The sequence below is a fragment of the Cibotium barometz genome, chromosome 25 (genome assembly GCF_041138505.1).
Source record: "Cibotium barometz isolate CiBa-2024 chromosome 25, ASM4113850v1, whole genome shotgun sequence".
In the NCBI taxonomy this organism is placed as follows: domain Eukaryota; kingdom Viridiplantae; phylum Streptophyta; class Polypodiopsida; order Cyatheales; family Cibotiaceae; genus Cibotium; species Cibotium barometz.
The window spans coordinates 49051136-49123224 of NC_141070.1; the positions used below are offsets into that span (position 1 = coordinate 49051136).

A 72089-nucleotide genomic window follows, 5' to 3' on the forward strand; every position below is an offset into this window, starting at 1 on the left:
ACCACCCCTTTCAAAGAAGGCCAAAAGGCTATAAAGAACTTAGCCTTGAATTCTGTTCTACCATCATAGGGTTATCTCTTTCCAGTAGTGGGTTGAAAGGGTTAGAAAAAATGATAGAGCTCAGATTCTCACCGTTCCCATTCTGTCTACTCTCGGAACCCCGATTAAGTAGGGCCTTCCTAGCCTAAGGCTTAGTCTGTCTGACATTGGATTTGCTTTTAGCTTTAGCCCACCAACCCCCTTCCACCGTGTTCTCCCTAGATTCCAATATTATTTCCTTCCCCTTAGACTCTTTCTTCAGAGATTTCAGAGATACTCTCTCTTTGTCACTTCCCCCCCAACTAGCCTCTTTAACCTCGTCCCTCGTAGATTCTAAGTCAAGGCACTCTTTGGCAATATGCCCAAAGGCCCCACATTTGAAGCAAGCACTAGGGAAAGCTCCAAACTTGAGGCCTAAATCAAGCTTACCCAATTGCCCTAAATCTACCTCCATAGATTTTGGAGTTTCATTAGCTGGATTCCAAGTGATGCACACACTATTGCCTTGCCTCCCTCCTACCTCGTCACTAGGAATGCATAACACAAAGCCAAGGGATTGGGCTATATCACACAACGCAGGTCTAAGCCAAGGAGGAAGCCCTATCACTTCTACCCAAACAAGGCATGCATTCTGCAGATTTTATTGACATTAAAAAAGGGATCAAAAGGAAAGACATGCACCAACCTTTGCCCAAAAAACAAAGGCCCCTTAGCAAACAACTCAGAAAAAGGTTGACCTTTGATAAACAACACATTGAAAAAACCCTTCCCCAAGTAGTAGATCTTAGAAACAACACGCAGTCATGCAGAATGCTTTCTTGGAGCCACTTAAATACGCTACAGAATGCTTTCTTGGAGCCACTTAAATACGCTACACATAAAAAACAATCCTATTTGGCTTCTAATAAAATCTTGGCTAAGTTTCAAACATACATTGTTCTTCACCTGATTACAGAGTCTCTCATTCAGCCAATCCGAAACACATTTTTTCTTGACGCACTCCGCATCGATGTCCTCACCTCTACACTTCATCTCCTCCTCTGCCTTCAGACCCCAATCCCCCCATCCACTCGCCCCCTCATCCTCACGTAGAAGCCATCTGCTAGATGTCATTGCCATGCAAGGCCCAAGTCGTTGCTCGACATACAACAGGCATGCAACCACACAAGTGATTAAACACACCACTAACCCACTACCCTTTAACATGCACGACACGTTGCAGTCAAATCCGATCACGATCCTCACTCCTCTCTCAAAAGTCACAAGTATGCCAATTTTGATGTGCTTTCTTCAAAATAGTCTATGACTGTCAAAATGGTCTTCGAATTTAAGGCCTACTCTATGGTATCCAAACCTCTCTAGGAGGAAGAGTTTATATAAAAAGCATAGGAGCTTGATTGAATTAATTGAATTTATTCCAACGTACCACCCCATTAATTAAATGCCACACATAATTACTTGTCTAAAGTAAACCATTGTGTTTTTTAATAATCTTCACATTCCATTTTCCCTTCAAACATTATGGTTAAGGGAAAACCTTAAAGAAGCTAATGCTTCTAGCTTTAATAACAAGAAAAAACCTTAGATATTGTAGAAATTCTAACTACGGCAAAATAATTTTTTTTAAATTAAAGGAAGCTAAACAAGTGTAAAATATAAATTAAAAAGAGCTCTTGAAATTGGAACGAAAATAAAAAAACATGTATAAGAACATACATGTTTAAATTTTCAAACCAACTACACAATGACTTTGCAAGAACTATACATGTTTAAATTTTCAAACCAACTACACAATTAATTTGCAAGAACTGTACACGTTTCATTATAAAACCTTGGAAAAACAAGCGATATAATTACATATGACCAAAAACAGAGCATGAAACTAAACAAAACAAGCTTCTTCTTCTGTCAAACCAACATACTTGCAGATTTATGGAGAGAGAGGCACAAATTCATCACCTTCTACAATAGTTTTTTTGAATTTATATGCTCTCTCCCATACCGATAAATAAGATGTATTGTAGTCATGTGGTGATGTGATTGTGGCTGTTGATCATCAATAACTATTGGGTTTGATCTACTTCCCAACTGAGTATTGTTGTTATCTTGAATGTCATCAGGATCAACATTCTCCCCTTCTTCATAATCTCCGTTGTTTCTTGCATTCGTAGGCTAAAAGTACCTGCCATGAGGGGTATCAACAAAGAAGATCTCTTCTATATCTATGCATTGAGTCAATGTGGGAGTTTCATTACTTTCTAGATTGCTGCAGATCTCTTTTTACTCATACATGACCCTGTTTCTGGAATAATCCAAGAGGCTGAGGGGTAGTACTTTCTAGTACGAATCATTTTTAGAAGAGTGCTTTGCAAAGATGCGTCTGTTTTATTGGCTATATAATTATCCATGTAGACATATGCTCTTTCAAAAAGATTGATAGGTGATAAGCACACTTTATTCTTCAAGTCAGCTTGCCCATATAATGCATATAGCTGTCTCCCTCTAGTAATCTCTTCTGACTGCAACATGTTTTATTGTGGAAAGCTAAACGCCTTCGATGATCTCTAGTCATGTTTGTTGGAAAATTTTCTTCTATGAAGAAAGTAAGCCTTCCATAATACCAATTCAGAGCCACAACAATCCGAAATAAATTCACATCTGGAAGTGATTTGATATAACTTTCGGGGGTTCTCCAATCTCAATCTAAGATAGAAAATCAACCACTACATGTTGATTTCTGGATGTACGAACAATGAGTTCAAACTCATGCAATATTAGCATCCACCTAGCTAATTTACGTGATAAATTGGGTTTATTGGCCAAAAGCACCAAAGCTTGATGATCCACATGAAAAGTAACCTTCTTGCCCAAATGATAATGCTGAAACTTCTTTGTTGAATAAATCATTCCATGTGCTTCCTGCTCAGTAGTAGAATAATTCTTTTCTGCTCTGGACTGCATTTGACTAGCATGATAAACTGATCGAAACCATCCATCCACATACTCTTGCATAAGAACACTCCCAATTACCACATCTGATGCATCAACAAACACATGTAATGATTTGGACCAATTTAGTGGTTGAACAATTGGAGCGACTACTGCCAACATCATACCATTTTGAAAGTGCAAATGGTTCAATGCTCCTCCTTTATCTAATGCAAAAAGACCTTTTAAACACTCCATCCTCACAAATTCCTCTAAGGGTTCCTAGGAGGATAAGTTAATGTCTCTATTCCCTATAGCGATTGTAACAGATACTTCAAAGAGTTTGGTTTTTTTTTTCAGGCAGGAAAGATGGGATTTTGTGCACAAAAGGTGGAATCTTACATTTCTCTCATTCTGCATTGGTTTTTTTCCTTTGTTATCTTGTTTGCTTGAACCTTCAAAAGAAGATACAAAATATAAAAGTATTAAAATCTTTAGTCCAACTCATACATTTGAAATACCTTGCAAATATCTTTGCCCATTTCTAATTTATTTTAAATAAATATGTTTTTCAAGTAGATTCTATCATTAAAATAAACATGCAAAAAGCTTCAATCTGTATTTATTTATTCAACTAGTTGCATAAATTGCTTATCATTATTTTATTATATCATTTTACAAATACCATAAAATGTTAGGCATGCTTATTAATTTTAATGTGCATATTGTAAAGATATTAGTACTGCAAATTATCTTATAAGTACATGTAAGTGATTATTGTATCATTATTTTATTACAAATGTTCGTAAAGATATTAGTACCGCAAATCATCTTATAAGTACATGTATTCATCGCATTAATTACTAGAATTTATTTAACAATCATCACAAAAAAAGAAATAAAATCTTGTAAAACTGTTTTACTTCTATAGAGGAAAAAACAAATTCCAGCGCATTTTCAGTTCTTTTTATGCATCGTTTAAAGAGAACGTATAATAATAACACATGAAAAAAAGTAATTCCACCCACAAAATAAAGAAGAGAAAGCAAAAGCATGTACCGAAAAGTTATATTGTGATTAATTAAGCATTTATTACAATGTCTACATGATGTAGCATTAAAGAAGTCGTAATTTATTTTTTTAAAAATTTTACCAAAAAGAAGGGGAAGCATGAAAAGTTACATTGTAATTAATATGAGTGTTTATTACAACAGATGCATGATGCATGGGTGCGATATTATGTAATCTGAGAATGTAACTACTCGAAGAAATAAGCTGCATAAATTAAAAAAATGTTTAGTATGGATACATCAAACAAACATTAGACAATCGTTTAAAAAAATATATATATAAAAATTTACCGGATGATCGTGCTTTGCTCTTCACTGCGTGGAGGCTACGCACAGTATGCAGACCTTCAGGAGGGGTCATTATTCGAGGAAAAGCATAGCACTGAGCAGCACGAGGTACAGTAGATGACGACGGTACCCCTTCATCACAAACAAGTGCAGAGTTAGATGGACCATCTTGCTAAGTACGACCAAAAGCTAAGGATGGAGATGGACGGTGGTCTACCATTATAATATTACTAATATCATAAAGGGGCTTGTGTTTTGGAGGCATGGCGGAATACTGAAATGAATAACTTCAGAGATAGAGCAGACGTTGTTATTTAGAGACAAAGTAGACGTTGTTAAATACTGGACTATTCCAATCATGTACAAACACGGATAGCATCTTCACATGGACATACCATATTGAAAATAGCACTATTACCCTACAAACGCTACGTAACAGGAACACATGTAGGTGTCGGTAAACTGAGCAGATGCATCCATGGTCTTCAATTGTAGGAAGGTGGGAGAAGTGCATTCGTACGAAGGTGGGAGAAGCTCTAGGACGTGCCATGCTTCCAAAACCAGGAAAATGAAAATTGCATGAAAGAAATGCCATGCTTCCAGAACCAGGGAAGGTGGGAGAAGGGGGAAGAAGCGCATTAGATAGTAGTACATGTAACAAAATCTTTCCACGTGTTGGTCGTGATACATACCATATTGAAAATAGCACTATTACCGTGCCAACGCAACGTAACAAGAACACATGCAGGTGTTGGTAAATTGAGCAGATGCATCCACGGTCTTCAATCGTAGGAAGGTGGGAGAAATGCATCCGTAACGAAGGTGGGAGAAGCTTCAGGACGTGCCATGCTTCTAGAACTAGGAAAATGAAAATTGCATGAAAGAAATGCCATGCTTCCAGAACCAGGGAAGGTGGGAGAAGGGGGGAGATGCGCATCAGATAGCAGTACGTGCAAAAAAACCTTTCTAAGTGTTGGCCGTGCATGCCACGTGTTAGATCAACAGGCGAGCATGCCACGTGTAAGATCAAAATTGAAATGTAGGGCAAGCATGCCACGTGTAAGATCACCTTTATAATATTTCCAACTTCAAAACTACAAATTAATTAAGCACATCAAATAACAGTACATGCAACAAAATCTTTCCATGTGTTGGTCGTGATACATACCATATTGAAAATAGCACTATTACCCTACCAACGCTACGTAATAGGAACACATGTAGGTGTCGGTAAACTGAGCAGATGCATCCACGTCTTCAATCGTAGGAAGGTGGAAGAAGCTCCAAGACGTGCCAACGCTACGTAATAGGAACACATGTAGGTGTCGGTAAACTGAGCAGATGCATCCACGTCTTCAATCGTAGGAAGGTGGAAGAAGCTCCAGATGCATCCACGTCTTCAATCGTAGGAAGGTGGGAGAAGCGCATCCGTACGAAGGTGGAAGAAGCTCCAAGACGTGCCATGCTTCCAGAACCAGGAAAATGAAAATTGCACGAAAGAAATGCCATGCTTCTAGAACCAAGGAAGGTGGGAGAAGGGCGGAGAAGCGCATCAGATAGCAGTACATGCAAAAAAACCTTTCCACTTGTTGGCCGTGCATGCCACATGTTAGATCAACGGGCGAGCATGCCACTTGTAAGATCAAAATTGAAATGTGGGGCAAGCCTGCCACGTGTAAGATCACCTTTATAATATTGCCAACTTCACAACTACAGATTAATTAATTTATCCCATAAAATGTTGGGCGTGGTTATTCCCTCGAGCCGCCGACTGTTCTGCCTCACGAGAGGGAGGAAACCTTTACAAATTTTGTAGGCTAGTGCAAGCTTCTGACCCTGTGCTCATAGCAACAAGCAATGAATCCTTCTACTTCAGCTCAGGCGGAGAACCGCCTCATCTGCCTGGTCTGTCGCAAACAGTTCTCACAATATACCTGCCCGCGGTGCAACCTGCGTTACTGCTCGCTCCCCTGCTACAGGTCTCACAGCGCCCGCTGCCTCGAGTCCTTCAACCGCGAGAACGTCCTGGCGAAAATGCAAGACTGCGTTGCAACCCCTGACACTAGAAAACGCATGATGGAAACCCTCAAGCGGTTCTACTCGCATGATACCATGGACGAAGACCATAATGGCATGCACGCTGATGATGGTGGTGGTGGTTCTGATGAAGATGATGATGATGCTGCTTCGGAAAAGGGATCCTGTGTTCTCTCCGAAAGCACACTCAACAAATTAGCCTCAGGTTGGTTGCCACTCCTCAGAAAGGTTAGGGTTTTTATTCATTCTGATTTCGAAAATCCAATGATACTAGTTTTCCATGAAATAGGAATGGTTATTGGGAGCATATTACTCCCTGGAAAATGTTCAATCCATGACCCATTCCCTGGCTGCCCTATACACATACGGTCTAGTTAAACTGCATGTGGGCTGCCCTAACTGCCTGGCTTCTTTACTCTTTTCTTTCCGCTGCTGTGTGGGTTGGCCAATCGACATGCGGACTGCCCACACTGCTGATCATGCTGCTCACCATGCTCAGTTTGGTGCCCAAGTTGCCCAAAACTTGGGTTTTCAGCCTGATTTGTGTCCTTTTGGTCCATGACAGCTCGACATAGCACGGGTAACTTTATTGGTAATACAAATAAGTACAGTATGATGTTATGTTTGTCGTTTTGCGGCACAACACTAATATCTTGTGGTGGCCTAATAAGTGGCTGGGACATTTGTAGTTGTAATTGTATGTGTGGCAACACATTGATGACTGACCCTATGACGAATCCTAATGACAACTATTGACTTGTTGTTGGTCTAGGGCTCACAACATGCTCGGTGCTCATCTATAAAGTGATTAATATGAAACCATGTTCATGTGGCATACGATCAAAGCATTGCGATGCTTGCTAATCAGGTCCACCTTGTGCACTCTATACAAGTATGTCCATTTGGTGCCCTACTGGAGTGGAGCGGGCACAGGTGCCATTCCCTCTTCCTTAGCTTTTTGTCGGGTTGGCACTGCTTGTGGAAAAACCATCAACAATGATAGCTTTTTTTAGTATATATTTTTTTGTCATGCCTTAGAAGGATTTCTGTTCCGTGATTGAAATGTGCTGCCTTCTTGAGGAACTGGGACTGGATCTCATCTATATCAAATGTGGTCACTAGCTGGACATGCACCATGAAGTCTCTATGGTAGAAAGTTAGAGAGTGGACAGCAGATGACCATGAGGAACCTATGGTAGGTGGCTATTTGTATTTGGCCCTGCATGGCAGATGACCATGGAACTATTACTTATTATGGCATTTATGCCTATTTTCCCCATTTTTCAGGTTGTGTAGACTCTCTATGGTTGTGGAGACTGACCTACGTATCTCGTGCCTGACATGTCTTAAATTGGGGCTCACAATGGAGTAATGGCATACTACAAATATTTCTAAAAAGATAAATCCTACTGAATGAATGTTGCACTGATGTAGAGCCAGTGCGTCACATAGCACTCCAGTGCAGGGTGCATGTGACATTCCCTCCTACTTAGCTTGGTGGTAGGTTCATTGCTTCCAAGTAGTCCACCACGAGTTGGGGGTACTTTGGAAAGAACTCTTTGTCAAGCCATATTGCTTCATGCGTACCTAGGTCTTGAAACTTCGTGTATAATTGTCTTTGTCTTCAATCGGATCCATGCTTTCATCTGTGGAGGAGAATCTATTCAGGTTCAGTGATTTCGGCTTCGTCTACCACGTCTGGTTGTTGCTCATCCGCAATATCCTGCAAAGCTGGACCAATGTGGGGCTTCAACCAAGAAACATGGAAAACATTATGCATAGTCCAACTATTTTGAAGCTTAAGCTTCACAGAGACATCATTTATCTTTTTAATGATAGGAAAGGGTTCGAAGCTATGAAAGAAGAGTTTTGGACAATGTTTGCCCACTAGCTTCAATCTCTTCTTCATTATCCGGAGATATATCCAATCCCCTTCTTTAAAGTTGACATCTCGTCTTAATTTGTTGTCATGATCATATGATTTGAGAACATCAAAAGCCAGCTGATTGTAGATTTTTGTCCGACCGTCTTTGTAGATTTCTGTTTGGCCGTCTGTCTGTGGATGGAATGCACTGGATAGATGCAACTTGGTCCCAAAGTTGTCGAATAATGGTTTCCAAAAATTTGAAGTAAAATTGGGATTCATGTCCTTGGCAAACCTCTGATACCAATGTCGGATGAACAAGCGAGTGCTGTCCTCAGTTGTGGCCGTTTGCTTGCATGGGATCAACATACAAAATTTACTGAATCCATCCACAATGGTCATGCAGTGTGTGTTCTGAGATCCAAATGCAGTGGGAAGAGGTCAAACAAAGTCCATATTGATATCTTGGAAAGGATCTCCGGGAATCGGCAAAGGTTGAAGCAACCTTGCCTGTGTCGTATGAGGTACCTTCACTTTTTGGCATAGCTAGCTTGCTTGGACATATTGATAGACATTCTGTCTCCTCTTTGGTCAATAGAATGATTGCTCAAGTTTCTCCAATGTAGTGTTGATACCACGATGACCTCTGACGAGTCATGGGCAAATTGGCTGTCTGATCAAGTTCCATTTTCACCATGGGAATTGAGTTTTGAGCCGATTGCTTTCTTCTATTTTGACGAAGCGCTTGTAGATTGTGCTTCTTATATGGAAATTGGTGGTCCCCTATCTCTGTGATGCACACAAAATATTGGTATTTTAGTATGACTGATGGTCAGCTTTCCCTGTGCAGCCTCCTCTATGAGTTCCCATTGTCCAGTTGTTGAAATTAGGAGGGGAGATTGTAGATATTAATTTCAGCACTTAATCACCATTAACACTAGATTCACACATAAGATTAACATGCAATTAATCATATGATAAGCATTGATATGAATACTCAGCTTAACAAGAGGTCGCGGAGAAGTATCTATCGCTTTTTCCTAAAAATGCAGTGCTCGTTCTTGTAAAATAACTAGCCATCATAGATGGTATAGTGACCTGGTTTTGATTGCAGGGCCAATCTATACTGAGTCCAGAATTCCAAGGAATCCTCGTATTGTGCCTTCATATTATCGAGATCTTTTCCTTGTATTTCAAGCACAGTGGACTCTTGCAAAGTTTGAATTGTGCCTTTTCGATTGAGAGCATTGACAATGGGGTTATTTGAGCCAAGGATGTATTCCAATCATACCTCCAAACTGTTGAAATATCGGACTCCATTTGGCTTGTCTGTCTCTCCATTGGGCACTAGGCATGGTTTGCAACCATTTAAGTGCCTAATGTTTTGTCTTAATTTTGAAATCTCTCCCGTAAAGGAAATGTTTCCAATGTTTAAGTGCTGTCATCATCCCCATTAGTTCTTTGTCATACACCGAATAGTTCTTTTTTGCATCATTTAATTTCTAGTTGTGATAAGCCACTAGGTGCTCTTTTTGTCGGAGGACAGCTCCTATGGCTAGATTGCTGGCATGAGTGATTTATCATTGCATGAAATGCCTTGAGTGCTTTGCCCTAGATGGACACCTTTTGTGGATGTGTCTTCACGCCCTTGAGCACAGCTATAAGAGGTGCTGCAAGGTCGGAAAACTTGTCCATACGGGAACCTACAGAAGAGCAGATCTCTTGAGCATTCTTTTTTTTTTTGAAAAAAAGATTCTTCTATTAGTTAACAAAAAACATCTACGAAGGGCTAAGTACAACCGCAAAGGGCTAGATACGGACTCGCCTCCATGTACGGGGCGGGGATCAAAGAATCAAGGGGTGAAGAAAGATGCACTTCTCCTCTGGCTGGCCGCTCTATGAGGAGAAGGCTATCTCATACAAGGGGGAGGGAATAACCACACAGGTGGTCTGTAGTGCCAAGTGGGCTCACCATCTCTATTTGTGAGAAAAGGACTAGGCCGCTAGGGCCTCAAGAAGGCTTTCTGCCGCTTTTGCATGCGGTCAGAGCCACCCTGCAACTTTCCCCACTGGCTACGAAGGGTATGAATGATGTCAAGCCAAATGCTCCTCATGAACTCCACAGGCGTGGAGTGTGGGTGCCTTTGATGGCTTCGTTGCATCTAGCTTTCCAGATGTGCCAGGCAGCAATGCTCCTACAAATCTCCCATCTCTGGCATGAACTTGGAGTCCAATGATAAGTAGATGGGACTGGGATTGATACTGTCGAAACGCGAAGACGAGAGACCTTTAGGGCGAGCCCCCCACCTTCCTACTTTGGGACAGTCGACTTGCATACTTGCTGTGTTTGAAGAGTTGGAGCAGTCCTTATGTTCATGCAGAAGAAGTCGACTAGCTTTGATTGCTAGTAGCTACATAAGGGGTCGACGAGCCTGTTGAAGCAATCCATGCAAAGTGTTTGATAAAACGCTTGCAATGTGAGCATAAACCCAAAAGACTTCTTCGTACTTCATGTATGGAAGATAGCTCAAGCCAATTTCAAATGGCTTCAAACTTTGCATGATCCATCCTGACGCCATTCTTTGATACAATATGTCCCAAATAGTACCCACTCTTAAGATCAATGTAGCTTTAACATGCAGACCCATCAAGTTTATCGAGGATGTCATCTATGCGTGGGATTGAAAACCGGTTCTTGATAGTAAGCTTATTTGAAGTCCGATAATCCACACATACGGAAGGAACCATCCTTCTTCTGCACTAGCAAGACTGGTGAACAATATGATGAAGAGCTTGGCTGAACCAAACCTCGGTCCAAAAGCTCCGTCACCTGTTTCATAATCTCCGCTTGCTGTGCTTTGCTTACCCTATATGCAGGTCTATTCGGTGGGGAGCTACCCGGCACCAAATCAATGCAATGATCCTTGGGTCTCTCAGGAGGTAGCTCTCTTGGTAATGTATCTGCAAAGCAATCCTTGTATGCATTTAAAAATTTCAGCCTTTCACTTGTGAGAGTATCTACACATATATCATTACATTCAATCTTATCATGAACAAAGACCAAGTACACGGAAACACTCTTCTTTCTTCATTGCTTTAGTAATTTGGATATGAGATACAACTGGGATGGAGTCTCCCTCATGGTGGCGAGCATCTATAACATGCATGTAACCTTTATGCATAAAAGTAATCTTGTTGGTTCTATACTCCTTACATGGCTCTATGCGGTGATGCCATGGTTTCCCAAGCAATACATCACATCCGTTGAGTGGTGCAACCAAAAAGTTCTCATGATCAGGTAACCTTGGATATGTATGCGAAAATTTCCAATGATTGGGGTTACCTGCACTTCTTTACCCACAAATGCGGCCTCCGCTTCTATTTGGGGTCCCATGTCTCCTATTTCAATACCCAAAGTGGCCGCCATTTCACAGAAATGAAATTATCCGTGGCACAATCATCAAACATAAAGAGAGCGGGCTGATCTTTGAGCTATTCCCATGCTTTACATACCACTCTCTCTTTGTTGTCATGCTTTGTATTCCCTTGTATTTCGGGAATGGCATGCACATTTACCTTTGGTTGCTTCTCTTTTTCCTTCTTACGTTGCGGGCATTCCCTAAACATGTGATCTTTGCTACCACATCAGAAGCATTTACCCTCCGTGGCATATTGCTCCCTATGCTCCAGAGTGAGGCTAAACTTGTGCTTTTTCTGAGAGGTATCCTTTGGCTGCATATTTTCAACCTTCCCACCACTCTTTACATCTTTCACAAAAGGTTTAGCATGCTGTCCGCTCGGTAGCAAGAGCAACTGATATATAGTCTTGCGAGTTGTGAGTATCAAGACCGGACTTCTAGACCTGTTGAAGTCCAGACTTGAACTTCCTTTTCTTTTCGGGTTCACCCACAAGCAAGAATGGTGAGACCTCCAAGTAGATCTTCCAAAACTTGTTTACATACATCTGCATGGACTCATTGTCCTTCTACTCAATCTTATCCCACTTGCTCATGATCTTCTCCACGGCATTGGGAGGCAAGAATTGTGCATAAAATGTTGCATGCGCAAAAGCCTTGCTGTACTGATCCACAGCCCTAAGCTTGATTAAGATCAAGAGGCTAATTTAACATGATTAAGACATAGGGGAGAGAAGAAGAGAGAGATTGGTGTTAGGTTTTTCTTTATTTATATAATCTACTGCCTGCTGCTTAGCTTCTAGCTGCTTGTTGTATAGGGTCTGTTGCTAGCTGAGAGGCCTCTTGTACCTTCCCATGATGCTGCTCCTGTTAATGTTGATGATGATGAAGATAATGATGCTGCAGATAATGTTGATGTCGCTACTAATGATGATGGTACTGATGCTTATGCTGATGACCTAACTGCTATCTTAATCAAGGATAAGATGTTCATGCGGAAGATTAAGCCATGGCACGGGTGTGCACGTGACATAAAATCTCTCCTTAAAGTCCTTCCATGTCTGAACGGGGTTGCTAGAGAGCTTTTCTGTGATCCACCAATGGGTAGTGGAGCCCTTTAGAAGGCAAAATAGAGCGGCTAACATGCCTATCACTTTCCCCATGGGGAGCATGCATCACATGTACATTAACATCCTCTTTGCCAGTCTCTTTGCCATATACATCCTTTTCTTTTCTCAACCCATGCGGGGTGGAGGCTTGCTTGGAAGTGACAGAAGCTTCATCTTTGTGCACATAAGACTTGACCCTGCGAGACATAGCATTATGTCTCCCCTGGTCTCCAGTGCGTATAAGGTAGTTGAGGGCTACCTCTCGGGGATTTATACCCAATTCCTTCGCCATAGAATCCGTAGTGTGTGCCACCATAAGAATCCATAGTGTGTGCCACCATAGACTTAGCCTTTGTGGCCTCCATAAGCTCGTGAACCTGTGGGTTATCATAGAGCATCTTGAGCTCTTCTTCCCTAGCATACAACTGCCTTTTGACGTGCTCAATCTTTGTTTTCACTACATTTGAGTCGTCCTCTTGCATCTTCTCTTTACCTCGAGAAGGCTGCCCCACAAGTATTTGCTCTCTATATAACTTGTATGCATATATGCTTATTGCCCAAAGCTTCAGAAGCATGAGTAGCACTTACCTGTTGGCCATGTGAACTAGCCCCTTGACCACTTTTTGCATGGCTGTCAACCGTTTCCCCACTCAGAAGAGGGAAACAACCGTGCTCTGATACCATTGAAACTACACCGGCCAGGTGTGAACGTCCTTGGGCACCATCTCGTGAACAATACGCACGCCACACTTAATATGTAAAGCCCACATTGCACATAACAACTTGTCACGTGCATCCCGCACTTGGATGCCACGTAGACATTTCTGAACAGAAGGTGCAGGACCTGGGATGGTGAACTGGTCCCATGTGAGCCCAGTCCGGGACGAGTCAGCCAGGGATCCATCTCAGTTGTCCGAGGTCAGGTGTGCATTGTCCTGCACATGCGTCCAAGGTCAGGTGTGCACTGTCCTGCACATGAAGCAGTGCCAGTCCGCGCTGTGAGTCTCCCTTTGGAATGATGTCAGATGTTGTGTGTATCTGGTTTGCAACTGGATGCCAGGCCTCTGTAGGCATGTAGGTTTGCATGTAGAGATGGGGCCAGCCCATAGGGCTACCCCAAGTGAGAAGATCTTGCACTTGCACTTGTAGTGTGGGCATGGGGGAGGTGTAGAACCACCCCCAAGGGGCCAGGAGGGCCCACATTGTGCCCACCAGCCATGGCATGGGCTGGAGGGGCTACTGCTGGACAGGCAGCCGACTGGGTCAGAAACCCTAACCAGTAGTTCAGGCCAGGTGTAGGGGCAATCCCACACCCATGCGCAGCATGGTACTGTCCCACACAAGCATAAGCGCAGGCTGGACAGCAGTGTGAAAGCAGGCGCAGGCTGGACAGAAGGTATTATTAGTGTGAAAGCACTTTATTAAAAGAACCCAGTCGTGGGGCTGTTATTAGCAGGCCGACTGGGCTACATAGGTGGCCAGAGAGTCGTTGTCTTGTTTGACAGCGGCAGCACAGAGGATGTGGTCACGGAACAGGCCGCTAGGTGTGCCCGTTTCGAGCTGACTCCGGTAGACAAACAGGTGGAGGGTTCTAGCACAGGTATGACAACGAGCGTCAAGTATGAAGCTCTAGGTGCTAAGTTAGTGATTCAGGGCATAGAATTTGTGCGTGACTTTATGGTTGCCCCTCTAGTAGGAGCAGACATAATTTTGGGTATCCAGTGGTTTCACAAGTTTCTTCGTGATGTCAAGTGGGACAAGCACACGTTCCAAATCGATCGGAATGTGTCAAACACCCCGGTGACCATTAAGTGTGAGCCAGGTATTCCAAACTTTCCGCTCATAAGCCACTTGCAGGCTAAGCGAGCAGTCAAGAAAGGCGCACAGTGTGCGATGATTTACATCCAGACAGCCCAGACGGTGGCCAGTGCTTCCGAGAAGTACTCGGTTCTCCATGAAAAGTTCCAGAAGATTTTTCTTCGGGACAGTCTCCCTCCCCAGCTCCCCCCGTCTAGACCGGAGGATCACAAGATTGACCTCCTCCCAGGCTCGGAACCCCCGAGCAAGTTGCCGTATCGCCTTTCTAAGGCAATGGAATCGGAGTTGGACCGCCAACTCCAAGAATTGTTGCAAGCTGGCTTCATCCGCCCAGCGTGTCGCCATTTGCAGCACCGATCTTGTTTGTCAAGAAGAAAGATGGGTCTTCTCGGTTGTGTGTCGATTATCGTGCACTCAACAAGCTGACTATCAAGAGCAGATTCCCGATGCCTCGAATTGACTATATTCTCGAGAGGCTGAATGGAGCTAAGGTGTTCTCTAAACTGGATTTAAAGAGTGGGTACCACCAGGTACGGATTGTTGAGGGGGACATCCCAAGACAGCTTTCCGTACAGAACGGGCCCACTATGAGTTTGTGGTTATGCCATTTGGATTGACGAACGCCCCAGCTACATTTAATCGCATGATGATGCGTATTTTCCGGGAATTGATTGGAGTGTGTGTGTTCATATTTCTGGACGACATACTCATATTTTCAGCTACAGTTGAGCAGCATGACATTGATGTGGAGAAAGTCCTTAAGTTGCTGGAAAGCAACGAGCTCTACGTCAATGAAAAGAAGTCAGAGTTTTATCTGTTCCAGGTATATTACTTGGGATATATAATTAGTGCTGAAGGCATTCGACTTGATCCGGCTAAAGTGGCCGAGATTGTTAACTGGGAAGTACCTCAGACCGCTTATGACATTAGATCATTTGTGGGTATATGCCAGGCATATTCCACCCACATTGACAAGTTTTCTGATCTCTCGGCAGACCTCACCGATCTGCTAAAGGGAGTGAAAACAAGGAGGCAAAAGATTCGAATGACTCCACGAGCATTGGAGGCATTCCAGAACCTCAAGGTGGCTTTGTCAGAAGCGCCTTGTTTAGCCCTTGCCTCGTGGGACGAACCATTTCAGGTGATCACCGATGCGAGTAACATCGCAATTGGAGGTGTATTGCAACAGAATGGTCATCCAGTAGCTTACATGTCTCGTAAGTTACTGCCCGCCGAAAAGAACTACTCAGTCTATGATCGTGAACTCCTAGCAGTTATACAGGCCTTGAAACATTGGAAACATTTTCTGTATGGCCGTGACTTTGAGGTCCGCACTGACCATCAGGCATTGCGCTGGATTCAGACGATGCCAAGTGCACAGTGGAGTGATTGACAACACCGCTGGAGTCAGATATTCCAGCAGTTTGGTGGCATGATTGAGTACCTTCCAGGAAAGGCCAATCCAGTGGCCGATGCTTTGAGCAGGAAGGGACAAGTATCTGCGATTCAGACCACTAGACTTGACCTTGTTGGTACAGGACTAGAAGACATGAAGCACACGTACGCGGATTCCGAGGAATTCGGTACACAGTGGGAACAGGCATTGGATGCCACAGGACCATGCCATTTTCTGATACGCGATGGTTGGCTTTTCTACAAAGGCCGACTATGTGTCATGAAATCATTCCGGGCAGCACTTCTCCATGATGCCCATGACGCCATTACCGGTGGTCATAGGGGCATGAATTCGACTCTGGAGAAATTAGAACTGCAATACTATTGGCCAAAGATGAGGCGTGATGTGTTTACATATGTACAACGCTGTGACATTTGTCAAAAGGTGAAAGCTCCTTGTGGAAAGAAGATAGGGTTGTTACAGCCTTTGCCAATTCCTGAGGGTCCTTTCCAGGACATTTCGATGGACTTTGTCACAAATCTGCCTCCCAGTCCGAGTAAGCGTAATACACAGTGTTTAACTATTGTTGACAGGTTCAGCAAATTTGTTATGCTTATTCCTTGCAGGGCCAATGTGACCGCCGAGGATGTTGCCCAGCTATTCATTCGGCATTGATACCCGATTGGTGGGATTCCTAGGACCATAGTGTCAGACCGAGATGCCAAGTTTACCAGTCATTTTTGGAGGGCATTGTTTGATAATTTTGGTACTAAGTTGAATTTTTCCAGTGCATTCCACCCACAGACAGATGGCCAGACAGAGATATACAACCAGTTGGCCTTTGATGTGCTGAAGTGTTATGTCCACGATCAGCAAGGTTAAGTGGGAATCGTTTTTGTCTTTAGTTCAAGCTGTTTTGAATGACTCTTTTTCTTCAGCTATTGGCAGGACTCCATATGAGGCAGCGTTTGGAAGGCCTTTCCAGTCGTTGTTAACCAGGACTTCGTCTTCCGTACCGGAGGCGAACAGAGTGACGGAGTCTTACCAGGAGATCCTAGAGTCCATCAAAGATAGATTGGCTAAAGCGCAAGAGGCCTATACTCGACAGGCCAATAAAGACCGAAGGGACATGACGTTTTCGGAAGGGGATTAGGTATATTATCGGATTATGAAGCAAAGATTGAAGCAGGTGGGCAAGCGATGCCCAAAGTTGTCTTTCAGGAGCTTCGGACCATTTCCCATCCGAAAAAAGATTAATGAGGTGTCTATGCAGTTAAAGCTACCTCCGAGTTGGAATATGCACGATGTATTTTATGTCAGTTGGTTAAAGCCATATGCAGGTCCACCTCCTTCAGAGGTCAAAGACGAAGCGGAACCAGACATCATTGATGAAGCAGAAGTAATGGTTCCAGAACAGATCCTTCTGCACCGTTTCAAGCATGGCTCAGGCCGAAGACTACGACAGTTTCTCACAAAGTTTCAGGACCGAGGAACTCACGAAGCGGTATGGCTCGACAAAGAATTTTTCGAAGACTATCCGGCATTATTGACGGATTATTTGGAGGCTATGCAGCTTCCGTCAAGTTAAGCAGAAGGGGATGTCACGTGCATCCCGCACTTGGATGCCACGTAGACATTTCTGAACAGAAGGTGCAGGACCTGGGATGGTGAACTGGTCCCATGTGAGCCCAGTCCGGGACGAGTCAGCCAGGGATCCATCTCAGTTGTCCGAGGTCAGGTGTGCATTGTCCTGCACATGCGTCCAAGGTCAGGTGTGCACTGTCCTGCACATGAAGCAGTGCCAGTCCGCGCTGTGAGTCTCCCTCTGGAATGATGTCAGATGTTGTGTGTATCTGGTTTGCAACTGGATGCCAGGCCTCTGTAGGCATGTAGGTTTGCATGTAGAGATGGGGCCAGCCCATAGGGCTACCCCAAGTGAGAAGATCTTGCACTTGCACTTGTAGTGTGGGCATGGGGGAGGTGTAGAACCACCCCCAAGGGGCCAGGAGGGCCCACATTGTGCCCACCAGCCATGGCATGGGCTGGAGGGGCTGTCGGCCAGCTGTACTGCTGCTGGACAGGCAGCCGACTGGGTCAGAAACCCTAACCAGCAGTTCAGGCCAGGTGTAGGGGCAGTCCCACACCCATGCGCAGCATGGTACTGTCCCACACAAGCATAAGCGCAGGCTGGACAGCAGTGTGAAAGCAGGCGCAGGCTGGACAGAAGGTATTATTAGTGTGAAAGCACTTTATTAAAAGAACCCAGTCGTGGGGCTGTTATTAGCAGGCCGACTGGATGCTGAAGGTGGTATAAAAGCCCAGCCAAGAATTTATTGAATCCATCTCATAATTCACCAAGTGCTCCAAACAAACAAGGGCCAGGACAGCCAAGAACATTGCTAAAGCAAAGGGGTGAAGGACTGAAGGTCAAGGGCAGGTTTTCCAGCCAAGAAAAGGTCAAGTACTTTGTATTTGTTTTCAGATTTACATCATTCTAATAAAGCAAATATACCATCCGTGGTGGGGGCCCTACAGAGGGTAATTGGGACCCAATACTGTGTCCTCTCCATCTTCCCCTTCTCTCTCTATTTTCTGCACATCGTCTTTCAGTTTGTGCGTTAATTCCGTCGCGAAAATAGTGCTGATTTCTGAGTTTTGAAGTACCGATCCTTCTCCGAAGCTTCCGCATATTACACAACTGAATGATACATCATTGCACAAGATAATCTGCAAAAGAGACAAGCATTGCATAGTACACCATCACTGCGGCTGTGAATGGGCCGACACCCCTCAATACCGGAGTATTTGAATTTGTACAAAGTTCCAAGGGCTTGCCAACACCTAGATAATCCAATGCAATGCAAGTATGAAGACAAGTTACCCAAACAAAAGTGTGTCGGAGTAGAATGTCAATGCAGGACTGTAGACTCACGTCTCTAGGCTTGCTTATGTAAGCTCAAGTATGTGACCTCTAGACTCATGTTTGTAAGCTCACACATATCCAGACCTCGAATATATTGTTTCAATTTATCTTTCAGATATACCTAACTGTTGTGTTGATGTGATTACTTTATTAGAGTATGTCATCACGGGTGACCCATTTTGGGAGAGTTTTGTAGAACTCATTCCATGTATTGTGGAGGTAGAAATCGTTTCTTTAGGTCGGACACAAAGGTATTCCAGACATATTGCGGAGCCCCTGTGAACGAGTCTACATGTAGACTCCACCAATGTTGCCACCAAGTGATTGCTTCGTTGGAAAGGTGAGGTGTTGCCAGGTGGGCTCGACCTTGAGGATTTGAAAGCTTAACGAATGGAAAATATGCTACAAAGTGATTAATGAATTGCATTACTAAAGCATGATTACACTTATCATCATACTTACTGAAGTTCGGTTGAGCTCATATGATGGTGGTGGTTGGGGTGGTGGAGGTGTAGTGTGAGGATTACTGTTATTACTTAGTATTACATCCACTATTCTGTGTATTTAAGACTGAAACTGAAAGTAGACTTGAACACAGATGTTTGATTGATTGATTGAAATTGTGATACAACAGGCTCCTTATATAGGAGTTCAAGAGACACAAATGAAAAGACACATCCCATGACCAATAGTCATGACTCTAGGCGAAGGGACACATCCTTTGGACGAATAGCTGCAACCATTGGGTGAAGAGTTGCAACCCTAGAGCGAAGGGGTGTGACCAGTCGTCGAAGGAGTGTGGCTCTTGATGAAGAGGCATGTCTCTAGAGTGAATAGTCGTGACCATCCGAGTGTAGGGGTCCTCTGTAATCATGTCACTTCAATATCTGTAACCATGAGGAGACTGTGTATAATGAACTAAGTCACAATCGTGACATTCCCTCCCATTTAAAATAAAATCCAGGGGTAGTTGTTGAGACTCTGGAAGAAGGGAAATGATTGAAGTGCTTCTGCATCCAAAGCTCTAGCTGCTAGATCCCATGTCATGGCATTATTGTTGACCATAACAATCTTGCATATACCAAACTGAATATTAACTGCATCTGCAACTTGTCTCATCTTTACCAAAAGCATGAGAATCATATCTGTAACTTGAGTAGAACTTTTGTTAACATCATTGGTAACTTCGAGCTTTGTCCAAGAAAAGATTGAATCTTTATCTGCTTCAAGTGAAACTATTGGTAAATTATCTGATTGTGTCACCACGCTTTCCGGCTGAGAGGCGACAACCACCTGTTGGATGTCTGAAAGGGATTCCACTGATTTTTTTGGAACACAAAAGTCTTCAAGTGTTGTCATAGATCAAGAAGAAATATCTTCCATATGCTTTTCTTTGCTTAGAAAGTTGTTCTCGCGACAAGTTATGTCCAAAGATTCATTTGCACCACTGAAGGTAAGGACTGGAGTCTTCATTTTTGAAGAAGAATCATCATTCACCATGGCGTCATGTAGCTGGTCAGAGGCAAAGACTCCATTTTGCACGGGCGGTGACGAGGGTATCGCTTCTGCCTGGGTCACGGCAAGAAAAGAAGTTGTGGACATTGTATTTGTCACACATGTACCAGAATCTTCTGAATCTTCAGCTTTCTCAGCAGGTATTAAGGCTTCCAATGTAGAAGGGGGAGGTTGAGGTTGTTTGCGCCTCTTAGACCTCTCAAGGATCCTCTTGCACAACGTGAGAATGAGTAAGTCTTCAACACTGCCACCAAGAGCTTGCAAGGACTTGAATGTAGGGCATTGCTCGCGAGGGGAAACTTGTCCAACGTCGCGGCGTTCACGACCGAGTACTCGACTAGGGTCGGACACACGTGCCACTAAGTAAGCCCATCTTGATATGGCTGATTTCTTTCCAAGATGTGATCCTTTGGAAGCTTCATGTCGCTGCTTCTGTTGTTGCTGATGATTCCAATAAGAAGTTGGTTGTTTAGAACTGTAACATTTCCAAGAATATCCATGCTGAGGCTTGTGTTGCTCGCACGAAGATACTTTGTGTCTGGTTGTCTCTGAATAACCATGCTGAGGGTGAGAGAATTTTTGTTGAGAAACATGTTGAAGCTCATCGATACAAGCTTTTGGTTGTTGATGGAACATGGCTTCAAACCGCTGGAATGCAGCTTGTTGGAGAAGAAGCGCCAAGGTCATAGTCGTCAAGCCGCGGAAAACACCATCATAGACCGCAGGAGCCTAGCAATGAAGAAGGCTGCTTTCGAGGAAGGGAGGCGGCAGCAAGTTGGCGCGCAGAAGACCAAGGCAGGCGCCATTTCGTAGGAACCCGTAAGTGTATGGGTTTTTTTTTTTTTTTGAAAAGACGCTGGTCGGCTGTGTTCGCTTCCTCTTTTCTTTTTCTTTTTTAATGTGCTGGTCGGCGGCTGGGTTTCCTTGCGCTGGCGCTGGCCGTTAGGTGCTGGCTGCTTTACGTGGCTGGTAGAGCCACGTGTAATAAGGCTTAATTGTAAGCCTTTAGTTATAAGGCGTTGTTATTATTTTTTTGTGTAAAGGTGACGGGCACGTCGCCGTGAATCGATGCGCCGCTTCGAAAAGCCTCGCCGATTGGATTGCGCCGCGTTGAAGGGCACCGGCAGCGACTAAATGAGGAGAAGGTGCTCGTCGGCGGTGAGGGCTCCAGGCCGATAACTGGCAGCGAACGAGGCTAATAGGGGGGGGGGGGGGGGGGGCTCCATATTCAGCAGCGAAGGGCGCCATTTGTGAACGCTTATCACCACCAGTTAGCAGGGAGGGAGGGTAGTCCGGAAATACATCAGGGGTCCCTCTCTGCTATACACACAATGCGTGTGTATGGGTGTGAGACCTTGTGTTCTTGTCTACATTACTGCGAGCAAGGATTCACGCCAAGTCCACCATCGCTCTGCTTCTTCCATACAACACCGAGAGGAGAGTAGAGCGGAGAGGGTGAGAGGCTCACAACCGTAGGCCCGGGAAAAAATTTTGCTCTGATACCACTGTGAGGATTAGTGTTATTACTTAGTATTACATCCACTATTCTGTGTATTTAAGACTGAAACTGAAAGTAGACTTGAACACAGATGTTTGATTGATTGATTGAAATTGTGATACAACAGGCTCCTTATATAGGAGTTCAAGAGACACGAATGAAAAGACACATCCCATGACCAATAGTCATGACTCTAGGCGAAGGGACACATCCTTTGGACGAATAGCTGCAACCATTGGGTGAAGAGTTGCAACCCTAGAGCGAAGGGGTGTGACCAGTCGTCGAAGGAGTGTGGCTCTTGATGAAGAGGCATGTCTCTAGAGTGAATAGTCGTGACCATCCGAGTGTAGGGGTCCTCTGTAATCATGTCACTTCAATATCTGTAACCATGAGGAGACTGTGTATAATGAACTAAGTCACAATCGTGACATGTAGGGAGATCATTCGCCTTCATAGCGGCTATCAACCGTTGGTTTTGGAGTTGCATAACTTCATGTTCAAGCCTTTCTTGGGTAGTTTGGTGTGCCTGTATTTGGTCTTCTTCAACCCTACGTTTAGCGTCCTCGGTTCTTCATTCATCTCCTCATGTCGAGCTTCTTTGGCCCGTCTTTCTTTGCCCTTTTTGGTGTCTTCTTTTTGCCGTTGCTGCTCCATGAGAAGGAATAGTTTGTCCAATTTTGGGAGTTCTTTTGGCTTTTTTGCTTCTTCTTTGGTTGTTTCAGTTGTTGCTTTAGCTTTTTCAGCCTCTTCCTTAGCTTCTTTTTCTTTGGCCGCTTCTTCTACTTTGGCCTCGATTTACTGCCTTAGCAACTTGTTTTTCTCCAAGAGCAATATGATGAAGTCTTCATTGCTTTGCGGAAGCGTTTCTGTAGTGGTTGTCTTTCTTGGAGATCTCTTCTTCCATATTTTCTTTCTAGCTTGCTAACGACGTCTCTCCTGACATTGTGGAGGCTTGGGTGGGTTTTCCTGATCACAGTTTTACCATCCACGGAATGCTCTCACTTAAGGGTAGCCAAGTTGGGTTACAACTTAAAACTTTGATATCAATGTAGCATGCAATCGGTTGATCGTCGTAATGCGCAACAGGGCCTTCTTTATATCTATGAGTTCATGCAATTCCACTTTGAGAGAGAAGAGAAGAGAGAGAGACTTTGAGAGAGAAGAGAAGAGAGAGAGAGAGAGAAGATAGTAGCCGACATAGTATTGGATCCCAATTACGCATTAAAGGCCCCCCCCCCCCCCCCCTTGCAAGTAGGAGTATTTGCTTATATTTCTTTGGAGAACTTTTACAATGAATATGAATGATGATTGAGGACGAAGTAAACTGAACGCAGGCTGATCCAGATGCTGTCCAAGCTCCTTTGAATAGCTCTTCAATGACCATTATGCAAGCCCAAAATTGAGGGATGCACATATGCTGGCTGAATGCTGAAGATACTCTTCGAGGAAGCCTTGGGAATGGTAGCACACCGAGATAATGCCTGCTGAAAGTGTGCACAAGAAAGCCGGAGGCTTAAGCACACCAAAACTGCTTGGAAACTGCTGTGAACTGGCTTGCAGTGGAATGAATTAGGCTGAATGGTAAGTGCTGCTTATATATGATTTTTTGATGCTGGTTGCTTCACTACAGGGGCTGTTGGCCTGTATTATGGGGCAATAAAAGCTATTTTACAGCATTTAAATGCTGTGCATGATTTCATGCAAGTCCCACAGGCTGGCCAACTGTCCTTTGCCATGCCGGCCGACTAGTGCTTGTAGGCATCTAGTGCTGGCTGCTAGCTTGTTTGCAGGCTCTGATGCTCGCTGTCATGACCCTGTGTTTTTCTCTGGACAAGATGCAGATGTGCACGGGGACATGGTGGACAGTGTGAATGGCATCAGGTGGGAGTGAAGATGGAAGCCCATGTGTGGGCAACCCCACGTGTGAAAGGGGGCAAAGGAATTTTAACTTAAAAAGGTTTTAAAAACCTTTAAAGTCATTTATTATGCCATTTATGAAGAAAACGTGGCCCATAAGCTATTTTTGGGGCCACGTGTGCTTTTTGGGCAGAAAAAGCAGGAGGCGCCTAACTCTTGTGGGGTGGTGTGCTTTTTGGAAGAAGTGGGCTGCCAGGAAGCATGGGGATGAACAGCACGTGGGCTTTCTCTCTATCTGGCTAAGAGTCGACTGCAGCATACCCACGTATGATTTTTTTGGAAAGAGAAGATGCTGGCTGCGCATGGAAGGGCTGGACTGCAGGTACAGTCCACGTGGCTGTGTACGGCTGCTGTGCAGGTACAGTCCACGTGGCAGGTTAGGCGGCTGTCTGCAGGTACTGTCCATGTTGCAGATTTGGTTGTGCAGATTCTGGCGCCTACTGTGCAGGTCTTGGGCTGGCGGCTGGAACAGTAACTGCAGGCCTGTACGGACAGCAGGTACAGTCCAGTACGGAGGCTGTACGACAGCTGAATTCAGGTGGCAATTGCACACTTTTTCGTACAGGTGGCTGCAGGTTGAGTACTGTTGCAGGCGGCGCATCACCAGGATACAGGCGGCGCATAGAAAGCTAGGCCATGTGTGTGCTTTTTGGAGGACGCTGTGTTTTTACAGAAGGCAAAGATTAGTTTTCCATGAACATAGACAGCATGTCGATGGCGTTCAACTGATGGAACTTTCAGCCTTCCTATGCTTCGATTCGGGACTGTTTTGGGACAGTTTATGGGCTGTTTTTGTTTGGTCGCAAATTCAGCTGTGTGCTTGGGTTTTTGGCTACATGCACAGGTCTTTTGGTTATGTTTCTTGGCATGGGAGTGATGCAAGCTCGCATGGCTGCGTGCTCATGGAGCAGATTGTTTTCTTCCTGCTAGAAAGGAACAGTGGGACCTACAGTTATGGGCATCTCTATGTTGCCAGATGTTTCATGAGGGAACAGGTAACTAGATGGATGGAAACAGGACATAAGTTTCAAAGGGAAACAGGCCTAAGGGTTTCGTGTGGAAACAGGTCGTAGGTTTCTCGACGAGGAAACATGTTTTGGGTTTCTCCAGGAGATAGGTCACATGCAGGCAGAAGGTACAGGATTGGACACATGCATGGTACAGCCTTGCTACTGATAGGACAAGGGACAGGGAATCCATGACAGAGATGGATAGTACCCTTGGATGGTAGAGAGGGTTTGTACAGGTGTGTCAACTGTATGGTATGCTGTGCTGTGATACTCTTTTGAGAGACAGTTTGGGAGTCTGTGTTGTGATGCTGAAGCACTGGATGTGTCAGGGTGTGATGCTGTTCATAGTGTGAGAGGCTATGGATGGTTGTGGCAGCCTTGACCATGGGAGAAAGCTTCTGTATGCAGACTCAATGTGAAGGGTCTTTTGATATGAACAATGGCTGGACTTGTTTGTGGATGCCGTGTGGACAAGAAGCCAGATGCAGGTTCTTTGCAGGCTTCAGGAGTTCTACTGGGACGGCTGAATTACCAGCCTTATATTGTAATCAAAGCTCTTAAAATCAATTAAAGAAATACCGCAAGGGGCGCCACTGCGATTTGGGGCCAATCGGTGTCCGTGTACTATTTGCAGGAGCACTCTAGCTCCCCCTGTTTGTTTTCCTTTTCTAGGTCCTCAATGGTGTTGAAGTATTTTATGTGCGAGTGTTTGTTCCACCGCCCTTTGCTTTCTGAAGGCCGGTTTACAAGGTTCCGTTTGCCGGGACACATCGTCGACTTTCTCAAGGAGGCGAGTCCGTGGTTGCTTTGGTTGGGACAATCGCCAACTTTCCTAAGGGGGCGAGCTCGTGGTTGTCTCATGAGAGTCACATCAAAAGCTTCAACATGAGGAAAGTGAAAAGGAAGTGTAGGACACAGTGCAGGATTTTGTGTCTTTGCCTATATGAGGTGAAGAGCAAGAGCTGAAGATGAAGTTCAGGAGAAAAGACACCAAGGACAAGAAGTAGTCGGCCAGGAACAAGAAGCAGTTGAAGTGTTATGGTGCAGGAGATGCGTTGAAGGCTATGGCTTTCGATAGTTTGTCACCGGTGGTATCTTCATAGAGGCTTCATGGGTTCGGAAGACAGTTTCTTTCTATGTTTAGCAGTGGTGATCTACTATGCTTCATCGAGGACTTGTGCTTACCACTTGGGTGGAGTGCAAGCAGGTTTTGGGTGCCTGAGGATGTATCAGATGAGGCTCAGATGGAAGTGGAGGAACTTGACGAGGTTCTTATTCCTGAGCAGATACTGGCACATAAGGAAAGAAAGGTACAGGGTAAAGTTTCCCGTCGCTATCCTGTGAAGTTCAAGAGCTGTTCACTGATGGATACGAAGTGGATGGAGGAGGTTCACTGATGGATGCGGAGTGGATGGAGGAGGGTGACTTAGCAGATTCACCTCAGGAGTTGCAGCTTTATCTTGATGCCTATGAGTTGGAGTCGACTCTTGTTACGGCTCATTCAGGTTCAGTAGAGCATGGGTCTGGAGCATTACCTGATGCTCAAGAGGGGGGTAGCACCTCCGCTCCCTTGTTGTTACAGACAGGCTCATTTGTTATCTAGGAGTCGCTTGGTGACATCTTTGTATTCACCCGAAGGTACTGAGGCTGACAGTACATCTGCTTATGGGACTTCTATGATCTTGTGTTCTAGACACATGAGATGGTAAAGTTGGGTATGGTTCACAGTCGCGCGCACCTTGAACTCTAATTGCAACTATGGATAACTCTATGGAGGACATAAGTCTTGCGAGCAGTCCTAAAGTTGGTTTGGTTCATGGAAATATGGATCGAACTTTGTTCGTGCATGTATGCATTCACTTTTTGAGGTAGAGGTATTTTTGTATTCTGGTGCCATTGGATCCTGGTACCACTGAGAATACATTGGGAAATACTCTGCATTGTGTCATGTGCTACATGTATGTTGGTATGATACATCAAGTGCTTTATTATGTCATGGATGCACCATTGGGTGTAACTCCTGCGGGATGGCCATGAGAACATATGTAGGAAAGTACTTGGTAGATGTAGTGTTTGGATGCATTGAGTGCTTTCATATGCTCATGTTTTACCTTCCGTCGTGGGTCCTGCGGGATGCCCATGGGCGTAAGGCTTGCGAGCAGCCCTTAGACTGTTACTTTGGAGTAGGTAGAGCATTTTGAGGAGCATATTGTTTGCGAATGCATATATGTGTCATGCATATGTTTGTCATATGTAGAATGATGCATGGTTTTGTTTTTGGCTAACACAGTTAACGTGTTTCCATTTGGTTTTAGACTTTTGCTGTAGGTTCTGAAGGAACAAGCAAGAGGACAGTGTGGCTTATTGTGCAGGATGATTGTTCTATCATCCAGATGCATTGGAAGGCCATTGTTTTTGCCATATGGAGTATCTTTGCTCATGAGATGCTTTACTGTGCCATTGAGTGCAATCGAGGACGCTTGCATTTTTCAAGAGGGGGGTATGTCATGACCCTATGTTTTTCTCTGGACAAGATGCAGATGTGCACGGGGACATGGTGGACAGTGTGAATGGCATCAGGTGGGAGTGAAGATGGAAGCCCATGTGTGGGCAACCCCATGTGTGAAAGGGGGCAAAGGAATTTTAACTTAAAAAGGTTTTAAAAACCTTTAAAGTCATTTATTATGCCATTTATGAAGAAAACGTGACCCATAAGCTATTTTTGGGGCCACGTGTGCTTTTTGGGCAGAAAAAGCAGGAGGCGCCTAACTCTTGTGGGGTGGTGTGCTTTTTGGAAGAAGTGGGCTGCCAGGAAGCATGGGGATGAACAGCACGTGGGCTTTCTCTCTATCTGGCTAAGAGTCGACTGCAGCATACCCACGTATGATTTTTTTGGAAAGAGAAGATGCTGGCTGCGCATGGAAGGGCTGGACTGCAGGTACAGTCCACGTGGTTGTGTACGGCTGCTGTGCAGGTACAGTCCACGTGGCAGGTTAGGCGGCTGTCTGCAGGTACTGTCCATGTTGCAGATTTGGTTGTGCAGATTCTGGCGCCTATTGTGCAGGTCTTGGGCTGGCGGCTGGAACAGTAACTGCAGGCCTGTACGGACAGCAGGTACAGTCCAGTACGGAGGCTGTACGACAGCTGAATTCAGGTGGCAATTGCACACTTTTTCGTACAGGTGGCTGCAGGTTGAGTACTGTTGCAGGCGGCGCATCACCAGGATACAGGCGGCGCATAGAAAGCTAGGCCATGTGTGTGCTTTTTGGAGGACGCCGTGTTTTTACAGAAGGCAAAGATTAGTTTTCCATGAACATAGACAGCATGTCGATGGCGTTCAACTGATGGAACTTTCAGCCTTCCTATGCTTCGATTCGGGACTATTTTGGGACAGTTTATGGGCTGTTTTTGTTTGGTCGCAAATTCAGCTGTGTGCTTGGGTTTTTGGCTACAGGCACAGGTCTTTTGGTTATGTTTCTTGGCATGGGAGTGATGCAAGCTCGCATGGCTGCGTGCTCATGGAGCAGATTGTTTTCTTCCTGCTAGAAAGGAACAGTGGGACCTACAGTTATGGGCATCTCTATGTTGCCAGATGTTTCATGAGGGAACAGGTAACTAGATGTATGGAAACAGGACATAAGTTTCAAAGGGAAACAGGCCTAAGGGTTTCGTGTGGAAACAGGTCGTAGGTTTCTCGACGAGGAAACATGTTTTGGGTTTCTCCAGGAGATAGGTCACATGCAGGCAGAAGGTACAGGATTGGACACATGCATGGTACAGCCTTGCTACTGATAGGACAAGGGACAGGGAATCCATGACAGAGATGGATAGTACCCTTGGATGGTAGAGAGGGTTTGTACAGGTGTGTCAACTGTATGGTATGCTGTGCTGTGATACTCTTTTGAGAGACAGTTTGGGAGTCTGTGTTGTGATGCTGAAGCATTGGATGTGTCAGGGTGTGATGCTGTTCATAGTGTGAGAGGCTATGGATGGTTGTGGCAGCCTTGACCATGGGAGAAAGCTTCTGTATGCAGACTCAATGTGAAGGGTCTTTTGATATGAACAATGGCTGGACTTGTTTGTGGATGCCGTGTGGACAAGAAGCCAGATGCAGGTTCTTTGCAGGCTTCAGGAGTTCTACTGGGACGGCTGAATTACCAGCCTTATATTGTAATCAAAGCTCTTAAAATCAATTAAAGAAATACCGCAGGGGGCGCCATTGCGATTTGGGGCCAATCGGTGTCCGTGTACTATTTGCAGGAGCACTCTAGCTCCCCCTGTTTGTTTTCCTTTTCTAGGTCTTCAATGGTGTTGAAGTGTTTTATGTGCGAGTGTTTGTTCCACCGCCCTTTGTTTTCTGAAGGCCGGTTTACACTTGCCTACCACTATCTTGGGCAAATTTGAAGTGAAATTGGGATGCCTGTCTGATGTTATTGTCCTTTGCAAACCTCAAATGGGGAACCAATGTCGGATGAACACGCGAGCGATGTCTTCAGTTGTGGCCGTTTTCTTGCACGGGATCAACATGCAAAATTTACTGAGTTGGTGCACAATGGTCATGCACTCTGTGTTCCGAGATCCAAATGCAGCGTGAAGAGATCCAACGGAGTCCATATTGATATCTTGGAAAGGATCTTTGGGAACTGGCAAGGTTGAAGCAACCTTACCTGTTTCGTATAGGTACCTTCACTTTTTGGCATATCTGGCGTGCTTGGACATATTGATAGACATCTCGTCTCATCTTTGGTCAATAGAATGATTGCTCAAGTTTCTCCAATGTACTGTTGATACCACGGTGAACTCCAACGAGAGAGTCATGGGTAAATTGGCCGTCCGATCAGGTTTCATTCTCACCATGGGAACCATGGGGATTGAGCTTTGAGTCGATTGTTTTCTTCTATTTTGATCAAGAGCTTGTAGACTGTGCTTCTTATATGGAAATTGGTTGTCCCCTATTTCCGTGATGCACACAAAATATGGGTCCTTTAGTATGACTGATGGTCATCTTTCCGTGTGCAGCCTCCTCTATGAGTTCCCATTGTCTAGTTGAAACTAGGAGGGGAGATTGCAAATATTAATTTCACCACTTAATCACTATTAACAATAGATTCACACATAAGATTAACATGCACTTAATCATATGATAAGCATTGATCTCAATACTCAGCTTAACGAGAGGTTGCGGAGAAGTATCTATCGCTTTTCCTTGAGAATGATGACCTGGTCCTGATTGCAGGGCCAATCTATACTGAGTCTGGAATTCCAATGAATCCTCGTATTGTATCTTCATATTATCGAGATCTTTTCCCTGTATTTCATACACAATGGACTCTTGCAAATTTTGAATTGTGCCTTTTTAGTGAAAGCATCGACAACGGGGTTATTTGAGCCAGGGATGTATTCCATCATACCTCCAAATTGTTGAAAGATCTAACTCCATTAGGCACTAGGCATGGTTTGGAACCATTTAAGTGTCTGGTGATCTGTCTTAAGTGTGAAATCTCTCCCATAAAGGAAATGTTTCCAATGTTTAAGCACTGTCATCACCCCCAATAGCTCTTTGTCATACACAGCATAGTTCTTTTCTGCATGATTTAATTTTTGGCTTTGGATTAGCCACTGGGCGCCCTTTCTCCTGGAGGACATCTCCTATGGTTAGATTGCTGGCATCGGTGATTACGCGGAAGGATCATCCCATGAAGCCAATTTGAGAACTGGAGACTCAGAGGCAACTTTCTTCATTGCATGAAATGCCTTGAGTGCTTTGCCCATGACGGACACCTTCTGTGGACGTGTCTTCACGTCCTTGAGCACAAGAGGTGCTGCAAGGTCGGAAAACTTGTCCATATGGGAATCTAAAAAATAGCGGATCTCTTGAGCATTCCTTTTTTTTTTTTTCCAGAAAAAAGATCCTTCTATTAGTTAACCAAAACCAGCCACGAAGGGCTAAGTACAACCGCAAAGGGCTAGATACATACTTGCCTCCATGTGCGGTGTAACATGCAGCGGAAGTATTCGTAATTCGAGAATAAGATGTAAGGGTCAAGGTTGACACGTGTAGCCAAATTGGCCTGATTTACACCTGTGGAAGAAGATGCCAGCTTCTTCTTTTTTTTTTCACTCTCAATACGCTTTCTGCATTCCTCTATGGTGTGCCTTGTTTTCCTGCAATAATTACAACGCTTTTTCTTTTCAGGCTTGTCCTCTGTCTTGGGAGGATCTGATGGGCTAGGTTTAGGCCCAGATCTATTCCCACGAAAGAGAGCAGCCATTGTTGACTCAACAGACATCATGTTGTTCCTGTAGGAACGAGATTGCTCTTCACTGAGCAAGAGAGTCACAAGGTTGTCAAAAGTGACCGCATTAGGTGCATTGCCAGCCAACAACCGCAAAGTGGTGCCAAATGTCTGATAAGAGTCAGGTAAATTACGCAAAACTGTTTGAACAAGATAGCCATCTGTCAAGACCTCATCAATGTTAATGAGCTGCTCTCGTAGGTCTTTCACATGCATAAGGTATTGATAGATAGAGTCACCTTCAAGCATGCGGTCAGTCTCAAGCCTGCTCCGAAGGTAAGCTACACGAGCCTCATTGCGACTTGAATACAACGCCGCCAAGGTATCCCAAGCACCCTTGGTGCAAGAACGAATGTGCGGAACGATATGCTTGCGGCACGAGAGAGCAATCAATGCATGGGCCTGAGCATCCCTAGCATCCCAAGTGTGTTGCTACTGAGTAGGAGGAAGACGAGGATGTGGACCTGTAGAAGGGAGGGTGAGCGGGAATTACTTCACCTTCCGTTGGAGCAGGTGCAAGAGGACGCTCCTCAGTGCCATCCACCTATGTCCATACATTCTTGGCAATCAATACATGACGCATCATATAAGCCTACATAGGGTAGTTATCCCCATTGAGCTTGTCCTCTTGAGATAGCATTCCAAAGAGGCATTATTACTGTTGGCCATGATAACACAACAAATCTGTCACAAGTCACCACGAGTAGGCAATGCCCAGCAAAACCGTAAGAATGTGGGAGATAAATAGCAGGATAATCAATGGATTGAAAGGGAACTCCTTCACGACGAGAAATACATATGCATGTCTCAAATCTGCAAGTGTACTGCACGATGATGCAAATCTGTCAAAGTGTCCACAATGGCATACATATACTGCAACAAACCACAAATGTATACATGTGCCGTGAAAAACACGATCAGCTGACACTGGAAAAGTTGCAAGTGCTCAAATCCTGGCAAATCAAAGGTAAATTGGTCGAATGCTCCAAAAATGGGCTCAATATAGAAAAGCCTTAATTTTTGGGCAGCCAATTAGACCAAATTTGAACTGGATCTGCACCTGTAAATTTGCTAATGCAATTGTCACCGGTACGAAATGCTGTAATGTCCCAAAAAATTGGGGGAATGCCCCAATGCCAAGCAAAGGTGCCTGTAATACCCAAAAACGCCTGCAAAAAGTGTCAATTTTTGCAAAATAGTATCAATTTCTACAAAATTTTCAAATTTCTAGTGTAATTATGCACCAAATTTACTGAAATCAAGTGCCAATGTTGCAATTGTAGGCTCAATGGTGAAAAGCCCCAAATTTCAATTTGCAAAATGTGCAATTTCAATGCCAAATCCCACAAACCTGTAAATCTGCAAATTTGTGTGGGCTGAAATTTTTGGAAAATTTCAAATGCCCCAAATTTTGTATGTTATTAGTGCTTGCCACCACAGCTACCAATGTTGGGTTGGTACAGTCGGGTAGGTACAACGAGCAGCAATACGGGCAGCATAGGGGTGGAGCAGGAGGGCGACGCAGATCTGAGGCAGGCGTAGCGTCGTATGGCGGCACAGACGGCGACGGCAGAGGCGGCGGCGCACAGGTCTTGAACTCAGATGCAGGGCGACGAACTCAGATGCAGGGCGACGAACTCAGATGCAGGAGGCGACGAAGGCAGATCTGGCGGCGAACTCGAATCTGGAGGCGGCGAAGGCAGATCTGGTGGCGAACTCGAATCTGGAGGCGGCGAAGGCAGATCTGGATGGCGGTGACGGTGGATCTGAAGATCCGCCACGGCAGCGGCGACAGATCTGAATGGTGACGTGTCTGAGGGTGATAGTAGAGGCGGCGGTAGCGCACAGCAGAGGGCGATGGCGCATGTACATTCGTAGGTACAGTCGCGGCGGTATAGCAGCGTACAGGCGGCGTCGTATAGCAGCAGGTGGTCAGCAGCGTACGAACGGACTGTTGCAGCAGGTACGGGCAGTATAGGTCGCCAACAGCAGGGGAGAGAGAACACGACTGTAAAAAAAAGAAAAAAAAGAGAGAGTGTGGCGTGTAAAGTGTGCAATAGGCTAAAGCATAAGGCTGAAGGGCAGCAGGTGGGTAAACCCTAACCCTAACCCTAACCGCAACTTGTTGCTCCGCCTCTCCTCGTCCACTCCTCCTTTTCGCTCCTTCACTTCTTCTCCTCTACGCCTCCTCTTCCTCTTCCCTTTTCCTCTTTCTTTCTTCTCCTCCACGGTCCACCCCTCTTTCTCTCCTTTTCTTGTCTTCCAACTTTCTCTCCTTTTCTTCTCATCTCCTTCCCTTTTCTTCTCACCTCTTTCTTCCCTTCCAGCTTGTTTCTTTCCTCCTCCTCCTCCTCCTCTCTCTCTCTCTCTCTCTCTCTCTCTCTCTCTCTTTCTCTCTCTCTTTTTCTCCCCTAAATTTTGAAAATACCAAAAAACCTACTCCCAAAATCATAAATTTCATACCCACTAGTCCCAAAAAATGCATCTTCATCTTTCTGTTGGCTATGTTATAAATTTGGTGTGTATATAAGAAGTATCATTTCGAAACCTTTGCGTTTCCTCCAAAACAGACGAAATGAAACGAAACCTTCGAAACGACGAAATGACGAAACGTTTCATGTTACTATGCCTCAAGCACAGAGAAACGTGAGAGTGCTGGAAAAGATGTACTCAATAATGATATGAAATGAAAGTACAAGTGAGTACTAAAAAGCCTAGGGCTAAGTGCCCAACACACATAAGTGTGTTCACGGGAAAAAACTTGTGTCCAGTCATAGGGAAAAAGTGCCCGTGAGTAAGCTAGGTTCACACCTGAACTAGCCGGGAGTGGACATGACCAACAGAACTGTACACGGCTGTAGAAGCACCAATGATGTCCAATCTCGAGCCTATGCACTCTTCCCAATGGATGTAGGAAGGTCGCAAATTTGAGGCTGAGAGAAGGGGCTGATTGGGATTGTTCTAGACTATGTATGAATGCTGAAAATGAGTATGAATGCTGAGTTTTACCTTCACCAAGTGGCTGTAGCAAAACGATGCATATGAGGGTGCTGAAAACTGTATGTATGCTGAAAACGCAAGGGGAACTGAATGTTGAATGCTGTAGCTGCTGCGTTTTACTGCATAGAGGCTGAATTGCTCAAGCGTTGATGCTCCTATATGCTGATGAGGAAAACACTGAGGTATGAGGTGCTGAATTCTGGAATCGCTTTATGCTCCTTGTGCTGAAGGCTCCAAGCGATGAGGACTTCTATGCTGATTATGATCTGAATGAATAAATGGATGATATGCTGAGCTATTTATATGGACATGGGGTGTTGGTCCGCTGGCTACAGGGCTGGCCAACTGCACTTGTCCAAGCAAAATATATAAATGATGTAAAAAATGCCCAATAAATGCTAAAAAATATGGGAATAATACTGGGTAAATACTGATGACTGCTAGATGATATCTGAAGGCTTCTACAATGGTCTAGATGGCCTACATGCATATGGAATGAATGCTATGCATAAATGCACACATGTCCTGATGCAAACTCTAAGCCTTCTACTGACTCTACATGCATGAATGCATCTCTTCAAGTGGGTTAAGGGACTTGGACTGATTGACTGACTGATTGTCTAAGGCTAAGAATGACCTACGTAGTTCGTGCCTGACTTATCCTGGACTAAGGATTACTATGGGGTCACGACGTACGACAATTATCATCCTAAAAAGGTACTAACAATGTACAATGTTGCACTGATGATGATGAGCCATCTTGTCACCATGCACTACAGTGCAGAGTGCATGTGACATGCAGGGCGGGAATCAAAGAATCAAGGGTTGGAGAGAGATGCACTTCTCCTCCGGCCCCTACTCTATGAGGGGAAGACTATCTCATATAGGGGAAGGGGGAGGGAATAACCACACAGGTGGTCTGTCAAGTGGGCTCTCCACCACTATCTGTGAGAAAAGGACCAGGCAACCAGAGCCTCAAGAAGGCTTTCCGTGGCTTCTGCATGCAGTCAGAGCCGCTCTGCAACTTTCCCCACTGGCTTGCGGAGGGTATGAATGATGTCAAGCCAAATGCTCCTGATGGACTCCGCAAGCGGAGTGTGGTGCGTTCGTGGCTTTGCTGCACCTATCTCTCCAGATGTGCTAGGTAGCAATGCTGCAACAAATCTCCCATCTGTGGTATGAACTCGGAGTCCAATGGTCAGTAGATGGAGCTGGGACTGATACTGGCAAAATACGAAGGTGAGAGATATGAAGGGTGAGTCCCCCACCTTCCTCCTCATAAGCCATGACAAACTCAGCCTCAGTGGCCCGAGCAATAGTGCCCCATGAAATGATACGGGTTGAGATCGTGTACATCGTGAAAATGCGAAGAATCTACTGTTGGGTTGTAGTGCTGGTTTTTTCCCCGTTTTTTTCAACTTTTGTCACCGTTTTTAATTGCTGTTGTACCTAGAGGCTTCTCAAGCGCTCCCTCTCTCTCAAGCTCGAGTCTCTCTCTCTCTCTCTCTCTCTCTCTCGGCCCATCTCGACACCGGCGGAGACTACAACAAAGGATCAAGACCATACTAGCACGGCATGGGAGACGTCCAGTCAGAGTACTCACCATGGAGGACATTGAGGATATCCGCCATCGATCGATGAGAGACATCTTTGGATAGTGATGTGTATGATGCTTACCTTTGTTGCTGGAGTTTTCCTCCCAGATGTTATCCATTAGGAGCTCCTAGTACCGTACTTTTCCTCATAGTTGTTTCAGTTTCAGTTAGTTGTTTAGTTGTTTTTAGCTTTTCTTACCCAGACATTGTATCAGATCCACCAAGTGTTGTAACCTTTTTGGTCTCATAGGTCATTTTGGCCTTCTGAAGACGTTAATATATCATTTCATTTCTCTCTCTCTCTCTCTCTCTCTCTCTCTCTCTCTCTCTCTCTCTCAAGTCAAGCTAAAGCTCTCTTTCTCTCTCTCTCGCTCTCTCGCTCTCTTGCTCAACTTTCAAGATCTCTAGCACGGCATGGGAGACGTCCAGTCAGAGTACTCACCATGGAGGACATTGAGGATATCCGCCATCGACCGATGAGAGACATCTTTGGATAGTGATGTGTATGATGCTTACCTTTGTTGCTGGAGTTTTCCTCCCAGATGTTATCCATTAGGAGCTCCTGGTACCGTACTTTTCCTCATAGTTGTTTCAGTTTCAGTTAGTTGTTTAGTTGTTTTTAGCTTTCCTTACACAGACATTGTATCATAGGTCATTTTGGCCTTTTGAAGACGTTAATATATCATTTCATTTCAAATACTAGCACGGCATGGGAGACGTCCAGTCAGAGTACTCACCATGGAGGACATTGAGGATATCTGCCATCGACCGATGAGAGACATCTTTGGATAGTGATGTGTATGATGCTTACCTTTGTTGCTGGAGTTTTCCTCCCACATGTTATCCATTAGGAGCTCCTGGTACCGTACTTTTCCTCATAGTTGTTTCAGTTTCAGTTAGTTGTTTAATTGTTTTTAGCTTTCCTTACACAGACATTGTATCAGATCCACCAATTGTTGTAACCTTTTTGGTCTCATAGGTCATTTTGGCCTTTTGAAGACGTTAATATATCATTTCATTTCAAATATCATTTTCTCTCTCTCTCTCTCTCTCTCTCTCTCTCTCTCTCTCTCTCAGCTGCACCCGCCCAAGGACTAGCACAAAGAGCTCTCATTGAGTCTCGAGAACTGATCCACCCACTCCCCCCCGACCTCCAGGCTGATGCAGGAGCCCAGTCAAGAGAAGTGACATTAGATAGAGCCATCCAGTTATGCAGAGCCCGACGGCCCTGACATGGTGGCCGCTGCCCACGCTCATGTCACCTCAGGAGGATCAAAGCCATCATTTCCCACCATCGGAGGACTCTCTTGCCGTGTAAGCCTCACTACATTGGGTACCATGTTGCAGTGCCCTATGCGAGATATTCTTGGCTGATGCTAGAGCTTGAGGCTGTTTGTTTTTTGACGTATATTTTCTTTTAGTTTTACTTTCAGTATCATGATGATGTATTCCATGGACATGATGTAACATTTTGGTCTCATAGGGCATTTTGGCCTTCTGAAGATGTTAATACAACTTTCTTTCTTTCTTTCTTTCTCAACCTCTCTCTCTCTCTCTCTCTCTCTCTCTCTCTCTCTCATATGGAGACCCAGAGAGGAGAGGATTTGGCGACTATGCCACGCAGAGGTTGAGATGGAGGAGCATTACATATGCCGCTGCTCAGTATACTATGAGATCCGCGGGGAGTTTCACTGTCTATTTCGTGAGGGATTTGGTTCACTATCCAAGATCATTGATTTCCAGGACCAACATTGCCTAGGCCTTTTCCTGCTTGAGCTCTGCAGACACATGGACACCTTCTTGAGAGAGCTTCGGTCCCAGCCACCCCGCCTCCTTCCTCGGTAGCTAACCATCACTAGTTTCTTCCGGAACCCAGGAGGTGGAGGACACCGACTGGGTACCATGTTGCAGTGCCCTATGCGAGATATTCTTGGCTGATGCTAGAGCTTGAGGCTGTTTGTTTTTTTTGACGTATATTTTCTTTTAGTTTTACTTTCAGTATCATGATGATGTATTCCATGGACCTGATGTAACATTTTGGTCTCACAGGGCATTTTGGCCTTCTGAAGACGTTAATACAACTTTCTCTCTCTCTCTCTCTCTCTCTCTCTCTCTCTCTCTCTCTCTCATACGGAGACCCAGAGAGGAGAGGATTTGTTGACTATGCCACACAGAGGTTGAGATGGAGGAGCATTACATATGCCGCTGCCTAGTATACTATGAGATACGCGGGGGGTTTCACTGTCTATTTCGTGAGGGATTTGGTCCGCTGTCCAGGATCATTGACCTCCAGGACCAACATTGCCTAGGCCTCTTCCTGCTTGAGCTCCGCAGACACAGGGACACCTCCTTGAGAGAGCTTCGGTCCCAGCCACCCTGCCTCCTTCCTCGCTAGCTAACCATCACTAGTTTCTTCTGGAACCCAGGAGGTGGAGGACACCGATATAGCGGATCTTGTGGACCCTCCTCGAGCTGCTCTGGACCTACCTTGCCCGAGAGGAGTTACCTCGGACCGAGCCTTCGCACTCCAGCATGCCCTCGGCCCTCGGCCCCCTCGACCGTTGGCCATGATCACCTCATCAACTCCAGGACATGCTCCATCGCCATCGAGCTACTTTTCCACGTGATATAGTTGAGGGAGACCTCACGGCCATACTCATTAGCCCCATGCTTGATATTTTGGAGAGTGGTATACCATCTACTCGAAGCTGATGCTACTCTCATGTTTCTATGTTCTTAGTATTCCATGATGAGTTTCCATGGACAATTTTGTATCACCCCAATGAGATGGCTATGTTTATGTTTTCTTTCTGTTTTATTTTCCATTCCATGCTGAGATATGCCATGGACATTATTGTATCACTTTGGTCTCATAGGCCCATTGGATCTTTAGTAGACGCTTAATATATCTTTCTTTCTTTCTTTCTGTCTCTGTGTTTTGAGTCTTCCGGGTTCCCTCGAGTCTCCAATGGGAACAAGGACTGAAGGAAAGGAAAAGCATGAGGCTTTTTCCTTATATACCCACCACGGGCGAGAAATCTACCGGTGGTTCCGGGTTAACTTTTGCGGGAAGGGTTACACAAGTAGCGTCACGAGGCTCCTTGCACATGCGTCCAAGCTTGGGGGGAAGTTGCTCCGTGCAAGGAGATTCCTCAAGAAATTGCGGATGGTATAGTAAAGAAGTACTCGAATGTGGACATGGAGGAGCTTCCATGTCTGAAGCCTCCGCTTCCGTGAGTCCTTTCCTCGTTGCATTGTGCACCGGCTCTACCTCGGGTAGCTCCAACTTCCAATCAAAGAGCCAAGGAAAGAGAGCTCTCCGACAATGAGGCAAACCGCCATCGGTGCAAACATAAACAACCTTACCATAGTTGTTTCCATATGGTGTACGATGCCATATCGTACGAAATACCGTATGGTATTGTATGGACTCCTAAAGATTTTTCAAGAAAAAACATTTTCATATTTTAAAAAAAAAAGTTATTTTTTGGGTTTTGATTTTTGCTTGTCTATGGCTGTTTGAGCTTCCTCTGTACTATGATGCTTCCCTTCTTTTTAAAATACTCCATATCTCGAATTTGGAAATACCTAAGTTTATAAGTATTTTTTTTTTAAACACCTTATTTTATCGTACGATATGAATTTCTTTTTATATCATATCATATTTTCCCATATGGTGTCATATCGTACAAATCGTACGGTATCATACCTAACAACTATGAACCTCATGTTGAATCTTTAGAGATAGGTGGTGGGGATGTCAACCGGTATAGTATCGCCTCGCTGAAGCTTCCCCCCCCCCCCCCCCCCCCCCCCCGCTTGAGCTGCCTTCGCTTCCCCGCCTGCTCGCACCCCCCCTCCGCGCCCCTGTGCTTTTTGCGCCCCCCCACCCTCCCTTTCGCGCCCGTCGCCGCCTGCCCCCGTCTCCTTCGCGCCCCCCGCTCCCCCCTTCCTCCGCGTCCCACCCCCCTGCCTGCCCCCGCCCCCTCCCCCTTTCGCGCTTTCCCCGCCCCCTTTCGCGCCCCGTTGCCTGGTTTTCCGCCTCTGCCTACCGCCCCTCCCCCTCTGTTTTTCCACCCTCCTCTGTCTTCCGCCCCTCCCCCTTTGTCTTCTGCCCTTCCCCCTCTCCCCTCCCCGCTCTGCTTTTTCGTGTAGCTTGGTTCTTGCAGGATCCTCCGTTTTTCGCTTCGCCCTTGACTTAGCTTCAGACTCTGATGGAGGTTCCTCCCGCCCCACCTTAGAGGGACTCTTCCGCAGCCCCCTCGCCCGCCCCTGAGGATACTCCCATCAGGCTTTCTCTTTCGCCAGAAGAGGAAGCGAGCTTTGCCACAGAGGTGGAACGCCTCCAGGCACACTCCATCATCTGCCGTATAGTTGGCACTCGCCCCAGCAGAGGGGAGATCCGGGATCTTCTCCAACCCGCCTTCTTGGTTGCAGATGTGGACAAGATCGTGGACGTTCAGTTACTGGGCCGCGGACACTACCAGATTGAGTTCAAGACAGCCCAGAGTGTGGCCCAGGTCCTAGCCATGAGTCCCCTTGACATCAGGGTCGCTCGGGCCTTCTTCAGACATCGGCAACATGGTTTCGACCCAGCAACGACTAAGCAGGAAGAGCGCCTATTCTATGTCACAGTTTGCTTTCCTGGACTTCGCCGCGAGTACCTTCCGCTTCTTTCTAGGATAGGATCATTGGTGGGCTCGGTGCTTGAGACTGGCCCCACAGCAGCTTCAGTGCTGGCTAGAGTAGCTGGCCTGCTACCTTCGGTCAGAGTTTTGGTTCCTAACATCTCCTCCCTTCCGAAGGTCATTCAGTTACCCAGGATAGGGGGGGGATGGATCGATCAGAGAGTGGAGTTCTCAGGGCTCTCGAACCAGTGTTTTATATGCAGGCAGGTCGGCCACCTGGCCAAAGCATGTGCCCTCGCTGAGACCCCGACCCTCACCGTAGCAGCAGACCTCCGATGGCCCGCCCACAGATGCGGCTCGGCAGGCAGCCTCCGGGACACCTGCTCAGCCCACAGAGACCTCGGATTGGCAGCCTGGACAGGGGCGCCGTAGAGGGAGACAGCCACAACAGCATGCTCAGAGACCGACGCAGCAGCAGACACAGCCTCAGCATCATTGGGTTCCAATGAGGAACAGCTTTGCTCCCCTCCAGGAGGAAGAGTCTCGGACCAGGCGCCAGTGGCTGTGTCCCATAGCGACTGCCTCCCGCTCGGAGAGAGAAACCTCATGTATGCATACATAGCCAAGGTCTCGTGCTAGGTCTGCCACTATGCGGACCACCAAATGTCGATTCCCGGAGGCATCCGCACTCCCGGTATCAAAGAAATGTGCCAACTCCCAGAGTCGGCCTATCACGTGTGTCATCTCCAAATCGCTCACATGGTGAGAAAACTCAACTGCCTGAGTCTTCAAAATACTAAGAGCGAGATCCAGAGTCCACTCCCGGTCGCTAGTGCCGCAAAGAGGGAAGGAGAAGGCCACGGCTGAATCAAGTGCCTCCTCCCCTCGGGCCGGAGGTATCACCACATGAACTCTGATGGGTGCTGGCTCATGGGGAGACCCCGCCATGCTCGAGCAGGAGTACGCCAGCTCAGGAGGCAGGACGCATCGTTAGTCACTGAGCCCGGGGAGATTAGAGCTATTGCCACTGAGTTCTATAGAGACCTGCTTTCGCGCGGAGCCAGCCACGGAGGCATGTGATGCTTGCAGACAGACTGTGTGGGCCCATGTGCAGAGGAGGGTCACAGATCGTATGCGCACTGTTTTGGGTGACCCCCTTTCAGAGGATGAGCTTGTTGAGGCTTTGAGGGTCCTTCCGTGTCATAGTTGCCCTGGGGAGGATGGATTGACGCCTGCCTTTTTTATGCGCTATTGGGACCTTTTGGGGCCAGGCCTCCGCAGGGGCTTTCAGTATGTTTTGGACACTGGGGTGATGCCACAGAGTTTTTCAGAGGGCTTGATCTTTCTTATCCCCAAGGGGGAGGGAGTGTCAGATGATATTCGGCATTGGAGGCCTATTACGATCCTCAATACTGTCTACAAGGTCCTAGCAAAGGCCTTGAGTTTGAGGATCCAGCCCTTCCTTGGGGAGTTGATTCATGCTACCCAGACAGGATTCGTCAAGGAGCGCAGTATCCTTGACAATATTTTCACCTTCTGGGAGGCGACGGCCAGAGCTAGATTTCTCGGTGAGGACTTGGTCGTTATGCTTCTCGATTTTGAGAAGGCATACGATAGAGTCGATTGGGGTTTTCTAGAGGGCACTATGCTTCGCATGGGTTTTGAGCCAGACTGGATTCGAGGAGTGGCGGCTCTATATTTCACAGCTCGTAGCTAGGTGTTGATGGCAGGAGGACGGGGGCCGAGTTTTGAGTTGACCAGAGCAGTCCGTCAGGGATGCCCTCTCGCTCCGTTCCTTTTTCTTTTCTTTGCAGAGGCTATGCGCATGTATCTGACAGCAGAGGAGGTTGGTTTGAGAGGACTCCAGCTTCCAGTCCGGGGTGAGGATCTGCTCGATTCTGAGTTTGCTGATGATACGGGATTGTTTCTGCATGGCCAGGACGCCAATCTACAGAGGGCAGAGCAGTCGCTACAGGTTTTTGGTGTGGCTTCGGGAGCATTGATCAATTGGCGCAAGACAGTGGTATTTTGGATCAGTAGCGCTCCCGCTCTGGCATGGAGCCCAGACCCGGGTTTTAGATGGATTCCTCCTGGCACAGCAGTGCGGTATCTGGGATTCCAGATTGGACTTGATTTGTCACCTGAGCAGCAGATCGCCCCGCTTCTTCTGAGCATTTGGAAGAAGCTTTTATATTGGAGTACAGCTCGGCTATCCTTGGCTGGGAGGGTGGTGGTGACAAATCAGGTGCTTTTAGCGACTATGTGGTACATCATGTCTTGCTGGATCTTCTCGAGCTCTTGCATCAGCCAGGTACAGAGGCTGATCAAGAACTTTCTTTGGTCTGGGCAGGATGGTCAGCTGGCCCGGGCTAAGGTTGCTTGGGCAGTTATTACTCTTCCGCTGGCCCAGGGGGGCTTGGGCATTATAGATCCAGCCGATCAGAGTAGAGCCTTGTTGGGGAAGCTTATTGTTCGGGGGCTGCTTCCAGGCGCTGAGCCTTGGAAGGAGCTTCTTTTTTAGCGGGGCTGCAGGCTAGAGCTCCCCTAGCAGGGGACACTTGGGCACCAGAGATACGGTGGATCTTCATAGAGATGAGGAGGACAGGCCTTAGTAGAGGATGGGAGGACAGATTTTCCTTGAGCATCTTGCGAGCTTGGGAGTGGGGCTTTCTCAGAGACCTCCCACTTGTGATGAGGAGTGGGCCAGAGAGCCGCTCATCTGGAGCCCCGCGGTACGCACAGAGCAGGGTCATATTCTGGGTTCTCGGCCTCGTCTAGCCTGGGGACCATTGGCGGCAGGCCTAGCACACAGTTTTGGAGATTGGCAGGTCTTTTGCAGTCTCCTGGAGGAGATCCAGGCGGATAGGCTGAGTCACTTCAGAGGGGGGCTGATTATGAGGGATGACATTCAGGAGGCACTCACTGAGGAGTGGTTCACGCCTTTCGAGCGAGAGGCCCCACGGTGGATGGGAGCCTTTACACAGTTGGAGATCCTGATTGCTGTCAGAGCTTGCACTGAGGGATGGTAGATGCCTCTTCTATGAGATACAGGATGAGAGCAGACTTCAGAGAGTGGAGGCGGAGTCGCCTTTGGTTGCAGAGTGCATCTTTCAGAGGATACGGGTAGTGGCTGTCGCTTCTCGGAAGTGGCATATTGATCCAGACCCTGCAAATGTGGACTCTGATTGGCGCATATGGGCATATGCTGCGCGCCCCCTGGCCCGGCTCCAGTGGGACCTTGGCGAGTACGAGTGGCATGATCCTTATGCGTCCCCCGAGGCCACAGAGATCACCTTTTTCTAGTACACTGTTCGGTTGGGGAGGCATATTTTGACTGCGAGGAGGATGGTCTCTCCAGCTGCGTCGGAGCATTGGCGGCTACAGGGACTCTCACAGGAGTTCCTGGAGGTTTTTTGGACTAGGCTCTGGGCTAGCCGACAGGCACGCAGGATCTCGGCTTTCCAGTGGCTGGTTGCCCACAGGGGCTCTGCAGTTGGCACCTGCTTGTCTACAGTGGCCTTCCGCCGGCCTGTGTCTGATGCGGCCACCCATTGGAGACAAAGAGACATTGCCTATGGGACTGTCCACAGGCGCAGTAGATTTGGCTGAGGATGCTGCGCATTTTGGCCCTCCTCTCTCCAGAGGGCATGTATACGTGGGGAGCCGCTGCTTGGTTGACTTCGTCAGGGCAGCTCTGGGATACGAGACGGAGCAGGATAGCCAGTCCATCAGATTCATTAGGGGCCAGCCTCGCCTTGTTCCTTCACCGGATTTCTCGACAGCTGGCTGGACACAGGAGAGGGATTTACGATGGGAGCTCCTGAGCAGCCTCACCATATGGTTCACCTGGAGAGCCCGTTGTTTCAGGGCCTTTGAGGGGAGACTGGAGCCACCAGCAGAGACTGTTCGGGCATCTGGCAGGAGTTGATCCACACCCTGCGAGGACAGTATGACCGCATCCGGGGCGACTCGGATCAAGCGATCTTGCGGCGCCAGGCCTTCCACACCACTTGGCGCAGCGGCCCTTTCTATACTCTACATGCGGGTACCCCCCGCTGGCACTACAGGCCACCTGTTTGGATTTCCCCCCCTCCTATTGTATGATATAGCCTCTCAGTTATTTGTACTTTTATTTGTACTTTTTTGCACCTAGGGAGAGTCTCCCTAGCAGCCTTGATTGGATCTCTGCTCTGCCTTCTTATGAGCAAGAGAGGGTTTTGTAGCCCAGTGGGCCCTTTTTTTTTATAACTAATGAAAGGATCTTTTCTCGGAAAAAAACAACTATGAACCTCACATATGTGAAGATGAAGATGAAAGCTGCGAATGAGGAGATTGCAAGCATGGTCATCGATTGCAATCTCTCCTTCCATGTGCTCAAGGTCTCACAATGGCACAAGATGGTGAAGGCCATTGCGGAGGTGGGGCAATTGGCATGGTATCACATACCATGTAACATGCGGAAGCTTCGGAGAAGATCGGTAACTTCAATGCTCTGAAATCAGCACTCTTTTCGTGACGGAATTAGCGCACAAACTGAATGAAGATGTGCAAAAAATAGAGAGAGAGAGGGAGAGATGGAGAGGACACAGTATTGGGTCCCAAATACCCTCTGTAGGGCTCCCACCACGGATGGTGTATTTGCTTTATTAGAATGATGTAAATCTGAAAAGAAAATACAGAAATCTTGACCTTTCTTGGCTGAGAAAACTCTGCCCTTGACCTACTGTCCTGCATCCCTTTGCTTTAGCAACTCCTTGGTTTGTCTAGCCCTTGTTTGCCTTGGCTCTTGGTGAAAAATGAGATGAAACAATGGGATTGTGGGCTCTCCTATTTATACTACTACTAAACAGTAGTCGGCGTTTCTTACCCAGGTGGCCAGCAACAAAATGTCCCATGACTGATAAATCAGCATTAAATGCTGGAAAAAATCCCATAAAATCTGCGCATCTCTTCCTGGCTGGCTGGACATTAGGCGCATGCTTCTACATGGGCTGGACAATGTTTTGCAAACAGTCTGGGGGCTGGGCAGCCTGTATGGGCTGCCCCATACTTGCCGTACAGCCATACAAAGACTGCATCTCCTGAATGTTTGCCCTTAGCCTGCCCCTAGGGCTGTCCTACAGCCTCTCCATGGCTGGTGGGTTCAGCCAGGGCCTTCCTGGCCCTCATGGGGGTGGTTTCACACTATCCCCATGCCCACACAAAGACCCGGGGTAGCCCTATGGGCTGGCCCCTTGTTCTAAAGGCAAACCCTAACTATCTACACAATGATCTGGCATCCGGTACCATACCAGATACTCAGAATCACTGACATCATTCCAGAGGGAGACTTACAGCACGGACTGGCACCGATTCATGTGCAGGACAGTGCACACTTGACCTTGGACTCCTGTGCAGGACAATGCACACCTGACCTTGGATGACTTGTCCCGGACTGGGCTCACATGGGACCAGTTCACCATCCCAGGTCCTGCACCTTCTGTACAGATATGTCTACGCGGCATCCAAGTGCGGGATGCACGTGACATACCATGAGATGTGCACCACCGTGCTTGATGACAAGAGGAAGAGGATCAACGACAAACTAATCTCTTAAAGGCAACAGATAAACAATAGATTCAGGGGATGAGCAGGGCACGGGAGGATCCTAGAAGGCATCCTATGGGTGCAGGAATAGTTCGGCAGGGTACGCGAAGTGCTATTGGGCTGGTTGGCAGCAAAAGAGATTTATTTGCCTTTTTTTGTTGGGGCCGCCAACAGGTCGGTCAAGTTGGGGACTCTCATGGGGGCCTAGAGAAGGCTTGTGCATGTTTTACTCTAGGTATCTAATCCCCTATTGGGATAGATCATAGAATAGGTTTTGTAGCTAGCTTTTGGGCATTCCTATGGTTGCCAAGATATGTACCCTCTTTGTGCTAAATGAATATACCGAAAATACAGCTCTCTCTCTCTCTCTCTCTCTCTCTCTCTCTCTCTCTCTTTTGCGTCTCCATCTCTTCTCATCAAGATGTTCCTATGAAAGGTGCTTAGGACTGAAAGTAGACACATAGCTTCCGTGCATGTGACATTGATATCAAAGCTTCAGGTTCAGCAATGCTAAGCATTGAGGTGTCCTAGATGAAGGTGCACATTCCAAGGAGAGTAACACAAGACATGGAAGAAGTTCCCAGGAGTTGGTTGGTGGTATCCACAACACCCAAGGGGAATGGCAGCCCTATGGGTCGGATGCCACTTGGGGCATACCAAGAGAGGCTTTCATGAAAACGGTTCCAAGGGATGATGATTATCCAAGGAGTGAAGTGAGGATGCCAGACTCAATACTCAAGAAAAGAAGACCAAAGAAAGTGTTTAGGGATAGGGCATGAAGGGCCAGGGGACAAGTGGAATAGATGCAGAGATCTTCATCAAATTTGGTGTGGAATCAGAGACCTAAGGCAAGGTTTTCGGTGAAAAGGTTGCCAAGAAGGGAAGGATGACAGGTATGGGAGACCATATGTGGAGATAGGGGATGATGACAGTCATCCAAGGCAAGAAGGTGGAATCCTACTATCAAGTTTAGCAGAAGGGGATGTTATGTGCATGCTTATGGACATGCTAATCCCAAGGCTAAGCACTGAAAGGCAGTAGATAAACAGTAGATTGAGGTCATGAGCAGGGAACATGAGGATCCTATAAGGCATCCTATGGGTGCAGGAATAGGTTGGCAGGATACGCGAAGTGCTACTGGGCTGGTCGGCACCAAAAGAGTATTGTATTTTTCTATTGGCCGATAACAGGTCGGCCAGGTTGGGGACTCTCATGGGGGCCTATAAAAGGCTTGTGCATGTTGTACTCTAGGTTTCTAAATCCCCTATTGGGATAGGTCATAGAATAGGTTTTGTAGCTACCTTTTGGGCATGCCTATGGCCTACAAGCCTCCTTGCCATGCCTAAGATATATAGGCTTTTCGTTGCCTTGGGGTGTACTGATTTTTTGTGAACCCCATGGCTGCAAGTTGAAGGCTAGGACAGAGAAGAGAGCTTGAAGAGGAGGGTTTGCTAATCTCTAGAGGTAACCGTTTTCAAGCGGAGGCCATGCTCTCTAGCAAGGGTGACATGTTGGCAAGCATGTATTATGCTTTGGGTTGCGTTGGGGTGTGTTGCTTTCTAGGACAGAGAAGAGAGCTTAAAGAGGAGGGTTTGCTCTAGAGGTATTTGTTTTTAGGAGGAGGTCATTTTGCAACGGTGACATGTTGTCAAGCCTGTGATCATGCAGGTGGTTGAATTAGTCTAACAATTTAATGCCACTTGAAACATCTGCAACTGATGGTAAGAAAGAAACCCTGAATTTTTATTCTGGTTGAGTTTGCAACACGTCAGCCACATAATTATTTAAGAGCCAAGCCATGAGTTTATCCTTATGTACATAGTTGTCTGCAGGACATGTACCGCAGCACTCGTACGTAAAGTATGGGACGGGGCGAAACGATCGGAGCGAAACGGTTTTTTGGCTGACGGACGTTTTGTTGAACTGAAACGAAACGAAACGAAACGGTCGTTTCGTATGGTACGTTACGAATGCGAAACAGTCTTAGAAATTTTTTTTGGGCTGTTTTTGACGACCTTTTTTTTTTGGGGCCCGTTTTTGATCGTTTTTTTTGCGCCCGTTTTTTCTCTTGTTCCTTTCACCCGTTGTAGCCGTTTGGGCATTTGCCATGGCCTTGGCAGTTGGATCCCTTTCACCTCCATGCTTGTATAAGAGCTCTCAAGGTCTCTCCCTCTCTCATCATTCAAGCTCAACCTCTCAAGCTCTCTCAAGCTCTCTCTCTCTCTCTCTCTCTCTCTCAAGGCTCAAGCTCTCTCTCAAGCTCTCTCTCTCTCTCTCTCTCTCTCAAGGCTTAAGCCTTAAAGGCTCAAGCCTCAAGCTCTCTCTCTCTCTCTCTCTCTCTCTCTCTCTCTCTCTCTCTCTCTCGGCTCAAGCCTCAACTTTCAAGGCTCAAGCTCTCAAGCTCAAGAGTCAAGGCTCAAGCTCTCAAGCTCTCTCTCTATCTCTCCTCTACGTCTCTCCCTCTCCTGAGTCCCGCCCTCTAGGGCCTGCTACCTCATACCTAGAGGCTAGGCTCTAGCCTCTCCTTCTAGGCTCTCTCTCTCTCTCTCTCTCTCTCTCTCAAGCTCTCTTTTCCTCTCTCAAGCTCTCTCTCACTCTTTAGACTTTGGCAACGAGGTCCGGAGGAAAGGACAAGCATGAGGCTTTTACCTTATATACCAACACCAGTGAGAAATCTACTGGTAATTCGGGGTCATGGAAATGGACGTGTAACTTTTGCGGGAAGGGTTACACAAGTAGCGTCACAAGGCTCCTTGCACATGTGTCCAAGCTTGGTGGGGAAGTGGCACCGTGCAAGGAGATTCCCCAAGAAATTGCGGATGGTATAGTGAAGAAGTACTTGCATCCGCAACCAAGGCAAAGGTGGACGTGGGGGAGCTCCATGTCTGGTACCTCCGCATCCGTGACTCCTTCGCCCATTCCATCCATCTCCGGCTCCGCCTTGGGCGGTTCCAACTTCCAATCAAAGAGGCCAAGGGAGGAGAGCTCTCCGGTAATGAGGCAAACCGCCATTGGTGCAAACATTAACAACCTCACCTATGTGAAGGCGAAGATGAAAGCCGCGAATGAGGAGATTGTACGCATGGTGATCGATTGCAATCTCTCCTTCCATGTGCTCAAGGTTCCACAATGGCACAAAATGGTGAAGGCCATTGCGGAGGTGGGGCCATCCCATGGTGAATGGCATGGTATCACCTACCATGAGATGCGCACCACCATGCTTGATGACGAGAGGCAAAGGATCAACGACAAACTCACACCCGTGCGGGAAGGATGGGCGATGTATGGTTGCTCTATCCTCTCCGATGGATGGAGTGATCGAAAGAAGAGAGGTATCATGAACATCCTTGTTTCATGCGCTCTCGGCACATACTTCTTACGCGTCGTGGATACTGGAAAGGCGGGGCAAAAAACATCGAGGGATTTTATCTATCGTCACATCCGGCAAGCCATCATAGAGGTATGTACTATGTCACATGTCACATGTGCATTGCGATTTAAGTTTTAACTCTCAAGTCTCGACTCTCTAGTATCTATGTAACATGTTCAAGCTTCTAACTTCTAAGAATGTCATTGCATTTGCCAAATTGCCATTGTGTTGCTTGTAGGTCGGACATGAAAATGTCATTCAAGTCATCACGGACAATGCGTCTAATTGCCGCAAAATGGGGTGCTTGGTAGAGGTGGAGTTCCCATCCATTGTATGGACTCCTTGTGTCTTCCATTGTCTAGACCTACTCATGGAGGATGTGGGGAAGCTAGAGTGGGTGAAGAGGGTGGTCGCACAAGGCCTATTCGTTGTGAATTTCTTCACAAAGAAGGTAAAGGTGCTCGCTATGTTTCGCGAGCAAAGCGACTTGGAGCTTAAGAAGCCCTCTTCCACGCGGTTTGCCTACATGTGGCTTCTCTTGGAGTGGCTATACGACATGCATCCGAAGCTCGAGATGACCGTGGTCTCCTCGGATTTCGTCGCATGGCTAAAAGAGGAGTTGGTGACTAGTGCGGACGAGGTCCGAGCCGTTCAACGGCTATGCATGAGAGAGTCCTTTTGGTGTGAGGTGCGTGCCATTGTCATTGCGGTGACTCCCTTGTATAGGGTTTTGCGCATGGCCGACATAGAGGGCTCCACATTGGGGCTACTCACCCACTTCATGCGAGAGGCTCTAGCAGAGATTCGTGCGACCACCGTGCTTGATGAGGAGGACCCCGACATTCCTATGGAGGGGATTAGGTAAACCCATGTCCCATGTTTTCAAATCTTGTTTTCACATCTCTTTCTCGTTCTTTAAAGACTTAACCTTAAAGTGAAATTTTTGCATTCTAGGGATCCCACCGAGCCTCCACCCACTCCGTGACGCGATTCGATCGTGGCGCTTGTGGAGAGGAGGTGGCAATGGATGCATAGACCTATCCATGGTCTTGCGGCCTTGTTGCATCCCGCCTGCAAAGTACCAAGGCTCTTCGTCGATGAGGAGCTACTTTTTGATCGGGATGCCTACTTGTCAAGGATACTTTTCGTCCACGAGCAAAGAGACTTCCTCCAAGAGCTCATTCGGTCTAATGATCAGAGGGGAACCGCTTTCACGAACCCACTTTGCTCGAGTAGGGAGTCAATGGTCCGGTCACTTTTTTGGTGGGAGTCATTTGGTTATCAAATGGCTTACGTACAAAAAGTGGCTTTGAGAGTCTTGTCACAAGTGACTATTGAATATATAGTATATACTCTAGAGTCGTAACTACTAACTAGTTCTTACATTCTAATTTCTAACTCTTATTTTTCATAGGATTGCTCTTCAGGGGCATGTGAGAGGAACTGGAGTTTCTACTCACTCATACATACAAAGATACGAAACCGTCTCAGCACCATGCAGTTAGAGTGGCTTGTATATTGCTATGCTAACATGCGCATGGTGGAGAAGATGCATGACATGGAGATCTCCAAACAGGTAGAGATCTCCAGAGTTCAAAGTTCGACTCATTAATGATGATTTATAAATGCATGAGTAAAGTCTAATAATTTATAAATGTTTGAACTTTGCTTTCAGGTGAATGTCGATGAGTTCAAGTTGATAGTGGACACTCTTAAGAGTGTCCACAAGGAGCGAGATCCAGATGAGGCGGCCATATATGCCGATCTCTACAGGGAGCTTAAGGAGATTGACCGTCGAGTTTCTCATACTCGTAGAGGTTGCGCAGCTAGAGGTGGTATACGAGGAGGAGGCTGCGGATGCACTATTCGGCTTGACAATGGACACTCTTAAGAGTGTCCACAAGGAGCGAGATCCAGATGAGGAGGCCGTATATGCCGATCTCTACCGGAACTAGAGGAGATTGACCGTCGTTTTTCTCACTCGTAGAGGTGGCGCAGCTAGAGGTGGTATACGAGTAGGAGCTGCGGATGCACTGTTTGGCGCCCTACTTCGACCCTGGTGGCTACATATGTGAGGCATGGCTCCGACTCTGGAGCACTTTAGCACCTGTTGTTGAAGAAGAGGATGCTCCTATTGCAGGCATGAGAGAGCCCGAGTACGATGATGAGGGCAATGTCCTTAGTGGTTGGCCTTTGATGGAGCACCTCTGGCGAGGGCATTCCTTTCCCTAGTGATGTCTGTGAGGAGGAGGACTAGAGTCTAGACTCTAGTCTCCAGAGTCTAGACTTTGGACATTTTTGTACTTAGTGTTGTGACTAGTCACAACACACTTTTTTGTATTTCCTATTGTAGGCCGTTGGCCATGACTCTTATTTATGGCATGTTCAGTGTTCATTGTTCATGACTCTTGAGTTTTTGTACTAGTTTATGACAAATTACAACTTCTCTAGACTTTGCATCTCTAAATGTGTACAAATATCTTTTTTTCAAGTGTTTTTTAAAGTGGATCGTACCTCAATCGAACTTATTTTTCAAAATTTGAAAGTCCCGTACCGGTACCGTTTTTTCGTACTTTTGTTTTGTACCTGGCAACTATGCTTATGTATTCTGAATGCTAACTCTAAATTATTCAATGTAATATAAAGCGGTTATTGTTAAAAGGTTCCAGTTGATTCTTCTACAATTTTGCATTTTCAGGATTGAATGGTATAACTGGCCATATTCTAAGCAAAGTTTTGTTTTGCAGGGGAAGACATCAGGCCAAGTGACCTTTCTCCAGAGGAGAAGAAAGCTTTCTTGCGGGCTGTGGCATCAGGAGAATTCAGTCACATGATCAAGCCTTGGGAGCCTTGGTGGCTTAGTCCGTTTGTGAAGAAGGTAGCCCTGAACAAACAGGGTAATCGAACTGTGCAGCCAGTGGAGAGCACTGACGCAATGCATGATAATGCAAATGATACCTTTGATGTACCACCACCTCTGGACTCTCCTTTACCTCCTTTGAAACAACTTACTTCCAAGCCGCCATCTCCGTTGCTAGGAGTTCATCTAGCCGAGGTCTTGTATAGTTACTGCTTCACCCTTCGCTTTTACAATGGGGACTGGGTGTGTGTTGCTTTTGATGCAGCATGGACTTGCATGAGTGTTTCTCATGTTTTAGGGCAATCTGCTTCCCCACAGACCGTTGGTGAAGCATTGAGTTGTTGCTTTGAGGTTGTTTGCTCCCCAATGTTTAAGTCTGCAGGTGGCTACAAGTTCGCACTGGCATTGCTAGATGATGTAGCTGCATTGTTGCATGCTGGAAGAGCTGCTGTGATCTGTGCACTTTCTGAGCTGCATCGGTTGCTTGACAAGGCTGCCAAAGACACCAAACAAGGAGAGGGTAATGTGATACCCAAAGGACCTTTGAAGTTGGACCTGCCAAGAGAGGCTGGCAAAATTAAGGGCTCTACCAGCTCAGATTTGAAGAAGGCGTGCAAAAAAATTTTCTTTCTCTTATGCTGGACTAACGAACAGCCTGCTGAGATCTTTAGCTCGTTGGCTCTAATTATCGAAACTGAGAAGGCACGCATTGTGGAAACTCATGAATCGAACGTTTTGGAGAGAGACTATAAAAGGAGTGATACCCGCAACAAGAAGGCTTTTGTTGAAGAAATCAGTTGAAAACTGTGATTGAAAAACAATATGACAAAGCTTTTCATTGATGAGATAATTAGAGATAGTGGTTTGTCTTTCAATAACAAGTACGTAATTAAAGAAACTAATGGTGCTGTCTTGGAGATGTAAGTAAGGAACTTTGTAATGTAGTGATTACTCATCTAAATAGAATCTCATATAGGGGCCCATGTTAAGGTGAAGTTGAAAGCTATGCAAAGTTGTTTGAAGCTCCTTGTGCAACTATTAGGATGCATTGATCTTTTATTGTAGCTTTTGGCCTTAAAGCCTTTTATATTGCTTAGTCTTTTCCTTGTTTGCCATGACCATGTTTCATAAAAATCATCTTGCGTGCTTGCCCTCTTTTTGTTGGTTCTAGTTACAACCCTCAAGTATTGATTGGACTTAATAACATAAGGCTGCTCTTGATATCCCCAAGTTTACTGAGTTTTTTTTGGAGTGTCTCCTAGTTACTTGTACTGTCTTTCCTTTCATAAGTGGAGGCATGATGGCAACATATCATGGCATATTTGTATCATCTTTAGGGGTGATGACAATTGTTTGACGGCAGATGGTGTGCCTTTTGACGCTTCAGTGTAGGAAATCTCATGTACTTCATTGTCTTTCCAGAGGGGTGCCTCTGCTTCATGCTACAATGCCATTTCTTTCTAGCACAGTGTATGAGTGCATCTCAAGGGCATAGGCAGATATTATGTAAAACCGTCATCGTTTTCAAGAAGTTGGAGGAGTTGAGCAATGTAAAGGGAATTTTGTTGAAGGTCACATGCCCCAATTTGAATTCTCCATGCCGATGAATGGACTTACGCCACGGCATTGCAAGTTTCAATCTTTACATGGAGTCATGCTCAGGATCATGAAGCCAAGTCATTAGCACTAAACTCGTTGCGAAAACTAATTGAAAAGGAGGAAGTGGATGTAATAACTGTTAATAGATTGAAATTTACGCATTCCTGCCATGCACATCCAGTCAAATATGCTCGATATGGTGACTAAAATTTGCAAATGTGTATATATGGATCCCCACCTTGCTCTTGCAAAGTTTGGCCACCATCCGAGATCATTTGGTTGGAATGTGTGGACCAAAGGCTTAATTTTGAGGGACCGCTCTAAGGCCATGACACATTGAAAATCCGGCATCTGGCTCGCACATTCCAACCAGATGTGCTTAATTGTGCTCTGATGGCTATAAAACTTTGCAACTGATGTAGACCCCACCCTTACTCTTACTCATTTGATTGTAATGGGCAGGCCAAAGGCCCAATTTTGAGGGGCTGTCTAAGGGCATGACACATTGAAAATAAGGCATCTTTTATGTACATTCCAACCAAATGTGCAATGGTGACCAAACTTTGTAAGCCTAGATGTGTGGATCCCATCCTCAATCTTGCAAAGTTTCACCATCCGAGCTCATTTAGTTGGAATGTGTGGACCAAAGTTTCGATTTTGAGGGGACTCTCTAAGGCCAAGACACATTAAAAGTCAGGCATCTGGTCCGCAGATTATAAGCAAATGTACTAAGATGACCCAAACTTTACAACTATGTATACAATGTATTGGCTAAGGTCCAATTTTGGTGAGGGGGCTCTATAAGGCCATGACACATTAATTTTCAAGCGTCTTGTACACACATTCTAACCAAACGTGCTCTAATGGTTACCAAACTTTGTAACTCTGTATGTGTGGACCCTACTCTCTTACAAAGTTTGGTCACCATTTATGCTTATTTGGTTTCAATGTGTAGGTCAAAGATCCAATTTCAAGGGGGCTGTCGCTTTTGCTTTCTTACACAACAATGTGTAGGCCAAAGACCCGATTTCAAGGAAGATGTTGCTTTTACTTTCTTACACGACATGCTTTCTTCATGTCTGCCATTAGGTTCTCTTCTCAGCCGTTTTGTCTTGCAAGGTTCTCATTGGCTTTACCAATTACTTTCTCTTCCTCTTTGCTTGGCTTCCTATGTGTGTCTAGACGGCTTCTTCTTGTTGGTGCTTGTTATTTGTGTTCTAATGGGTGTCCGCTTTCTCGGTATTTGTGTTGTAATCGGTGTCCACTTTCTCGGTTTTTGTGGTGCTTTTTGGTGTCTTGTTCTGTTTGTGCCTGCTCATGTGTGAGGGTTACCTAGGCTTCTTTGTGGGGGCTTTTTTCGATGGATGGCTTGTTCGTTTTTGGCTTCTTCCTTGCTCATCTTTTGTGAGGCTTATTTTTCATGCTTTGTTGGCTTCTTTGTTGGGCACCGTGTGTCTATAGGATTTGTTGAGTGTTTCCCACCGTGTTACCCTTTCTTTGGTTGTCTTTCTCTCTGAGTTTTTCTTTGTGTGGTGCCAAGCTTTTGTTTGTTATATCTAGCTTAGCTTTGGTGGGTTGTGCTTTATCTTCACTCAATATATCAGCTTCATCGTGCCTTGTAGCCTTCTTTCTACCCAAGCATCCCCTTTTTCTCTAAGCCCTTCTTCTTCTTTGTTGTTGGCTTGTTGTTCATCTCTCTCTCTCTCTCTCTCTCTCTCTCTCTCTCTCTCTAAAAATAAAAATAAAAACTAATGGAGAGATTTTTAAAAAATTGTGGAGGGTGGGCAATTTAAAAGGGGAGAGGGGGGATACAATATAAAGGGGGAAAAATTAACAAGTGCCTAAAGGGAGTCAAAATTTAAAATCTGATGAACCAATTAGATCAACATTGGCTCGTCTAACCCCAATATGACCAATCCTAACTTGCTGCATAGAAATATATATGTGTGTGTGTGTGTGTGTGTGTGTGTGTGTGTGTGTATTTATGTATGTATATACATATATTTGTATATATGTATGTATGTATGTATATGTTTGTATATATGTGTGCACGCACACACACACACATACGCACATATTTACATACGTTCAAACTGTTGGATAAATGTAATCCCAACTCCTCAATCCAATTTAATGTGTGGTGGCTAGGCTAGTGGTCAGTGGTTGGTGTAAAGCCTACAAACGGTTGGTGCATATGGTTCATGCAACTCATGCAACTAAAAATAGGGTAGAGGGGTCTCTAAATAAGGTACAAGTCGTGATCAAGTGATTATGTAAGTTTGGTTCATGCCTAATTATAATTAGAGTCTTTTTGTGCTAATCTCAAAGCAATTTTTGCATATACTAGTTTTTGTCCCTCATGTTCATGATGTTTTGTACAAGCTTTGATCCACCTTGAGTATGTTTTGATCAATATTCATAGTTGAATTATCATATCCAACATTTGGTATCAGAGCACGATCCAATTAGGTTTAGTTTATTAGCAAAAACCCTAATCTCTCTCTTAATCACCATAGCCTGTTTTTTCCCTATTTGGACAACATGTTGTAGATTGCCTCCATGCTTGCATCTGAGGAGATTCTACTTCAATATTTTGATATAGGCCTCTTGCTTTGATCCCACGCAAGCCCTAAAACGAAGCTCGAAGGCAGGTTTGGTCGCTTCTTCAATCATCGTCGCCATCAAAACAGGCAGCGTTCTGCTAATCGCGTTCATTCGGCGCTGTCTCTATGAATTTGCCTAATTCCTCTTAGGTGCTTCAATTCTATAATGTAAGGATTCAGCATACCAAATCTTGTAGTAATTGGTCCACAGGAGCTGCTGTACGGAGCCTTTTTTCAGTCGCCTATTTTCTGCCTCTCTTGCTCCAACAACATGGTGCTTATTATTTTGATCTATATTGATGATATTATTATTATTTGGGCTTAAATCATCTATATGAGCAAGTTATCAACATCAAGCATCATATTGCATCATCATGAGCTCCAAATTCCCCGACAAATTCAACGGAACTGGGTTTCATACCTGGCAAATCAAAGTGAAGGGCTACCTCATGAAGAAAAATCTATGGAGTACGGTCAAGCCACTTCCTGAAGATGAAGCAGGTATTTCTGCTGCAGTTACAAGAGCTACAATGGCTGCACTTCAAGCAAAAGATGAGCAAGCACTTGGTATTATCATTACTTCTTTAGAAGATGATTTTATTCATTATATTGATAATGTTGAGTCAGCTATGGAAGCTTGGGAATTACTAGAGCGTACTTTTGGTGCAAAGGCAAAGCATTCCAAGATCAGTTTGAAGATGCAACTCTTTGATCTAACCATGGAGAGTAATGAAAATTTAACAGCTTTGATTAACAGGTTGAAGAGCTTAATGACACAATTGGTTTATGTTAAGTCTCCTGTTCCTGAAGAGGATGCTATTGCTATCTTGCTTAAAAGCTTACCTTCAAGCTTTAGGCAAATTGTGACGGTACTTCTGAGAGAAGGAGCCAGTCCCTTCCTTGGAAAGTATCATAAATTCTTTGCAGGAAGAAGACAAGAAGATTTTAAAGGATGTGATAGATCCTTATTCACATGCATATACTACTACTTCGACATCGGCAAAGAAGAAGTGTACTATTTGTGGTCGTACAAATCATCTTACTAAGGATTGTTTCTCCAAACATCCTTGTGAGTATTGTGGAAAGACGAATCATCCATCCGCAAAGTGCTACCAAAGAGATCAAAAGCTAGCAAAGGCACATGTGGTTGAAGAAGTCAACCAAGTGGAAGAAACAAATCTTTGTTCTAGTCTTAGTATAAAAGATGTAGATGATGATTATGCTTTTTAAATTATGTCATGTATGTGGTTGAGTCAAGACTTATGTTGTTCCAACTTGACGAGTTGTAGAGGAGAGTACACCACCCTATGTTGTTAAGGGGGGACTCTTACTCATTGTGTCAAGGAGGTATGTTAGACACATGCATAAAGTTCTTTCGTTCATTGCATTCATATTGCATTGTATTCTTATGTTTATTTTACTTTAGATGTAATTGCTATATTTGTTATGGTATAGACTATGTGACTGTGGGAGGATCCTAGCACAAGCACTCCAGGACCACCTCCGCATTTTGATTTTCATACCAAGCATGGGCTTAGCTTGGAAGGGGCCAACCTGAGGCAATTAAAGATGCAGACGTACCAATCAAAGATTGGCTATCAGTATTCTAGGTTCCTAGGACATGAAAAACTATGAAGTGGAGGGATTTAAAGCCTCATCTTGATCCAACAATGGTGTCCATGCATTATAAGATGTACCATCGAGAGCCCATCTCAATCATGAGCTTTCCATTGCCTTAGCTTGTGGTTTTGTTTATGAGAATAGTACAACAACCCTTACTACTGCTAAAACAGAGGAAAGTACATGGTTGCATGGGGTGAGTTTGGAAAGTCTGTTAATGCAAATGTTAAAGCACATGGAAAGCTAGAGAAACAAATCCAATGGGTTACTCACAACATTGACTATAAACAACCCACCATGACAATAAGCCTACCCAAATCGCACAAGAGACTACTCAGTTTGTGTACACCTCAGAAGATATGAGTAGATTGTCTACCTTAATTCAGCAAAGCAAGAGGAGGGTAGAGGATGCGAAGGCAAACTTTGAGCACATAGCTAATGAATTGGAACAAGCAAAGAACATGATTCACTGCAATGCGGGTGTCATGGAAGCTGTCAAGAAGTTCAATTCTAGGTTGGCTACGTTGGAAGCTGAATTGCAAACTGTAGATGCTAGCAGAGCTCAACAACTCACAACAGAGATATTGGCATGCAATTCAGCATTGCAGCTACGTGGGCACTCAGATGATATGGAAAACATGGAAGAAAAGGTTGCATCTTTGATGGTATGTTCATATAGTTTACCTATTTTGGAAGTCCATCCAAGGTTTAGGCTTTTTACGCTAACATGCTCTCTTATTTGAGTTCTTGGTGACCTTTATAGAGAATAAAATGGTACTCGAGCAGGAGAAAGTGCACGAAACGTTCATTGCTTCAGTTTCCTTGACTAAAGAACGACCAGTAGTCATACCTAAGCTGCTAAACATTGGAGACAAGGAAGACCTTACTTATATAGTTACAAAGGCTTGCTCAGCATGTGGCATAACAATCAGTGATGAGGGATCCCACTACTTGGTCCTCCCCTATAGGCATGTGTATCACTTATTTTGTTTTGAGAACATTTGTTTGGACGTGGATACGTACATGGAAGCAAATTGTTGTCAGAAAATACATGCAGCTTCTAAGAGGCTTATAGTTTCACGTGCCTCAAGAATGCAGACAGCCAGATTCACTAGGTTTCTAAACTAGTAGTGTAATAGTATTAAACGACAACTAATTAGCATGATATTCGTATGCTATCATATTGCCGGTTGCTGGTAGTACTAATATTGGTGCTATGATATCGCATGTGTTGTTACTACTAGTAACACCATAAGGACTATTAATAAATAAACTATTACGAATAGTGCTTTACTAAAACTAATGGTAATATGAATATTAAAAATCAACCTTTGGCTTTCCTCATTAATCATTCGGCTTCAGTACCACACACATTCAACACTCAACTTCAGTTGTGCTTGATCGGCCATTCAACTGCATCCATCGATTTTTCTTGGTCAGTAATTCAACCTTCAGCTTTCAACCTTGGACTTCCTTGTCCATTAGCTACCTCAGTCGGCTTTGCATGGTCAATCGTTCATAGTGTTTGGCTTTCTACATTTAGCCATTTGGCGTCATGCATTTCACATTAAAGCATTCGACTTCAACATACAGCTTTCAGTGCTTGGCTTTTCGCTTTCAGCATTCGACACTCCGCATTCAGCCCCTTTAGTGCTTGGCTTTCCACATTCAAGCCATCAGCATCCATATTTGCGTACAACATCCATGTCAGTGTTATCTTTTAGTCTTTAGCTGTCTGGATTCAGCAACAATTGGTTGGGTTTACTTAATTGGCCAAGTTTACCCATTCATCACATATGGGTTTTTGCTTTGGCACTCTACTTTCGGCATTCAGATTTCAGACTTTTGCCTTCGGCATATACGACGTTTGGCTTTCACCTTACGTCAGCTAATTTAGTCACCCGATTCAGCATCCATCTGTTAGCTGATTTAGATTTTGTCTTGCTCGCTAATTTAGTCACCCGATTCAGCATCCATCCATCCGTTAACTGATTTAGATTTTGTCTTGCTCGTAGCTATTGTGTCTATCTGTCCACTATTTCCATGCCAACTTCCGACCTGTTGATTCCACATCACCTTCCGACCTGTTGTGTTGCCACGTCATCTTCCAACGTACTGATGCCACGTCAACTTCTGACCTATTGATTTCATGACCGCTTTCAACGTGCTGCCAAGTTAGCTTCTCACCTGCTAACTCCATGTCAACTTTTGACCTAACTGATTATGCTAAATTAATTCCACCTATCGATTTCAACTGCAATTTTTGACCCGTCGATTCTGCCAACTAATTTCACCTGTCAATTTTGACTGCAACTTTCGACCTGTAAATTGCTAATTTGGTAAGTTTGCACATATATTGAGCTGACATTTGAGGTACTTCGAGCCACTTGAAGCTACTGCTTATGTCAGATTTACTTCAATTTGCCCATGTTGGAATTAGGGTTGCAGGAAAGCACACAAAGCTTGGAGAAGAAGAAGCAAGAATGCACACAACACAAAGTGTTAGATTGTGTCAATGTACAAAAGATAAGTTAGCCCTAGAAGGATGGGCGTATATACAAGCCGGGGGAAAAAACCTCCTAAAGAGGAAAAAAGTGCCCCGGCGGTCCTAAGTGTGTTCACACACATCACTGCCTATATATATATGGCAACAAATCCCCCCTGGGAGTGATGGTGTGAACGAGAGCTGGCACTCATGTATAGGGGAGTGCCATGCCCGAAGTAGATCAGTCCACAAAGGGGAGCAAGCCCAAAGCTTTGCGGAAAGCTTCGAACTTCTCACGAGGAAGCGCCTTTGTGAAAAGATCGGCGAGGTTGTCCTGTGTTGGCACATAGGCCAAGCTGATCTCTCCTGCTGAGAGTCTCTCCCTGACATAGTGATAATGCACCTCAATGTGCTTTGTGCGAGCATGAAAAACTGGGTTTCTCGCAACTGCCAATGCGCTCTGATTGTCAGTGAAGATAGAGGTGGCAGTCCAACACCCAAGTCAGCCATAAGCCGTCTGAGCCACACACTCAACCGTAGCTGTGAAAGCTACCCTGTACTCAGCTTCACAACTAGAAGTGGCCACAGTAGGTTGCTTCTTGCTCAACCAAGATATGCATGAGCTACCGAGCATGAAACAAAAACCACTTGTGGACACTCTTGTGTCATAGCAACCAGCCCAATCTGAGTATGAAAAAGCATGTAAATCTGGCGGCAACGATCCTCCCTTGGGATAAAACAACCCAAGATGTATGGTGCCATTCAAGTAGCGAAAGATGCGTTTAACTGCCTTCCAATGCTGAGACCCTGGGCTATGCATAAACCTGCTCACCTGTGAGACTGCAAACTGAATGTCTGGCCTCGTAATGCATACATAAATGAGGCAACCAACAACTGTCTGATAGAGTGTGACATCAAAGTGATCTCCAGCATCATGAAGACTCAACTTCAAACCTGTCTCCATTGGAGTAGCAATAGGCTTGCAGTCTTCAAGGCCAAATCTCCGCAACAATGTCTCAATATACTTTGTCTGACACAAAGCAATACCTCCATCACACTGCTTAAATTGTATCCCCAAATAATGATGCAAATGCCCCAAATCTGACATCTCAAAAGAGGCATTCAAATCAGCCTTAAAATCAGCAATATGACTCTCATTTGGTCCTGTGAGCAGCATGTCATCGACATAGAGAGCAATGATTAGATGTACACCATCCACACGTTTAACATACAGAGTGCTTTCTGTTGGACTATTCTGAAACCCATGTGCAGTCAAATATGCATGTATCTTTTCATACCAAGCTCGTGGAGCTTGCTTTAAACCATATAAAGCTTTTTTCAACCTGCACACTTTGTTTTCTTGCCCTCTTTGAACAAAACCACGAGGCTGCGATACATACACCTCCTCATGCAAATCTCCATTCAAGAACGCAGTCTTCATGTCCAGCTGATGTACATTCCAACCATTATGAGCTGCCAATGCGCAGTCTTTATGTCCAGCTGATGTACATTCCAACCATTATGAGCTGCCAATGCTACGAATGGTAGTCATACAACAAGTGGGAGCAAAGGTCTCATCAAAATCAATGCCTTTTTATTGAGCATAACCCTTTGCAACAAGTCTAGTCTTATAGCGATCAACACTGCCATCTGGCTTTCGTTTCAACTTAAAAACCCACTTACATCCAATGGCCTTTTTACCAATAGGCAAATCACACAAAGACCATGTACCATTCTTCATTATAGCATCATATTCACTTTGCATTGTAGCCAACCAATTTTCTGAATTTTGTGCCTCATCAAATGAGAGAGGTTCTTCCTCTTCGCACATACTAGACACAGCCAAAGCATAACAATCTGATGCATAAGAGGCATGCTGAAAATCAGAACGAGTACGACTAGATATAGGTGCATCAATTTTACTATCACGCAAGGTTTGCACCAGCCATTTAGGCATACCTCTAGCCTGCCCATTTTCAGCCCTATCCTCAGAAATTACATCCTCTAAATCTGCATCAGAAATAGGCTGATCTATGATGTCGTTTGAAATCTGCATAGGCTGAATATTTGCCTCATTAGGACTTACATTTGAATTCCCACCTGTAAACAGAGGCAACAATGTATCAAATACATCCCGTGAGATCACACCTGTCTCTTTGGTACATGATAACAAAGGCTGCACAGCATCTTCCACAAAAACAACATCTCGACTAATCAAGGTACGCTTTGACTGCGGCGGATGATACAATCTGTAACCCTTGCTCTCAGCACTGTAACCAACAAAAATGCATTTGACAGCCTTATCATCCAATTTTTTGCGTTGTTGCACAGGCACTAAAGCATAGGCCAAGCAACCAAAGACACGCAAGTGACCAATAGAAGGCTTCCTGCCATGCCAAGCTTCGTATGGAGTAATAGACTGCAAGGCCTTAGTGGGACACCTGTTGAGTACATATGCAGTACACATGACAGCCTCAAGCCAAAACGCATGTGGCAAAGCTTGGCTCTTGACCATACATCGTGCCATCTCCGTAAGTGACCTGTTCTTCCTCTCAGCATGCAACACCATTTTGCTGAGGGGTATACGGCATTGTACATTGGTGTTTTATCCCACGACTAGCCAGAAATGCATCAAACTCTTTAGACAAGTACTCCCCCCTTCGATCAGAACGGAGGGTGCCCACAGTACAATTGGATGCATTTTCAACCATAAGAAAAAACTGTTTGAAGCACAAAAACACTTCGGACTTTGCCTTCAATGGATATACCCATGCATGCCTCGAGTAATCATCAATGAAAGTCACGAAGTACAAGTGTTTACCAAATGACGGAGTTTGCATAGGCCCACATACATCACTATGTACAAGTTGCAATTTGCGAGTGGCCCGCACAGAACCATCCTTTGGAAACGCAGAACGTTGCATTTTGCCCAAAATACAGCCTTCACAAACATGTTTCAATGGTGCCTCAAGAGGGGGCAATGAAGCGACCATATCAAATTTCTGCAAACGCAGCAAACTAGCAAAGTTCAGATGACCAAAACGAGCATGCCATAGTTTTGCATCTGAAACTGCCTTTTCATCAGAAACTGCATTTGCTGAATCTTCCACACACTTGTCATAAGAATTGAGCCTATACAGCCCACGAAACAAGGTGCCAGATGCAATAATCGTATCACCAGAAGTCAAATCATGAACAGTACATCTGTCATCCACAAATTTGACTACAAATCCAAGTCTAGCAAGCGCAGAGACAGACAATAGATTCTTCTTTATCCCTGGCACATACAAAGCATCTGAAAGTGTGAAAGCGCTGCCATTTGCAGCAGTAAGCATAATTTTACCAATGCCCTTCACTGGGTAAGAAGCATTATTGGCACATGTGACAGTATTCCCATTAGAGACAGCCTCAAGAGAAGTGAACATATCACGATGCGAGGTAATGTGCTTTGTAGCACCACTGTCAAAATACCATACATGAGAGTCAACAGAAACTGCCAAACATGCATCATGTACAGAAGGGTCATACTGGCAATACACGCTAAACGCCCATTCTGTATCCTACACAACATTTGCAGAATCTGCATTTGTAGAAGCATCCGCTATTGTGGCTGCATTTGACTCTTTCTTCTTTGCCTCTTTAGCCTTTAGCTTAGGGTAATTCTTAATGACATGATCATTTGCCTTACAATAGTTGCACCTGGTCTTTTTCTTGCCTTTATCAAGAGCCTTCTCAGACTTATTGTTGCTACCTATGGAAGGAGAAGAAGTTGCAGACCTACTAATAGGAGAAGAAACAGTGGAAGGGGCTGCCTTACCACTTCTTCTCTGTTGTTGCTGGGCAGCAATAAATGCTTGATCAACTGCACGCTGCCTAGCCCTGTTTTTCCTGGACTGCACTTCTTGCAAGAGCTTGTTGACTAAAGTATCATACTTGACAGCATCAGGTCTGTCCTAATTAAGAAGTCTCCACGTGGAAGCAAAAGTCTGATATGTCTCAGGTAAAGCATCAAGAACAGTCTGCACAAGAGAATGATCAGGAATAATCTCACCTGCAGATATCAACTGTTCTTTGAGATCTTTAATCTCAGCAAGAAAAACATTCATGTCATCACCTTCTTGCATAATCTTCAATTCTAGCTCTTTACACAGGTAAGCGATTTTTGCCTCGTTACGGCCTACATACAAACCAGCTAGAATATCCCAAGCCTGTTTTGCTGTTTTAGCTGAACGAATATGTGGGGTGATGTTACGTTTGACAGAAAGTGCAATCAAGGCATGAGCCTACGCATCTTTACCATCCCAACGAGCTTGTTCAGCAGTGGGTAAAACAGCAGCAACAGTAGAGCTGCTAGAACCTGCAACATCCTCAACAGATCCTACATCCACAGAACCTGGACGTACATCCATACCCTGCACAATGTTCCACACTCCTTTTGCAACCAAAACATGCTGCATCATGTATGCCCAAAGTGGATAGTTGCTGTCTCCATCCAGTTTGTCTTTCAGCAGACAACATGCGAAATACATCATTGCTGTTATCAGCCATGGCCACTGACTGAAACTGATGCAAAAGCTACCTGTAATGAAGCAAAGACTGAACAGAAGACAACTTGTGCTATGTAGCATGGTCCACGATAGAACACGTATGCCTGTTTTGCAGAAAACTGCACTGTCGAAATTTCTGTAGAAAATGACAAAAACACCTGTGTAGAACTTGAAATGCAAAAACGGAGCCTGAAACGACCTCAGATGCAAATTCTGAGAACGCTAAGTCCTACGGGCTTGTTTGCAGAGTATAGGGACCTGCAAGCGCTCGTGAAAACTCACCTCAATCGGAGAACGTGAGACGGAGGGTGCTGGCGGCGTAGCCCTGGGAGCCGATGCCTGCTCTGATACCAATTGTTGGAATTAGGGTTGCAAGAAAGCACACAAAGCTTGGAGAAGAAGAAGCAAGAATGCACACAACACAAAGTGTTAGATTGTGTCAATGTACAAAAGATAAGTTAGCCCTAGAAGGATGGGCGTATATACAAGCCGGGGGAAAAAACCTCCTAAAGAGGGAAAAAGTGCCCCGACGGTCCTAAGTGTGTTCACACACATCACTGCCTATATATATATAGCAACATCCCATTCCTTTACTGTGTAAATGTTAAGAAACACCACTAACAACTTAATAGTTAGATGGAGTGATTTATCTACTTCTTATTTGGTACTTTCATTCAGGTGCCATATGTTGAGATATCGAGCTCAACTAGTGCTATGGAAGACATTGATGACCCACCTGGGTGATAGCTTCCGCATCTACACCATTGGCATGGTTGGTGAGATTATGGGTGATATGCGGTCAGTGGGATGACAGGCTATGTGACAGCCATTTTGGATTACTAGAGACTGGCATAGTTATAGCGCTAGCTCATTTAGTCGGGTTCACATTATGGATTGACCCTTGTATGTTGTAGTAGTTGAGTACTAACCCATATAGTGTGTACTCTTATCTTTATGTTATGTTGGTTGAGTAGAGAAGAAAAGATAGAAGAAAATTCAGCTATCCATCTCTCTCTTGTGTCTTGCTCTCTCTCATGTGTGTGTGTTTGCTTGCTAGGGTTTGAAGCTCTCCCTCTCCCCCACATTCTCTTTATGGTATCAGAGCCTGGTTTATGTGAGAGCTAAGGAGGCAAGCAAGAGGCAAGAACAAGTGGGGAAGAAAACGATACTACACAGCACATCAAGAACAAAATAACAATGCTCTTGTCACCCCTCTGGAAATGATAAATGATCCATCCTAAGCAAGTGCAAACACAGTTGTAAAGTCATGGCCCATGTCAGCCCCTGCACTTTCACGTCATGACTTTCACGTCTACAACTTCATGTCATGACTTTCACGTCTACGACTTCACGTCATGACTTTCACATCTGTGGTTTCACATCTGCACTTTCACGTCTTGGATCTTCACGTCATGACTTTCACGTCTGCAATTTGACGTCATGACTTTCACGTCTTACGTCTTTACGTCTTAGATCACCCATCGCATGGAATTTTCCTTTAAATTACACACCTCTCCAAACGATGACACCATCTTCCCAAATCAATGATCTTCAATCCTTAGTGAAGATATCTATATTAGTCTCGCAAGTCGACGTAATTCTTTCAATCCTCACCAACAAGTGGCTACTTCAACACAGAGCAGTTCAATAAGAGTCTATATGACTCCATTCTTGTACTTTCTATAGAGCACTTAAATATGCATAAAAACATAAAAAGCATATGGGCAGAAGCAGACAGGATCAAGTCCTACTCAACAAAATTTGATAAGAATCCTGCCACACACAAAGGGACATCATCACAAGCCAAATACTTCAAATGATGAATGTCGCTTCAATGAATCAAATCAGGAACTGAGAATCACCATCTCATTCTGATGATAAAGTCTATGCTTCTCCGGATCCTTCTCTCTCTTCTCTCCCATTATTAACATCTCTTAGTGTCCCCCACTAACAAAAATCACATGTAACCTTGCCGATGATTGCCAAAAACAAAGTGAGCCAAATATATATATATATATATATAAGATGCTCACACAAATATAAAAATGCAATCATTCGCAAAAATCTCTCACACCGTTAGGAATTCCCAATACACAACTAACCTCTTCATTCATTAACTAGCTTTTATTATCCTTCCGGAGGAACACAGACCATTGAACATCATTCAATATCAAAGCCATCGACAAAGCTTGTTTATTCTCCCCACAACAAAGGTCTTCAACACGATCACGAGAGGATGCGATCTTCATCAGGAAAGGGGAAATGTTAATCCAATTCTAGGATTAACAAGAGCTACTGCCATTATCTTACATCAAGGAGCCACGGTAGATACACCAAAGGGTCATACATTCATGATATGAAGCAATAGTGTCCAAAGCTACAACTTGGATGGGCGCCCATAATGGTGTGACGGAGTATTTATGGCGATTCCCGCTTCAAGAGCGTGTGGTAGCAAGTTAGGATGAAGTCCTAAGTGATGTACTTCATGGATATATTATGAGAGAAGTCATTGTAATAGAATAGGTCTCTTATGAGCCCTAAAGTGCCCGGCCGACCACAGTTTAAGTGAGTGTGAACACTTATGGTCATGTATATAAGTGAATTTCTCTCATAATACAACATACCCTCCCAATGTGCAATTGAGTCTTGCTCTTGCTAATCTCTCTCCCTAATGCATGCTAGAGTGTGTGTGAGTGAAGTGAGGTGAGAGGAGGGACGAGGACCCGTAGTGCAACGCGGCGGTGTGACAACGCTCACGGGAGACGCGGTGGAATTGCTTCTCAAGGAGTTGTAGAGCTTGGAGACCTCGAGGGTTACAACCTCGGCCATTGGAAAGATCCTCACATGACAGTTGCGGTTCACCAGGTAAGCTCTTTTTGGATGTGTTTCAAGGAGGGTTAGGGTGAGCCTTAATATATATTCAACTGTCTTATTCGGTCAACACACGTGCTAAATGTCTTATTCGGTCAACACGTGCTAAATGCAAAACATTGCTTGACTCCAATACTCTATTTTTGCTCTGTCCAACCATCTTCTATTTAAAATGACAACTTAGTCCGAAAGTATTTAAGGTCATTAAATATATATATATATATATATATCTTCATAAATTGATTTTGATAAAACATAGAAAGCTTAATATATGCTTGTCTCAAGTGAGAAGGTTATACAAAACTCTTGTATATCAAACTAAGAAATTATATCATACTACTTTACGTAATTATGGGCCAAGTGCAAAAGGCCAAAATAGAGAAGTCTTTATAGCATATTAGGTGTGAGTCTCATGTTTCCACAACTGAGCATGGAAAAAACTAAAAAAGTGATCAAAAGATCCTAGGGAGTAAAGAGTAGGAGTACAAAACTTGAATGGATACATAGTCGGGTGTCCTATATCCTCTCTTAATAGAAATAAACAAAGAACTGAGTGGTACAAAAATCCAAAATAGAGAAGTCTTTATAGCATATCATGTGTGAGGCACTGCAGGACGATCCAACTTGTGACTCATTCTGGTAATAATAGTATTTAGCTTGTTTAAACTAACTTTAAGAGTTGACACCTCGGTGTGGAATAGGTTAACTTGCTCCTGTAAGGCGTCGACTTGTAGCCTACACCCTTTGTTACACACACGATCGACTCCCCCACATAAGATGTTGCATGTACCCATACATGTCTCTTACATGATGTTCTATTTGAGCAGTGTTGGCAATGAGAGTTCTGGAGGACATTTCCATGTCCTCTCTCAACGTCCTCATACCATCCCTTACATCATGTTCTATCTGAGCAGTGCTGGCAATGAGAGTTTTGGAGGACATTTCCATGTCCTCTCTCAATGTCCTTGTACCATCTGAACTCATTCCATGGATTAGGCTCGATAGATAGTTTAAATAGTTTGTGTTTATGGCATGCTTATCTTCAATGCGCTTGCAGCACATCTCTTGAATTGACCTCAAACGCTTTGCAATGCTACCATCATTTTGTTTGGAACGTAAGAGGCACTTAGATGGTTGCTTCTTGGCACACCTTACAACCATCCCCTTTGCAAGCTGTCTAAATGCACGAAGACTACGACGTTCTCATTGGGATGATAATACAATATTAGGAATGACACCTTCTTCATTTGGAATGACTTTGTTGTTATTAGAAGAAGTCAACTCCTTAACTGTATCAAACGTAAAAAATTATTTATTTAAAACATCCCATAACATTTATTTATTTAAAAAAAACCAAAAATAATTTTATTCTCTTTCTCTCTTTCTCTCTCTCTCTCTTATCTATTTATTTAAAATAAAACTAAAGACATTTCTTTAAAAATAAAACATATCTTTATAAATGTATAAGTCTATGTATGTATGTATATATATATATATATATATATATATATATATATATATATATATATATATATATATATATATATATCTTCTTTTTCTATTACTAACACAAGATATTCTACATTCAATATGTTTATTATATATATATTTATATATAAATGTATAAACATATGCATTATTAGACAAAAAACTTGCATTCATTATACACACACACACACATGTATACATGCATATACTATACATGTGTGTGTGTGTGTGTATATATGTGTGTGTGTGTGTGTGTACATACATACATACATACATACATACATACATACATATATATATATATATATATATATAACACTAACTCGATGATAATATACGGAGGTGCCCACTCATAGAGGAGGCATACTCATTCTAGCCTAAACTCACTCGTAAACAGACACGTCACAAAAATATATATATATATATATGTATGTATGTATATAAATATACATGCTTGTCAATATATATATATATATATATATATATGGATATAAATATACATGCTTGTCAATATATATATATATATATATATGTATGTATGTTTATATATATTGTGATGTGCTTGTCATGAGTGAGTTTAGGCCAGAATGAGTATGCCTCTTGTATGAGTGGCCACCTCCTTATATTATCACCAAGTTAGTTACATAAGGACAAGTTGGTTACATTGGGACACTTCTCACACGACCTTTCGTATGTCACTATATATATATATATACAAATAATGTATATATACAAACATGCATATTTGTATATATATATATACAAATATACATGTGTATAAATATATGTATATATACAAACATGCATATACATATACATACATATATATATATGTATATATATATATATATATGCATGTGTATAAATATTTATATATATACACATATACATATGTTTTGTTTTTAAAGAATGAGATACACATATACATATGTTTTGTTTTTAAAGAATGAGTTTTATTTATATTATATATATATATATATGAATGTCAGTGATCCGGCCCTGGTTGGAGAACCAAAGAGTATATATATATATATATATATAATATTTGAATGTCAGTGATCGGTTGGAAGAGCTACAACAAGGGAGGCGGGGCAGGGAGGTGTGACAGCTCTCACATCCGGAGCAAGGGCAGGAGAAGGAGAAGGTGGAGGAGGGGGGCGGGCTGGCAACTAGGAGGGCTGGCTGGGCGCCACGGGAAGGAGGGGACGGCTCGAGGAGAGATGCGCACAGTGGCGGGGAAGGGGGGGGAGGGCAGGACAAGGAGAAGGGTGGCAACTCGGAGGAGGGGCGCCGCGGGAAGGGAAGGAGAAGGGTTGGAGGGCTTGGGGGGTCAAGGAGACAAGGCACAAAGCGAGGGAGGGTGCGTGGGCAACAAGCGCAGAGGATAAGAGGATCTCTCTCTCACCTTTACATGCCACTATTACTAGTCTTTATAGCAAATATGTATACAAAGTCAGCTATATGTAATGATCTTTTAATCTTGTTACTCAAGATTATTAAGTATGAGCTTGGACTCGTATACATATTCTTTCTTCATTAACTCATGAAAGAATGATTACAAGTTACAACTTACATATACCAATGAAAACTAGAGGGCACAATAAACACAAGACACTCATGTAAGCTTTGCTTGCAATATTCACATTCATCGTGTGCCGTAGAATTATGTTTTGCATCGTGTCCTTTAAAATTGTATTTTTTTGGAAAAAATAAAACCCACTAGTTTTCTAAAATCCTAGATAGAATTTGAAGTAAAACATTTTCTCATTGGTTCACCCAAAAGTTTTGACCATATTCTTCCTAGTTGTCATTTGATGCACCTTCTCCTTTATATAATATGTCTATCATTGATATCCACATCCACATCCACATATATTCTTCCTAACTATCATCATATGGCACACCTTGTCTAGTATATAATGTCTATATAGGGGTGGTTGCAAGATGAGATTATCTAGTTTCGTTTAGTAGGCATCCTTGGGTATTTTAAGCTTGAAAACATGCAATTTCTTAAGAAGAATAGCCAATCTCTCCTAGTTAGCCAAGGGGTTTTACTTCAAGGTCTTCTAATGAAACATCACATGAAAAGTTGGATAACTAAAACTATAATCTGATCGAATATCCAATAATTGTAAATCCCCTTTTCTTTGAGAACCAAATTGTATGCAGGCCCTATGAGACAGGTACACTAAATGTGAGTAAATTACCTATAACTTTTACATTATTACTCATATGATATTTTCACTTTGCATATCACAAATTCACATAACATAGAGCTTAACTTGATTTATCGAGTAATTTTTGATGTGTTCTACTATTTTCTATATTATTTAAAAGGCATTAGAATTGTTAAAAAACATACTATTTTGTCCTTCCACCACATCTACCATTTAAAATGCTCAATTCGTATGGATCTGGTGATAATTAGATTAGGGAAGATTACTAGAATATGGATCTAAGGTAAAATTACAAATCTAATGGTTGGAATTTTAGAGATTTACTTTGGAAAATTTGTTATGACTATTAGAGACACATTAAATCAATTGTAATTTAATTCTAGAAAATCAAATATTGAATCTTTCAATCTAAAAACTCTAGGGATCAATATACTTGTTATCATGATTTTTTTTTGGCTTAATTTGAGTATGGGAAGTTCCATTTTCAATCCTCCCAAGTGAAAATTCCCATATTGTGTCCACTCTCCCCTTTTCAA

At 44.5% G+C, this 72089-nt stretch overlaps 3 protein-coding genes across 3 annotated transcripts; all 3 read left to right on the forward strand.

Moving 5' to 3' along the window:
- Window positions 1–6071: 6071 nt before the first annotated feature.
- On the forward strand, window positions 6072–53061 carry LOC147624676 (HIT-type Zinc finger family protein). Its single transcript, XM_086819692.1, has 2 exons — window positions 6072–6567; window positions 52051–53061. Exons 1-2 carry the CDS (start codon window positions 6183–6185, stop codon window positions 52962–52964), a joined length of 1299 nt encoding a protein of 432 aa, XP_086675818.1. The 5' UTR covers window positions 6072–6182; the 3' UTR covers window positions 52965–53061.
- Window positions 48363–50389, forward strand: LOC147624677 (uncharacterized). Its single transcript, XM_086819693.1, has 2 exons — window positions 48363–50164; window positions 50258–50389. The coding sequence occupies exons 1-2, from the start codon at window positions 49599–49601 to the stop codon at window positions 50286–50288; spliced, it is 597 nt and encodes a 198-aa protein (XP_086675819.1). The 5' UTR covers window positions 48363–49598; the 3' UTR covers window positions 50289–50389.
- LOC147624678 (uncharacterized) lies at window positions 50551–51884 on the forward strand. Its single transcript, XM_086819694.1, has 3 exons — window positions 50551–50630; window positions 50718–50879; window positions 50979–51884. The coding sequence occupies exons 1-3, from the start codon at window positions 50589–50591 to the stop codon at window positions 51192–51194; spliced, it is 420 nt and encodes a 139-aa protein (XP_086675820.1). The 5' UTR covers window positions 50551–50588; the 3' UTR covers window positions 51195–51884.
- Window positions 53062–72089: the final 19028 nt, after the last annotated feature.

Bases quoted from the DNA above. Each gene is read 5' to 3' on its own strand.
- LOC147624676 (XM_086819692.1), top strand. From the start codon at position 6,183: ATGAATCCTTCTACTTCAGCTCAGGCGGAGAACCGCCTCATCTGCCTG. The intron at 6,568-52,050 runs GTTGGTTGCCAC...TTTGTTTTGCAG, and splicing joins ACTCAACAAATTAGCCTCAG to GGGAAGACATCAGGCCAAGT.
- LOC147624677 (XM_086819693.1), top strand. From the start codon at position 49,599: ATGGGGTGCTTGGTAGAGGTGGAGTTCCCATCCATTGTATGGACTCCT. The intron at 50,165-50,257 runs GTAAACCCATGT...TTTGCATTCTAG, and splicing joins ATTCCTATGGAGGGGATTAG to GGATCCCACCGAGCCTCCAC.
- LOC147624678 (XM_086819694.1), top strand. From the start codon at position 50,589: ATGGCTTACGTACAAAAAGTGGCTTTGAGAGTCTTGTCACAA. The intron at 50,631-50,717 runs GTGACTATTGAA...TATTTTTCATAG, and splicing joins CTTTGAGAGTCTTGTCACAA to GATTGCTCTTCAGGGGCATG. The intron at 50,880-50,978 runs GTAGAGATCTCC...CTTTGCTTTCAG, and splicing joins ACATGGAGATCTCCAAACAG to GTGAATGTCGATGAGTTCAA.